The sequence below is a fragment of the Gymnoscopelus braueri genome (genome assembly GCF_963280865.1).
Source record: "Gymnoscopelus braueri genome assembly, chromosome: 15".
Taxonomy (NCBI): Eukaryota; Metazoa; Chordata; class Actinopteri; order Myctophiformes; family Myctophidae; genus Gymnoscopelus; species Gymnoscopelus braueri.
This window is the reverse complement of record NC_137620.1, coordinates 30063264-30126289: the sequence shown is the minus strand read 5'-3', so window position 1 is coordinate 30126289 and position 63026 is coordinate 30063264. Positions and strand designations below refer to the sequence as shown.

General features: G+C 41.8%; 2 protein-coding genes across 2 annotated transcripts; both read left to right on the top strand.

The window, feature by feature from the left end:
- The first annotated feature begins 2808 nt into the window (after positions 1-2808).
- hgfac (HGF activator) lies at positions 2809-19327 on the top strand. Its single transcript, XM_080451255.1, has 14 exons — positions 2809-3143; positions 3293-3356; positions 4032-4125; positions 6650-6723; positions 6872-7015; positions 7302-7433; positions 10350-10460; positions 12299-12473; positions 13360-13463; positions 15194-15449; positions 17110-17249; positions 17690-17830; positions 18376-18518; positions 19022-19327. The coding sequence occupies exons 1-14, from the start codon at positions 3066-3068 to the stop codon at positions 19193-19195; spliced, it is 1830 nt and encodes a 609-aa protein (XP_080307381.1). The 5' UTR covers positions 2809-3065; the 3' UTR covers positions 19196-19327.
- A 1142-nt stretch (positions 19328-20469) lies between these two features.
- LOC308101477 (protein Dok-7-like) lies at positions 20470-61901 on the top strand. The gene is made up of 12 exons (XM_080450894.1): positions 20470-20572; positions 20692-20737; positions 24309-24539; positions 28053-28253; positions 36440-36559; positions 41200-41298; positions 42007-42836; positions 44917-44965; positions 47828-47916; positions 50750-50819; positions 59655-59843; positions 61692-61901. Exons 1-12 carry the CDS (start codon positions 20519-20521, stop codon positions 61826-61828), a joined length of 2115 nt encoding a protein of 704 aa, XP_080307020.1. The 5' UTR covers positions 20470-20518; the 3' UTR covers positions 61829-61901.
- Positions 61902-63026: the final 1125 nt, after the last annotated feature.

The window sequence follows — 63026 nt, the reverse complement described above, 5'->3', positions numbered from 1 at the left end:
TGAGCAGTTTACCCTTCAAATGCACACCAGATTCGCCTGGGGGTCTTAAGGCAGTGGTTTTCAAAGAGCGGTCCTTAAGGGAAATTATCGTGGATTTCACGAGAATTCACTTGAAATTCTTACAAAAATGCAATTTAAAAAATACAAAAGTGACTATTTGCCTATTCTACCAATATTAAGTTTTAACATCTCCACTATTCTCCAGTATTTCTCATTTCTCATAGTACAATTATGGCATTTAGATTAATGGTTCTCAAACATTTTCATTTCATATAGCCTATAGGCTAGGCCACAGACCCATAGGCCTATTTGAAAAGATATTGTGCCAGGGACCCTTATGAAAGAAAATGTTTGTCTAATACATAATTCTACACAGGTCTGTCTTTACAATGTTGGACAAAACAAGTAATGTTCCTCATTTTGCTGGGGATCATATATGGAACCCCCTCAAGGACCACTGGGGAGTCCTGGTCCCCACTTTGAGAAGGTGATTTAGACAATTAAATTGAAATAAAACCTTAACGATACTTTCATAACAGAGTTACAAGGGTCCAATGCCTAGTGTAAGTCAATTTGGTGGTCTGCGTCTGCCCTTTGAACCCCCAGGGGATAAGGCCAGCTTTCAGCCCACTGACCCCAGTATTTCTATAGGCTAATACTACAAGAGCATCTGGATTGGAGAGTGCTTATATTGCAGCCGGTGAAAATGAGCGGTTATTATTATTATGGGACAAGGGCTTTTCCTGCCGCAGCATGCCACAGCTGGAATGTTGACAACACACGCGGAGCCGGTGACCGAGGAAAGAAAAGAAGGGATTCCGCCCCCTCGGAATTCTTTCTTTGAAATTTCCACTCCAATTTCCACTCCATTCCCCCAAAGCCGAGGAGTTAGACAGGGATGCAGCCTGAGTCCAACACTCTTCAACATATATATCAACGAATTAGCAAAAACGTTAGAACAGTCCACAGCTCCAGGCATCCCCTTGGCAAACACAGAAATCAAATGCTTACTTTTTGCAGATGACCTGCTGCTGCTGTCTCCAACCAAGGAAGGACTACAGCAGCAACTTGATCTCCTACACAAATTCTCCCAGACATGGGCCCTGACAGTGAACCTAACTAAAACTAAAATCATGATATTTCAAAAAAGATCCAGCCGCCAAAACCATCAATTTTTCCTAAATACAATCCCACTAGAACAAACAAAAAACTATACCTACCTTGGCCTAAACATCAGCAGCACAGGGAACTACAACCAAGCTGTAAAGGACCTGAGAGACAAGGCAAGAAGGGCATTCTATGCTATCAAAAGAAACATCAAAATAGACATCCCAATTAAAACCTGGCTTAAAATACTGGACTCTGTGATAGAACCAATCTCCCTCTATGGTTGTGAGATCTGGGGACCATTAGCAAACCATGACCCTGAAAAATGGGATAAACACCAAACCGAGACCCTACACACAGAATTCTGCAAATCCATTCTCCGTACCCAGCGAAAAACACCAAATAATGCATGCAGGGCAGAATTAGGACGATACCCACTAATTATCAAAATAAAAAAGAGAGCACTTAAGTTCTACAACCACCTAAAAGAAAGCGACCTAGATGCACTCCATAACAAGGCACTCACACACAGCGAAACCCTAGAGAGATGCCCCCTCAGCCAGCTGGCCCTGGAACTCCGGGCACAAACACAAACAGAGCCACGAGATAGAAAACCCATTGGACTAAACCAAATTATAAAACAGCAAAAGGAAAACTACCTGACACACTGGAAAGAAGCAACACAAAAGCAGAGTAAACTAGAATGCTATCTGGCCCTAAACAGAGAATACGCAGTGGCAGAATACCTGAGCACCGTGACTGACCCAAAACAAAGAAAAATCTTAACTAGGTACAGACTCAGTGAGCACAGTCTTGCGATCGAGAAAGGTCGTCACAGGCAGACCTGTATCCCGAGAGAAGACAGACTATGCACCCACTGCACACAAAATGAAGTGGAAACCGAGCTACACTTCCTAACCGTCTGTCCATTGTACCAAGACATCAGAGACACATACTTCCCACAGATTACAACCACACACGGAGATTTTGAAAACATGACCAATGACAAAAAACTCCCATATCTGCTGGGCGAAGTACAACAATGTGCAAACACAGCAGCAAGATTCGTGAGTTGCTGTGATAGGAAAAGGATATCAAACGGAACACAACCACCCTAAAGACTAATCATTGGGTATATTCCGGCACTATAACTACACCCAGTGATCTTGGTACATAGAAATTGATCTATTGAAGATTCTGACTTTCAAATGTACATATTTTTTGTTTTGATTGTATTGCTGTATTGTTGTATTATGCTTTCTGCTTTGGCAATGTAAACGTATGTTTTCTCATGCCAATAAAGCCCTTTGAATTGAATTGAATGGGGAATAGCCGGAAGACTCGCCCCAAAACACGCTCGCCCCCAGCGGTTCTTGTATCCTTGTATTAGTTTGACCGAGGTTAAGTTTAGGAATACATTTAGGGTTAGGGCTAGGCATAGTTTTACTGACGTTAAGTTTAGGAATAAGGTTGGGCTTTGGTACCGTTTTACTGAGGTTACGTTTAGGAATAAGGTTAGTTTTAGCCAGGGCCAGGCATAGTTTACTGAGGTTACGTTACGTTTGGGAATACCAGGTGGCGACCGTTCCGAGAGCGCCGGATTTGCCCCGGGGCGACTGTGTTTTGGGGCGAGTGTTTTTGATCCACTCTCAAGAGCATGCATGTTGAACGTAGGCGGCTGGGAGGGTAACCCGTTAAAGAAGAGACATCATCATCATCATCCAGGATAGAGGATGCATTAGATAGACAAATCAAGTCCAATGACGCAACAACAGGTTTACTCAATACACTTAGAAATCGCGATCAGGGACGGGATAATACTTGCAGGTTTATTCCCCAAGTTTTCTTCTATGACCAAAGGCGGGCTGAGTAGTCTGAAGCTTACAGATATAACGTGACACGGACACCGTGCGTAAAGGAAAGGATCGAGCGCTTATGAGTTTGCTCATAATAATATCATGGATCACTCAAGGCAGAATCACACCATGGCATACGTTCTGTTACTTTTAATTCCTTGCGTTTTTAGTGTACGGACGGTAAGTGAATCTTTTTAAACATTAGTATAATTGCTAGTCTTGGATTACTTACATGATTTATTATAGCCCTCACTTTGCATGCCCTAAAACTTTGCTGAACTTTGCGAAACACTGCGAAATAATTGTTTTTCCCCCCCCCTTGATTTCAGCGAATAATAGTCCCTGGATACGAAACGGTGACCACTAGAAATTCTGACACGGACAGCAAGAAAGGTAATTAATCAGCAAAGAATAAAATACTTGGGTAATTTATATGGCTTATCTTAACATTGAGCCTACACCAACTCTCTGTTAATAATACTTTTGGCGATGCAGCAATGCAGTGCATAAGTTTATGATTGTTTATGCTGGCCTGTATCCATACCCCCCTTTCATAACAGAGCAACTATTTGGCTGTCTAGAGAAGGCCATAAGTGGGAGATTTATTCTCTCCTATCTAAGGCCTCCATTGTGAATAGAGAATAATTATGTGCAAGTCTCCAGATTTGGTGACAAAATGAAAGGATTCTTTGTCTCTTGAGGCTTGTGGTGGAGACACCTGCTTTCTCATAAGATGTTTTGAGGGGTTGGACAGTTACACATTCTTGTCTTGAGTTTACATCAGCTTTAATGTCAGGTGTAGGCTAAAGAAGAGGGTGGATACATCTTTTTCTTCTTTTTTTTGGTGCTAGCTCCATCATTTGTTTTCAGGAAAGGGAAGACAAATAGAGATAGAAACAAGAGTGGGGTGAGAAATATATTTGAATTATTTAACCTTCAAGTTATGTTACCAATTAGAAGGTTTATGTCAAAATGTTCAGACTTTTTCAGTTTAAAAAGTGAGCTGTTTCAGGGGAGCGAGACGGTCATAGACTAGAAAGTATAAACTTGTCTTTACTCTCCCTATAGTGCTTACTCTCAGAGGCAGCGAATGTACGTTCCCATTTCGTCAGGGTGGAAGCATTCATCATCATTGCATCACCACTGGATCCTCAGCACCTTGGTGAGTCCCTGGGTGACTCTTGTTACCTGCCCATCACTCTCCTACACAGTCACTGTTTTGGTTACATAAACACACACAGCCACTGCCCATACAGTACACAGATGCAGCATTGCTACATACTTGTTTTAGTCAAAGAGACAACTTTTGTGGGCACAAATGGCCTATAGGTTTCTCTATCTCTCTCTCAGTCGCACGCACGCACACGCACACGCACACGCACACACACACACACACACACACACACACACACACACACACACACACACACACACACACACACACACACACAATGTGTCACATTGTGTAAGTACCTGAGCTTTACTCTCCCTCTCCACTTGCATCTATAGATTTTGGGGGGGGGGACACCTTGGGTTAGCACGTACCATGCAAAGGTATACCACTCGACTGTTGTCTGTATGATGAGACCACAAGATGGTCTAATTGGAATTTTTGTGGGAAAAACATCTCTATTTTCTGTTTTATATTGAGACACAAAGCAGGAATACAATTGAGGGATGCTGAATCAACATCCAACTGGGCGGGCAGTTACACCTAATTACAGCACTCGCTCCTGAGGGATTTGTTCTGGAGTGTAATCAGGAAACATAATGCAATCGTTAACAAGATAAATGGGCTAATTGACTTGCGCAAATTGCTCATTGCTAAATTACTTGCATGCCTAGTGTCCATTTGCCTGTTAACCACTTAAACCCTATATACTTTGTTGGGGTCTATACTAGCCCCCCCTCCTTTTTTCGCTCAATGCCAAATCTCTTTGCCGAAAATAGCTGATCTGCTGTTTTCGTCCAATTTTCACCCCAGAATAGGGACGCTAGGGTTCGTGTGGTTATAGAGTAGAATGTCATGCTACAGGGCATGCTCTCTTTTTTACATGCTGCATGATAAATCGTTTATCTTTTGCGCCTATAAATGGCTGTCATTCTAAGCAGTCAGGTAAGTTGGTGTAGGCTAAATATTAAGATAACTTTTGCAAACACAAATTGCACTGAACCCTGATTGTTGTCATTAGAAGTTGTTTGTGTGTGTGTGTGTGTGTGTGTGTGGGGGGGGGGGGGGGTGTAAACAAAACCACTAACAGTTTTGACAAGGAGTGCCACAGATTATGTCATCATTCTCTGGAGTTGTGACATAGATTATGACAGGAAGGGTGGGTCTTTTTTTACACAGTCACCCAGAAGCAAACCGCAATGCGCTGAAGTTGCACTATGTGTTTGTTGTGGGAGATGATTTGTGTGGTTGTGCTTGCATGAGTGTGTGTCTGATGATCATGACCTCACAGATTTATCAGACCCTCCGATAATTGCACCATCATGTTGGTCTGATAAGTGATGCGGAGGTTCTGTGGGGTAACTTGGTGCTTTCTGAATGACTGGATGGTGCGTGGGGGGAGATAAGAAATGAGTCATCCATATTAGTTGGTGTACATTGGTAGATGTTTGAAAAGTACGTTCTCGTAATGAAACTGGCTACAAATGATGCAGTGCTTATAAGAACAGAAGCTGTATCTATTTATTGTCGTTACACAGTAAAATATGTTGATTTAACTTTGTAACGGTCCATTAGGACAGCGGTTCCCAGCCTTTTCTGGATCAGGGCCCTCTAGAATTTTCAGAGCATCTAATGATCCATCAATCGATTGTGTTCTGGCTTAGGTCAATGGCACTGACGTAGTATACTTTAAGTTCCTATTTAGCTGTATCACAATGAAAACTCACTTTTTAGGACTTTCAAGAAAAAATATCATCACTTGTTTTTTTATATTAATGCTATATTATCATTAAAATCTGTGTTTTGCCAATTATTTGGGGACCCACTTGCAATATTCTCATGGCCCACAGGTTGAGAACCACTGCATTAGAGATCACCACTCGGATTTGACTGTGCACATGCATGTATAAGGGTTCTTTGTGATCTGTGCCTGCAGTATTATTTGTTTGTCGCGTGAATTGAACTCAGTAAATTGGTTCCATATTGCACTAAACTTTAAACCACTTAAACCCTACCTACCTACATACTTACTTGACTGGGGTCCAGCAGGGCTCTATACTAGGTCCACTAGTATTTCCCTCTACACTAAATCTGTTATTTGGTGTAGTATAAAATAGAATGTTTGCCCCCAGAATAGGAACGCTAGTTTTTTTTTGATTGATTGAATACTTTATTAGTCAGAAATACTAATAACAGCACAGAGGTACAGTAAGACATTAAGGCTAAAAGGATACGACAAAAAAGTCCTGGGGACTTGTTTCCATTGTGGGTTCATGTGGTTAAAAGCATTAGGGTGCAGTCACACCGAACCTTAATCCTGCCTATGCGGGCGGATTCTGCCAATGCTTTTCAATGGGAACGGAGCGTTTTTTACCCGAAGTCCTCGAATGGCAACAAACCGCTCAGTTCCCATTGAAGAGCATTGGCAGAATCCGCCCGCGTGGGCAGAATCAAAGTTCGGCGTGACTCAGTGACTGCACCATTACTGAATGTTTCTGTTTCCTGTGTTGTATAGGTGCTCTCTCACGCACAATTTTGACCGGGACTTGCAGTGGGGATACTGTGCATCTGAAGTTTCTCAACCAACTGGTAGGTTTTTTATTTCTTTTTTTCTGAAATGGTCACAAAATGTAATTTGAAAGAATAATATATTTTGTTTAAATTCTCATTGATCGATTTTTTTCTTCTTCTTTTTAAAACTTAATTTACATTTTAATTCTGAATTCATTTGTTTCAGTTTTTGTCCATACATCTAGACGGATCACAGATCCATGCCAGGTGAACCCATGCCAAAACGGTGGCATCTGCACGCTGGTTCCCCACAAACAGTCATTTGAGTGCTCCTGTCCTGAGAGCCTCACTGGGAGACTGTGTGAACAGAGTAGGTAGCTTAAATGGCCTTTTCTTCCCCACCTATTCTTCATGACATGACAGGTTTTATCTTTAAAAAAAAAGAAGTCCCGCAGTAGCTGAGACAAGTCAACAGTCGGCTATGAGTCAGTAACAAATGGGTTTGACTTGCCGTTCATTGGAGCTATCGTGTATGTTGGATAGTTTTCAGAACAGAAATCAGCCATAATAGTGAAATCGTCATGCAGTGTGATGCTCTATTGACCTGTTCCTTTTCCTCACATTTCAAAGAATTGCTCCTGTGCATGTCTTTTCAGATAAGTGCTACGAAACCATACACCTGCGCTATTATGACATCGGAGAGTCCTGGGGAAGGATTCATCTCCGTAATGTGGAACAGTGCACGTGTGTGGCAGGGGAAACCAAGTGTGAGAAAGTCCGCTACACAGGTGAGACTTGGCTTTTTCAGCCATTGTCGTGCCGCTCCCTCTACGCCTGTGTTTCCTCTTGTTGTCTTTTGTTAATAAAAGTGAGTGAAACTCGATGAGGCGTTCTATGGACATAACTTTAAAGCTGCAAGCTTCCAAAAACCTTTGAGATGAGCTTAACTTTCAAGACACTTGTGTTAACCCATTAAGGCATATTCTGCAAAGGCCTTCTAAATCAGTTGTTCTCACACTTTGAAGATTTTTAAAAAATGTAAAAAAATAGCAGAGCTAATAGCAGAGCAAGCTCGCAGCGTGGCACAAAGTGACGCGCTGTGAGCTTGTAGATCTGCTACTTTCTGAAAACTACTGTTCTAAACCACTGTTCTAAATCCTAAGAGTTTTCTGAAAAACTTATGTTGCTAGTATATATAGCTAAAATCTAAAATGACACATTATGCTTTCCCGGTTTAATGGGTTAAGTAAAAAATAAACGTCTGTTGAAGTAAAAAGTTCTGTTCTGCAGTAAATTTTTAAGTGCATCTCTACAGGCTACTTTAAATGACGGGGTTCGTTTATCAGATTGAATGGACTCCAAATACAATAAAACCGGCTTTCTTATAACATACACTAAAAAGCGCTTCCTGCAAGACTGAACACAGACTATCATGGACTGCTTTATTGTCTTTTTCATGACACCTCTGGGAACATGAGTATCGGGTCTCTTCCTAAACCCTATGAACCTCTTCCTTTTCTGCCCAACATACTGACTAAAGGCCCCAGGGATCAGGCTCGGGCTGAGCACCTCCGAAGCAGCGGGTATCAAAGAAAGTCCTGCCCACACTTTGATCAAGTCTCCTTAGCTACAAGAGAGTAACGTTGCCGTGAAAAAAGAAAAGACAGATGATATGACTCACCGTGACTCAGGAATGGTGTTTGGGACACACCTCAGTGGTCCTTCAAGTGCTTTCATCTCAATAGGGGGATGTTCACGGGTTATTTGGAAAATTCCCTGGCAAAAGAAAAAGAAAAGAAAAAGGGTAGTAGTCAGGTACGTTTCATGCTCCTTGGTCTGCCATGGTATTCACTTGCTTGACTTAAATGGAAGTTAAGCAGGCTAAGCAAATATCTTCTGTTACTGTGTATCTCAGCATGTGACAACAGAATGTTGAAAAGTGTACAAATGTATACTAAAGTAAGTACAATCAAAGAAAAGTTTCAGCACTACAGAGTCCAGAATAATAGAAGGAGTTTTAGGAACCTAGTGGTAACTTTTCAACATGATTCTTTTCATAACCGGAACATACAGGTCAACAGAAAACAAAATAGCATAGGAACATAGTTACATAGTAAAAAAAATCTGGTGTCAAAATCTGCAAATTTCCACTTTAAGGGCGCGCCCCCACCAAGAGTTGGCTGGCTGCTGTTTGCAGAATCTGCCAATGCATTGTCAATGCAAATGCGTTGATTCACGCAAGAGCAGATTTTTCCGCCTCTCGCGCAGACCTTGCGTTTATCTGCTCTCCGCGACTAAGCATAAAACTGCTGGAGGCAGGCGCTGATTTTCTCCCTCTGTCCAATCGGGTGAGTCGAAGGCGGACCGGACCGTCTCAAGACTCAGGAAGCAACATGGTGCTCAAGGCAGCAGGCGTAGGCTCCTGAAAGTGAGTGACAGGCGCGACACTCCCGTTTTTTAGAATCCGCTGGCTGCAAAAAACTGTGGCCGCGCACAACCTGCGTTTATCAGCGGCCAGCCAACTCTTGGTGGGGGCGCGCCCTAAGGGCGCGCTCCCAACGCACTTTTATTTTACCTCTGGGGCGGAATCTGCCAATGCTTTGTCAATGCAAATGCGTGGATTCCTGGTCTTGCGGATTTTTTCCAAGAATCCACGCATTTGCATTGACAAAGCATTGGCAGATTCTGCCCCAGAGGTAAAATAAAAGTGCGGTGGGAGCGCGCCCTAACCACAGTTAAAACCTTATATTTCGCTGACCGCGGCTCTCCAGCGGCCTATACTTGGTCCCCTCCATTTTTCACTCTACACACCAAATCTCTTCACTGAAAAAAGGCGAGCTACAAGCTCACAACACGTCACATTCACGTGTAGATCACTCACAAGCTTGAAGATCTGCTGCTTTCTGAGAATGTTTGCCAATTTTCACAGAAAGTTTGCCTATTATGACATGACCAGAATAGGAACGCTATAGGGTTCATGTGGTTAACACATTGGAATACGGCCATTGTAAAGTATGTAAAGTGATAACTTTATTGAGCTTGTCCCTTAATCCCAGAAGCATCTCAGAGGGTGTGGTGACTCTGGCTCATGCAGGCTGGTGTCAGTTTCTTTACTGTTACGGTCTATGGCTCTTAAATGCGCTAATGAGATCTTTGATCTACTCACTGTTGTCTGACAAGAAGATTGATAACAGTTGCTGTGTTCAGTCTGTGTTGGCAGTATTTAGTACACATTGCAATATGTATTGACTATCAGTGGTTACTTTATACTCTCATCGTTCATTTTTCCCTCTACAGTAAATGTCTTTACAGCGTATCGCGATGTGAGCTTTTAGATCTGCTATTATTGCCGAACGTTCGCCCCCAGAACAGGGATGCTAGGGTTCATGTCTTTAAACAGCTAACGATGGATGAAGCAGGTTGACTACAAACCAACGCTGTCGGGGAGAAACCTTGTTGTATGTTTCAACTAATTTATTTATGCTGTTTTGTAAATGAATGCCCTACTTTGTCGTACAAGTCACGTAAACCTCACAATGCGCCGCAAAGCAACGCGTTGTGAACCTGTAGATCGGCTTTTTTTTGCCCATTTCTGAAAAACGTTGAAAGTGAAAGTGTGTCTGTGCCTTCTATAAATATTGAACCAATGAAAAGTATTAACAAGAGCTTGTGACTGAAGTTTTTTGCTGATGCTGTGTCTGCAGTGTGCCGGGTGAACCCCTGTGAGAATGAAGGGACGTGTCGAATGATCACCGCCACTGGGGAGGAGGTGTGTAACTGCAGGCCCGGCTACACTGGACCGCACTGTAGCTTCGGTGAGTCCAAGGCAGGGGCGATGACACCACACAGAACCAGTCAGAACCAGAATCAGTTTTGTTCGTCACATCCCAGTTTTATTACAGGTGTAAAGCAGTGGGTGGAATTTATCAGATGCAGGTGTGTACATGTCAGACAACCCTGGAAAATATACATTTACGGGAGGTCAAGGGGGGGTATGTTGCTGCACGGCCAGGTACCCAAGTGGTGAAACACGTCATTCATTATCATTATTATTATAAAATTGTTAGATCTACATGCTCATTTATAGATAGACCAGACAGACAGACAGACAGACAGACAGACAGACAGACAGACAGACAGACAGACAGACAGACAGACAGACAGACAGACAGACAGACAGACAGACAGACAGACAGACAGACCAGCTACAACCATGATAAATAGGGCTTAAGTAAGTGGTTAAGCTGAACTTCATAACTGTAATATTGTTAAATATTGATGCTAGCTTGACGCGGCTTGCATTTTACTCACCTCAATGCAAGCACTTAAAGAGTCTTTCATTGTGGGATGGTGATACGATTTGTTTTAATAACTGTAGGTGTACGTTTATTAGCATTTTCTCTGCTGTTCTAGCCCCTGCGCCTTGAATTTAGATTTCCCCAGGCGTATGGGCAGGCGGGTAGATCTGTGATTGGCTACGCAAGACTAGCACTGCAGTGTAAGCTACTATCTATTGGTCATTATGACATGTCTGCTGCGTAAGCTGTTTTTCTAGCTAAGTGTCATTAATTAAACATCAAATCATCAGATGTGTATTAGTACCGAGGAGAGGACACACCTTCATGATTCATAATCTAAATTTACTTTGTCTACTCTACACCCTCGTAGTGTGTGCGTGTATGTGTGTTAAGGAGGTTCAATTAATTAAAGCCGTTGACAGCATGACTGAGCACCTTTTAACTACCCACGCACCCATTATAACCACAGTTGTTATTGTAAGTGGATGTGAGTACAGTAGATGTTTGGCAGACTTGCATGGACTAATTCCAATGTGTTGAAAAGTACAGGATGATCACAGTGCTACCAGGCAGGTTGTTTATGCTTCTGTGGATCAAAACATATATATATATTTTTTAAATATAAATAATATATAGATAGATACCTTTATTGATCCTGTGGGAGAATCACAATAATTCCTGTGTGTGTGTGTGTGTGTGTGTGTGAGACGGTGTACTTGTTTTACTATACTTGTACGGGACAAATGTCCCCACAAGTATGGTAGAATAGACAGTGTGAGGTAAATTTTCCTGGTCCTCACAAGGGGTTGTAGTTGTTTAATGGTTAAATTGCTTACAATTAGGAAAATATTCATATTTTCTACTGAGGTTAGGGTTAGGATTAAGCATTTAGTTGTCATATTTAGGGGGGTTAGGGTTGGAGTTATGCCTGATTTACACTTACATCCTCGCAGGTATCACGCACTGAAAATAGACAATCTACAAGCTCAAGACACTGTGCACTGTTCCACGTTGTGAGCTAGTTTTGTTGCATGAAACCTCTTAGGTATAGCTTGCATTTATAAAATTGCCATCCTAAAATTGTAATTGTAATGTCCCAACAAGTATAGAAATATAAATGTAGGTGCCAAAATCCTAAACTAAAAAAAAATCCAAAAAAGGTGAAAACTCAATCAAACAAAACCGGTAAGAAAAATGTTTCTAGTCTATTCTCAGAGCTGTCTTTTCCACTTGTACCGATAAAAGTCACTGTGACCCTGGCTCCTTATATACAGAACTATAATCACACCTCTGCCTAATCAAAGCAGCTGTTCTAAATCCCTTTCCCTGTGTGTGTGTGATATGCATGTGTCCAGAGTCTGAGGCGAGGTGCTATAACAAAAGAGGGAGAGGCTATCGGGGGTTGGTGGGCACCACAGTGTCGGGCGCACGCTGCCTGCCATGGAACTCAGACCTGCTGCATGATGAGCTCCATGTGGGCACGGTGGTTGCTGCCCCGCTCCGGGGTCTGGGAGAACACGCCTACTGCAGGTGTGTGAGTTCAGGGGCTTTACCACTTAACCCATTAAGACCTGAGGCCGATTCTACGAATGCCATCTAAATCAGTAGTTCTCACACTTTCAAGATTTTTTAAAAATGTTCCAAAATAGCAGATTTGTATATCTGCTATTTTTTAATAGCAAACGCAAAAATCTAAAAATTACACAGATGCTTTCCCTGTTTGAATGGGTTAAACCCTACATAATTTGTCGTACGTCGAATCGCGATAGCCGATCTACAAGCTCACAACGCAGCATGTTTTGAGCTTGTAGATCTTCTATTTTAGCCGAAAGTTCGTCCCCAGAATAGGGACACTGAAGTTTATGTGGTTCATGACATGCCAAAAATAATGTATACTTCTTCGCACATAGTAAAAAGTCAAAACGATGCGACGAAAAACTGTAAATAAGTAATTTCCAGCCAGTGCCACTGTCGTGCGACAAAATATAAATTCATTTTTATTGCTCCGTAGCTGCTAGAAAGCTTTGATTAATAAAGACAAATGGCAACGTGGAAAAGGTCAATTCATTTTAACAATTTGATTAGGTATATTTATTGTTGTTAATTTACCCCAGATAACAATCATTTCGACCTCACTGGAGACTTCAAACCTAACTCTTAACCTAATGAAATCACAGATTTTGTAATTGGATTGAGGTCATAGGCTATTAAACACAACACGCTGTGCAGTAAACTGTGGTGCAATACCTTAAACACAACGTCCACTGTGTGTGCGTGTGCGTGTGCGTGTGCGTGTGCGTGTGCGTGTGCATGTGCGTGTGTCTGTGTCTGTGTCTGTGTCTGTGTCTGTGTCTGTGTCTGTGTCTGTGTCTGTGTCTGTGTCTGTGTGTCTGTGTGTCTGTATGTGTGTGTGCAGAAACCCAGATGGGGACAGGACAGGGCCCTGGTGCTACACCCTACATCAGGGCGCCATCTCCTGGGAGAACTGTGACATCGAGCCCTGTGTGATGTTGAGTGTGTGTGAGTAAGGGACACATGAATAGAATATTATTTTAAACATGATTACGTTATATTAACTATCATGTAAATATGCTTCTATACAAGGAGCTGGTCACAAAGTTAATAATATCTCAGTAAATCTTTTTTCTCTAGTTAAAATAGACATAATGGGTAAAAGTAAACTGTTATTATTCTTATTCCAGTTTCATCACTGTTAAAAACTAAATATATGTATATATATATATATATATATATATATATATATATATATATATATATATATATATATATATATATATATATATACACACACACACTGTATATAGTGATGTCATGTAGGTTTTATCAAGCCTGTTTATTGGACATACCAAATGTTTATGACTATGATCAGTTGTTTATAGAATGTACTCCATTCCTCTGTGGTTATATCTGACACATTAATGATCACATTGATTGATGAATTGTACCTTTGCTGAACATGCTCACTGTACACATGGGAGTTTACTCAATTATCCAATGAGTTTGCTTCAAATTATAGAGCTCACAAGCCTATGTTTAGCGAAGATTTTCTTTTTTCTTTCTTTCTTTTGTACCTTATCAATGACAGCATATTCATTAGTCTGTCTTCTCTTTGGCCTGGCCTGTGCAGTCTTCACTGTTGGGCAACCACCAGGTGATTATCATCCTCATCCTCATCCTTTCTATTTTATAGTGTATTCAGATCCCCATTAGCTGCCAGCTTATTTATACCTCCATGGCTCGATGGCTGCCACTTGGCAACAGCTACTCTTTCTGGGCTCTGTTGAGTGAGCAGGAACAAGCCATGACACATGAAATTATGCTTTGAAACCCTCATGGAACAGCTTTAACTAACGCCTGTTTGCCAGTGATAGTGATATACACACACTGACGGTCGGCTCAGTTCACATTTTCCACAGTGGAAATAAATAAAATAAAATAAATCAGTTCGTCCCAAATACATACACTACTCGCATGCTTCAGACAGCTCTCATGCATTATGTACTGTATCCGTAGCAGTCATGTGGGAATAAACACCATACGGAACTACTCCATAAGTGTTGTGAATGATTCACTATCCACTGAAAGGGACTTAATTAGAAATCCAGAATGGAGGGGAGAATACAACAATCATTTATTGAATCACTTTGAGTTGCACCACTCTGAAAAGTTTAATTCAGTGACATAGTAGCTAGCTCTGTGGCAGAAGCTAGGCGAGGTAAGGGAACTTAGGAATGACTCATCCTGAATCAACATGTCACGTCAAGTGGTACCACATTTTTATGTGTTGTGAGTCAGGCCATTTGGTGCAGTTGCCCTAATGTCATGAAGAAACAGGCATGTATAGAACCCCAACAGCTCTGCCCATCTGTTATGCCATCAGCATTATGATTAGCAGCAGGAATGTGACGTGTATAACCGTGTGTCCTACTGTGTTCATCCTATAGAATAGCTGCTGTTTTCTGCCTTTTACAGGGAGAAATGGTCCAGCTGTAAAATCCAAAATGATAAGAAGAGGTATTTAGGATCATGGGGGACTGTAGTGGTGTAGTTGATCTGTCTGTAGGCCCAGACAGATAGCTCTAATGGTAGTTAGAGCTACCATTAGAACTAGTTCTAATGGTAGTTTGTGGCATATTCTATCTATCTATCTAGTCCCTCATTGAATTCAATGCCGCATAAATTCATTAATTTTAAATAACAATATAGCCTCCTCTTGTTTTCTCACACAGCATCTTCTCGTAGAATAACACCACTCAACGTTCTCCCTGGCATCAAAAAACCTAACAAGCCAGCCAAAAAGCCTGTGTGTGGGAAGAGGCACAAAAAGAGACTATCGATTGCCAGGGGTCGTATCTTAGGCGGCAACACAGCTCTACCTGGCACTCACCCTTGGATGGCCGCCATTTACATCGGAAAAGATTTCTGTGCCGGCACCCTGATTTCCTCATGCTGGGTTGTCTCCGCTGGACACTGCTTCTTCCGCAGGTACCGTACTATACTGTAAAGAGATGGATACAAAGATATATCAACGTGCATGCAAGACAATGAAGAATTAAACCATGAAGAAATATTGATGAGGACCCTGTTCAATAAACACTAGACCAAACAGAGGCCCAACAGACAGAGCGTTAGACACCAGGGGGTAGATGGTAGTTTCTCTTATTAGTGACAGAAAGTCGAATTGCATATAATTTATACAACAAATGGGTAGCTTTAACTCAAGGACCTGCATGCATTGGTCATTAACGATGTGATAGAAAAATGCAAAAACACAGTCACAGCTTATGTCTATAGTACATGTTATAAATATTGCAAATATATTAAATTGCTTATTGGAAGACTATCAGTATAGTATCTTGAGAATGTTACTGACCAGAAAATTGGTGCTTCTAGATACCCTTACCTAATGATGGGTCAGATAGAGAACATTACATTGAATCATGAAGGTATGAGCAAATCTGTGGATAGTCTAGAATAGATCAAAAAGAGCTGATTACGTAACCCCCCTCCCCTCATTTTGTCACCGTTGCTCTCTTCGGAGAGATACTGATTTTCTTTTGGTAATGGCATTTCATTATTTAACTTACATTATGTTTCCTTTTTTGGGCCAGATTTTTGAATTAAATAAACACATAGTGGTGAGGTGTAACATTATTACTCTCATCTCTCTAACCTGTTGTGGTTTTTGGCATTTGAAGAAGTGGGTGGAACTTGACCAGCACATGATTTACAGACTTGACATTGACCCTTCATAAACACAGTTTTATGAACATGCTATGTTTAGACAAACCATCCAGTCCAGAGAAACCCCAACACATAACCTTACCCACAAAACATCTGACATACGGGCCTATATGCACTCTACGCATGAGTACATCTTCTTCCTGAAAACTCTTCATCAAAAAGTAATTTAGTCATTTATACTTTTTATACTAGAGCTGCCTTTCCTCAGCTCTAGTTCATATAGAGAAACTAACCTAGTAAAATTATTTTTAAGCGCTAACATTGTGGCCAATACAATTGATTCAGAATGTTGTGTTCTGATGTAAAAGATTGTTGAATACAAAATGTTGGGGGTATTTCTTAGTCAGCAAGGATCCTTCTTTAGGTCCACCAAAGCATTTTTTCCCGGCTGAAAACCCGTCCGAACGGCCAGAGTATATTTCAACTCTTTGCAACCAGATAAAAACGGCAGACCTGAGCGTGTAGCGCAGAATAGACGCTCAGTGCCTCGTCACACTGCTGCAGTTTCCAGCATAGCGCAAAAACGCCCGAAGCGATTCAAAACATATGCTGCTCAGGAAAAACGCCTTGGTGGATGGGGCCTTGTTAGAATGTTTTCTTCCATTCCAGGTGAAAGTGAAGATGTGCGCACTGCATTGACTAATTCATATTTCTATGACAATGATTCCCCAACCTGTGGGCTGCGGCAAGGGTATTGCAAGGCCCCTCAAATAATTGGCAAAACGTTAGTTTTCAATTATAATAAAACATTCATATTAAAAACATTAATGTAAAGAATGCCTCAGAGGTGATAAATGTTCTGCCATGGGGACACAGTACATCCATACAGTACCCAGAGGTTGTTTTATGAGAATTCCAGACTCACTGTACCAGGAATAAAGAATGGTATGTCTTTCCACAGCCCGCTGAAGCATAAGATCCGTGTGGTCTTTGGCCAGCAGAACTTCAATGTCACAGGTCCTAATACCAGGACCTTCGGTGTCGAAACGTACATCTTCCCAAAGCGATTCTCTGTGTTTAACCCAACGCTACATGACATTGGTAAGAACAACACTCACACACACACACACACACACACACACACACACACACACACACACACACACACACACACACACACACACACACACACACACACACACACACACACACACACACACACACCAGTGATTCATGTACCAGTGCACCCCCCCCCCGCACAGACACACAACCTCACTCGATATGCTAGTCTGCGTGCACAGCTGTGTTCTAATGAACAGCTGTGTCCATGTGTTCCTCCACACACACACACACACACACACACACACACACACACACACACACACACACACACACACACACACACACACACACACACACACACACACACACAGGCATTATTAAACCTCCCACAGAGAATTTAGTGAATGCCAGGATTCCTCTCTAGACAGATTTTATAATTTCTTTGTTTCATAACTGTATGTTTTATGTCCAAACTACAGTTCTGGTCAAACTGAAGAAACAGGATGGCCGCTGTGTGAGGAAAACACCGTTTATTCGTCCCATTTGTCTCCCAGACAAAGAAATGAGGTTCCCTGATGGCCATTGCTGTTCTATCACTGGCTGGGGACATATGTACGAGAGTAAGTGATAATTAAAACGTCACACATATCCGTCAATGGGGCATTATTATGACAACAGAACACTTAACTCATGTAATCGCATTGGCTACACATTTGCTGCTCTATGTAAACATTGAGGCATTCAAGACATGCTGTCGTAAGCTGTGTGTCGGTCTAAATGACCTGAATACAGTGTCATTCTATTGTCTCATGCATATACTGTAATAAATGGTACTCATTTCGAGGGATGCATGTGCACTAGGGGTGGGACGATATGGGTATCTCACGATACGATATATGTGGCGATATTAGGCCCTCGATAACAATAATATCACGATATTCGATATATTGCGATATCATGATATATTGCATGACATTTTACCAACGATATATCACGATAGTCCTTGTATTCAATTCATAAACACATAAAATAGCACCAAACAGTTCAAAATCATCATTACACAAATACAGAGTCGGAAAAACAACGTATCACAGACGGAAAAAAACAAATCGCGATATCGATATATCGTCCCACCCCTAATGTGCACCATATTGTTGTTTCACAGAGGCAAAGGAATACTCTAGCCTGCAAGAGGCCGGGGTAAGACTGGTTCCCCATGACTCTTGCACGAAACCAGAGGTTTATGGAGGCCATGTCACCTCCGACATGATCTGTGCTGGGACCAATCACTGTGTAGATGCATGCCAGGTGAGGAAAGACTCTTTAACCGCATGACCCCTACCATCCCTATTCTGGGCATGTCATAATAGGTGAATATTCTGAGAAAATAGGTGATCAAGCCGACAACACATTGCAATGTGACATGTTGTGGGCTTGTATATTGGCTATTTTTGACAAAGAGTTTTGGTGCAGAGGGAAAATGGAGGGGACCAAGTATAGACCCAGAGACCCCGCCACTGAAGTATAATAGGGTTGGTGAGGTCTCAGTGTTTATGTCAACAAGGTCTGTTACTTACGGTTCATATACTGCAGTGTACAAAATCACGTCGCCTTTCCCTCACAATTAGCTGTGTTTATGTGTTGTGATATTAATGAGTCAGTTTCTGAGTGTTTTCTGCGGTTTGGTGTCTAACATCATGTCTCAGTACATGATTCAGCATCCATTTCTTGTTTTCATCTGTTCAATCATGTTTGCGTAATGCATGTGGTATTCATGGTGCTTGTGTTTGTGTATGTTTTTCCCCCCACAGGGGGACTCTGGGGGCCCACTGGCCTGTGCAAGGGATGATGTCAGCTTCCTCTATGGGATCATAAGCTGGGGGGAGGGCTGCGGCCGCTCTGGGAAACCTGGTGTCTACACTAAAGTTGTCAACTATATAGACTGGATCAATTCAGTTGTCAAACGCAAACGCAAGACTTTGTGAATGGACGTAAACTTTAATATATGGGATATTATTTGTATTTATCTGTGCTGTGTAATGTTGTGCCTTTTGAAGAAACATTTTTTTATTTACTGTGAAATATTTTATAACTGAATAAAACTTGACTGTATATAACTTGAGCGTCTTATGCAAGTGGGGTTGATTTCTCTTTACTGTTGCATGGACTTATACATAGCAGAATATCTGCATACTGACCTTTGGTTAATTCATCATTTACACATATTAGCCACCATTGACAGTCTAATAAATAATAATAATAAAAATAATAACAACAACAACAACAACAACAATAAATATTAATTGACTTTGACCAGCGGCGTTGCTTGTGGTATATCAATTGCTGGGGGAAGGAGCCAACATAGCTGTGTGTGTGTGTGTGTGTGTGTGTGTGTGTGTGTGTGTGTGTGTGTGTGTGTGTGTGTGTGTGTGTGTGTGTGTGTGTGTGTGTGTGTGTGTGTGTGTGTGTGTGTGTGTGTGTGTGTGTGTGTGTGTGTGTGTGTGTGTGTGTTTACTTCACTGGAGAATTTCCAGTTTTCAGTACAGTACGTTTGCTTCTACTCCACAGTCTCCACTATGTCTCAGAGACAAATACTATACTTTTACTCCACTACAATTATTTGAAAACTTTAGTTACTAGACACTTTGTAGATTTTGATTATTATTACAAAACATACATTATCCACTTCAGCCCTATATACATTTAGGCCATTTGAAAATAGCCGAGCTACAAGCTCACAATGCGTCGCAATGCGACACAGTGTGAGCTTGTAAATCAGCTATTTTCAAAAGATTTGTATACATTTTATACATTTGAAAACTTGTGAAATGGGACATTCTGCAGAAAGAGTACTTCCTACTTTTGGTACTTTAAGTACATTTTGATGCCAAAATAATTGTGTAGGCCTACTCAATTTTGAATTCCGGACTTGAACTTGTAACAGAGTATTTATACATTGCAGTATTGATCCTTTCGTGTGTGTGTGTGTGTGTGTGTGTGTGTGTGTGTGTGTGTGTGTGTGTGTGTGTGTGTAAAGAAAAAGTACCTCAAAATTCTACTTAAGTACAGTACTTGAGTAAATGTACTTACTTAGTTACTTTACACCACTGCACACACACACACACACACACACACACACACACACACACACACAACAAACAGACAGACACAAACACACACACACACACACACACACACACACACACACGCGCATAACAGCAGCTATTTTGAAAGTGACCCCTCATTCAGGCACGGGACAGCAGCGACCCTGCAGCTGTCAGGAACTCAGGAACGAACCATGACTGAAGATGACCGATTCGGTCGTCGTGGAGGGATACGTCAAATTCAGAGATGGGAAAAAGGTGTTAATAGCATTCAACATTATTTACGGGACACCACGCCGCCGAATTACATCATCACCGCACATTGATTGATTCATGTTGAAAAGCGTTTGACCGTTGCTTTGTGTGTGTTTTGACAGTGGAAGACTAGGTGGGTCGTGCTCCGCAAGCCTTCGCCTGTAGCAGGTACGTTCACTGCATGAGACGCGTTGCTGGAGTATTTTCACTAAGTAGGCCTACTCACAATGTTTCACTTAAGTAAAAGTATCAATACTGCAATGTAGAAATACTCTGTTACAAGTAAAAGTCCGGAATTCAAAGTTTACTTGAGTAAAAGTACAGAAGTATTGGTATAAAAATGTACTTACCAAAAGTAGGAAGTACTCATTCTGCAGAATGTCCCATTGCACAAGTTTTCAAATGTCTAAAATGTTCAAAAATAATTTGAAAATAGCTGATCTACAAGCTCACAATGGTGGCGACGCATTGTGAAAATGTCACTCAAATTTGTACTTAAGTAGCCAGGCCTACACTACAGTACTTGAGTAAATGTACTTAGTTAGGCTACTTTTCACCACTGCATGAAATGAATATTTTCCAATTGCATGTGTGTACAGTGTGTCTTGTTGGGCCTGCCATGATGGTTTCAGGTTCTTGTTCATAACTTTGACCCACTGTTGGATTAGTCCATGATTTGCTCATTATTATCTACTCACAGGTTTATGAATGAGCCTTTTGTTGTTTTAAAACTTTGACATAATGTATGGGACGTTTGGCATGCAAATGTCATTCAGTTAGAGAGGTTTTGGGGAGCATTCTACGTAACTACGTTTGTGTTTTTTACCTCAGCTAAATTGTTTATAATATTTTATTTCTAAACTTCCGAATGTGTCACATTATTAATTTGTAATAAACGACCTCCATTTTGTGAGAGCGTTTTGGCATCCAGTTAAAGTGAAGGACACTGAAGCTTTCCAACTCTAAAATTTCAGTTACTCATGTGTCCTGTCGCTCTTATGGGCTTTGCTTCAAGAGCCCAGGGCTTTGATGTTCCTCCATTGTGTAGGATTATGCAACTCTCACTATTAAGACCAATGGAGTGACAATATTGAGTTACACTAGGCTAAATGTTGGTTTCTTTGAGGGTGAAAGTAATGTTCAACAGGTTAGGCCTATATGTGCTTCAAACTTTGATTGTCACTGTTATCACAGCTGTCCATGTTCATACCTCAATTATGTGAGTGTGTGTGTGTGTGTGTGTGTGTGAGAGAGAGAGAGAGAGAGAGAGAGAGAGAGAGAGAGAGAGAGAGAGAGAGAGAGAGAGAGAGAGAGAGAGAGACAGAGAGAGAGAGAGAGAGAGAGAGAGAGTAGCCTATACTGTTTTGACAGTTGACTGATTATTTGAAGGTGCCAAAGACAAGAGGACATTGGTCCTATTTAATTTTATTTATTTTTGCCCGCAGATTTAAATAGAAAGAAACATATGCTCTCAAAATACCCATATCACCCTGCACAGCAGCCATATTGGAAATGATGAATTGGGCCTCTTCCTTATCCTTCACAGGTCTTACCAATTATACTAATTAAGGCTCTGTTCCATTCTGGTCAAACAGAGTCAGTGTGCTGATATTGTGCATGTTGGCTCACTGGAAACACTGCCATGCCAGTGGGTCTCAAAGTGTGGTCCAGGTACCCTCATGGTTCCTTGAGGGGGTTCCAAATGGTCCCTTACGGGCGTATAACTCTGGACCCATTTGTACTGTACTGTAAGAAATTATGATAGTTTGAGAGCCACTGTGCTACACTAAATGGAACAGAGCCTTAATTAGTATAATTGGTAAGACCTGTGAAGGAAGTATAAGGCCCAATTTCTTGTTCTTTCCAATGTGGTTGCTGTGCATATTGGTCCATTTTCTACGCTACCTTGAGTGAAGTTGTCTTACGATTTTGCTGTGTAGGCTATGTATCAATTTACTAAATGTTTGAATCTACAGCGACAGTGAAAACAGTATCTGTCTTCTCCATCCTGAAGGGCCGTTCACACTGAGCACTATAACTAAGACTATAACAATAACTATATCATTCACCATTGCATTTGTTAAAGGTGCTATGACATGGCCCGAAAATATCATATTTGATACTGTACGTCACATGGTCTCTCTGAAAACAGTCTGAAAACAGGGCGGGACATATCACAGATGGATTTGGCATTTGCAGTAGCTCTGCTCTGAGTTTGCCTCTTGCACTCACATCAAATAGACCAGCAAAACTGAGGAAGTGACCTCAACATAATTGTCTTTTATTTGTAAATCTGTGTATTTAAAAATATATTCCCCTTCAAATCTCTCAGTTACTCCAACATCGTTCATGTGAAGTAGTTTGTTAATGCTTATTTATTGAAGTGATAAAAATCGCTATAGTTTGAACGCTGCAATGGTCTCCGTCTCTCCGAGGGGGCTCTCAGCTCTCCTCGGAGCCACTCTGTGTCCCCGCTGGTCGGGGGAGAAATGGAGGTACACGCATGGCTGGGTCGTGACCGTCACAGCTTGTTTCTAAACAAACTATTCATTATTTTATTCATTTTCGGTCCAATTATAAATGAATGACGTTATGGAATATTTATTTATTTATTCTGACTGTGTTTTGGGGTTCATTCTTGTATTCTCCCAGCTCACCGGGGCATGCACTGCAGACTGAGTCTGAGACGAGACCCAGCGAGCCTTTGCTGCTGATGTCAAAGTCTGTTCTACACACAGTGCAACATGACATTTGTCAATGCAACTTTTTTTTAATGAACTCCAGTTCCTTGCTCCATTGCTCATTAAAATAAGTTTTTCTTTTCGGCATCTTTGGTTGATTATCTATCTGCGTTACACAAAACAGTAAGCCTAGTAAGCGAGTGAGCGCAGTTTCATTCACAATACCGCTCCCACGGCAGTCACATGTATACAGTACAAGCATGGGAGGTGTTTTCAGTGTGAGTGACTGTTGAGCGAGCCAATGACAAAACAAATCACTTGTAAAAAATAACTCTAGGCTGGCTGCCAGCTGATATTATAACAATGAAACGGGAGATTTACAGAGACATAAATGACACATACACTGTAATAACTCTCACAAAAGCCGGACAATTATGCTTCCAGCCAGAGGTTGAGCTGGAAGGAGGACAGCTGGGCCTAAAACCGGACGAATGGCCACCCTAGCAAGAGCCTCTGTGTCCCTGCTCTGAGCCCGGCCAGAATGTCATGTTTACCCCCCCCGGACACCCAGTGCGAAAAATCACTATAGCGATTTTTATCATTTCAATAAATAAGCATAAACTTCACATGAACAATGTTGGTGTAACTAAGAGATTTGATGGGGGAAATATATTTTATAAATACAGATTTACAAACAAAAGAAATTTTCAAACCATGTCCTGGTTCAGTGGTGCGAGCGAGGGGAGACGTGTAGGCAGGAAGAGACTTCTCTCTGTGGTGGGAGGAGTCGTAGAGAGGGGGGTTCAATACAGTCGATAAGAGTACATTATAAATGATAAATATAAAAAAATATATACCCCAGGCGCAGCGTGACGTCATCAAAATATTAGCTAATCTGATTAGCCTAAGGCTGATTAGTGATTACCCCTTTTTTTTGGTGTGGATTCTGCCATCCACTTGACTTAGAACAATTCTTAAAACTATATCTATATACTCTTGTAGCCTGTCTGGTTCTGCTGGTGTATTAATCTGTCTTCTCTCCTTTCTTACTCTTGCAGACTGTCTGGTTTTGCTGGTATTTAAAGACAAGTCAGACAAAGCCCAGGGGCACAGGGAGAGGGGCAGCTTCACCTTGGAGGATATCTGCGGGCTGGAGACAGGGCAGTGGTACGAGGGTGTGAGCCACACACTGGCCATCATCTGCCTGGCCCAGGCTACTCTGCTGGGCTTTGACAGCAAAGAGGCTCTGCACGCCTGGGACATACGTATACGATACAGCCTCGGAGAAGGTGAGGTTCTTTAAGTGCACTAATTAGCTAGTTAATTTATCTCTGAGAGTACTATAGTGTCCATTTTGTTATATTTGTACTCTCTCAGAGTTAAAATAACTCAGGATTATTTCACCAATGTGACACAACATGTCAGAGTTATTACTATGCAATCGTACACAGTTTTAATGTTTTTGAAGTCTCGGGTAGCCAGATGATCAGAGATCTCTGCCTGTACAGATCGTCTGGCATGTTTGAATCTGAGATATTATTATTATTAAATTCAGTGCTGGAGAAACCCAACGCGTAATTGCAATGTAATTTGTTTTTTACATTTCAGAATTGTTCCCACACAGTTTTAGCCACTACATTGGATTTTCAATGCCATGGAATGTTTCATTTTTGTCCCTGAATCTGTTCAGGTTTTTTCTAAATTCTTTTCATGGACCAAAAAATTCAGGGACACAGTTTCACAAACACCATCTTACCTTGACTCTAATCAAAGTTCTTGTTAAGAATCACATCTTGCGTACAGTATAAGTGGCCTTGGAATGGTATTACAATTTCTTTTTTTAGCAATATGCCAGTAAAGCAATAGGAAAAGAAAGTATTTTTGGTAATCAGAGTAATCGTAGAAAAAGTCCTGGGTCCTTTGGAGCGAGTTTTAATTAATTAATTAATCGATATTTCTAAATGTTTTCTGTACATAGTTTTGACGTTACTGGGATGTGGATTCAGCAGGTTGCTGAGTCTGTTGAAAAGTTTTTTATTGGACCTAAGGTACCATTGAAATTTTGAGATGCTCTCCAGCTTGTAGGCATTTCTAATTTAAAAAAGCAATACTTGCAAGCAACATAGCAGCACTGTGATTTCTCCCTTGAGATATTGTCTTTGCCGGGTGGAAACCTTATATGTCCAAAACTGTTACTTTTGAGGATTCAAATTCAAAAGTAGCAAAAGTAGCAGATCAAAAAGATCAAAAAACGTCGCTTCACGCCGCGTTTCGAGCTTGTAGATCTGCTATTTTTGATACTTTTGTGTGACACTGTAGTATGATCAAGTAGGGCATTCATTTACGGAAAAACACAAAAAGTTGAGATATGGAGAAAAGAGGTTTTTACCCGACAGCGACGATATGCTAATAGCATACTGACAGGGTTAGAACAACTTCTCAATATAAAAGTTAGGGAGATAGTAGTAGTAATAAAAAAAATTTGAGTTGCACAATATTAGCTGTTTTCAACATGCACATACCGCACTTAACCCCACAGAATCACACGCCAGAAATGCAACCTAGAGGTGTGTATAATTGAGACAAACAGCCAGGGTCATACAATAGCTTTGCATTGCTTCGCAGCTCAACTCATTAACCACTTGAACCCCAGCATCCATCCATATTCTGGGGAGAACGTTAGCCACAAATAGCAGATCTATAAGCTCACGAACGCAACGCAACGCATCGTGAGCTTGTAGATCAGCTACTTTTGCCGAAGAGACTTGTAGACGAAAAAAAAAAGAAGCAGACAGAAGTACAGAGCTAACTCAGGTCCAGTTCACTAGAAGGTTTAAGTGGTTAAGAGCAGAACTACTCATGTTCATCCGTGCAATAGTCAGTAGTATACTGACTATACTGGCGTTTTTCCCACTACATTAGTTGTCTCACATATAGCCCGCATTTACAAATACTCATGTTTGAGCCTCTGTGCTCTGCTGTTTCTTCTTGCTATCCTTTGTGCCGGACCTTAATGAACTATTACAAATGATGCTCAGCTGTTTCTACAGCCTAGTTGAGATTTATAGAGGTTAATAATCTCTGTGGTTTGGGTCCCTCATGATGTGTGGAGTCGTCCAATTGATATCACGTTGCAGCTGTGCCTCTGTTTGTGCATGTGTGTGTACAGTATGTGTGCACATTCATCTACAGTAAGTCTACTGTAAGTGTACTGTGTGAGACTCAGAGCAGCTACAGTATGTAGGTGTGTGTGTGTGTGTGTGTGTGTGTGTGTGTGTGTGTGTGTATGTGTGTGTGTGTGTGTGTGTGTGTGTGTGTGTGTGTGTGTGTGTGTGTGTGTGTGTGTGTGTGTGTGTGTGTGTGTGTGTGTGTGTGTGCGCGCGCGCTTGCATGTGCGCTCTTATGGATGCGTGTGTGTGTGTGTGTGTGTGTGTATGTGTATGTGAGTGTGCCTGTGTGTGTGTGTGTGTGTGTGTGTGTGGTCATAACACTGCATGGATTGTCACCTGCCAGCCGATGGACCACGTGCAAATACTTTTGTTATGAACTGTGACACCATATGAATCTCTCTCAAACTGAGTGGTGACAAGGCGAGGTTGGGAGACATTTTCTTTTATCACCTGCTACCTCAGTTTCACCAGGCAGGTGTCCTCTCTGAAGCGGCACTGAGAATGACAGAGCCATGTGATGTAGAAGCGTTCTCACGAAATCTGTGGACCAAACATTATTATTCGATACTATTGTAGACGTTGATGTTGTCATATTTCCTTGAAACCTCATTAGCAACACATTCGATGATGTTCAGTTCCTCCCCGTCAGACTTATAACACAGGACAAGAAACAGACAGAGAGAAAGAGAGGGAAAGAGAGAGGGACAGGGAAAGAGAGGATTCTGTGGAAATGTTTTTTCAGTGTCTCAATTTTATTAGCGTTCAAGAGAATTATATATATTGCCCAGCCTGAGTTGTTTTGCTGCTGACAACTTTTGGATGAAACTAGACTTTGTCTTAACTGCAAGGGGATGTGCAGCTGCTGACTTAGCTAACAAGCTTGTTAACTTGAAAATCAGTTCTAGTCGGCAAGCGACACGTACTGCAGAGTATGAATATAGATTAAGCTGAGCTCTTAACCCACATGCACACACACACATGCATGCACACACGCACGCACACGCACGCACTAACAAACAAACACACAGACACACATTCACTCCACTTTCTCCCTCTCTCACACACACACACACGCACGCACGCACGCACGCACGCACGCACGCACGCACGCACGCACGCACGCACGCACGCACGCACGCACGCACGCACACTTTCACTTTTCTCTCTCACACTTTCTCTCTATCTCTCCCTCTCTCTCTCACACACACATGCACACATGCATGCACACACACACACACACGAACGCACGCACGTGCACACACATCTTCCAGACTCCTAGAACAGCCTTTTTCTTGTGTTGCTCATTAGCAACAGTATTGACTCAATTACCCTGATATTTATGACAAGTTTTGATTGATTGCTCTGGGCTTTAGATCTGAGCCTTTTATTTTCCCAGCCCAACTCACTGATCTCATTCTCTGCTCTCAGCTGTTTTTCATGCCTCTTATTACTGAATTACTGAATCAATGCATGCTGGAGCAATCAGTTTTATGATGAAATAGTGTTCTCTGTCCCTTTATAGTTATATATTTATTGTCTTCATGGGGAGTTTGTTTTGTTTTGATAAAGGCAACGATGTAATTTCCTTTCATTGGAAAATCGTTTCTTCAACTCGTGTGTTTTGTCCCTCAGTTCACAGATTTATTGTTGGAGTGTTACCAGGGACCAAGTTGGAGAGCGGACCTGCAACTCTTCATTTGTGCAACAACCTCCTGGCTCTAGCCAGGGACATCCCCCCTGTTATCACTGGCCATTGGAACCTCCCAGACCTACGCAGATATGGACCTGTACCAAATGGCTTTGTGTTTGAAGGGGGAACACGATGTGGTTACTGTAAGTCAATTCATGTTTATTCCATTAATGTTATGCTACATTTGTTTGTTAAGTCTGCGCTAAATGGCCACATTTAGAGGCATTTATAAGATAAAATAAGAGAAACCTTTATTGATCCTTTTGGAGAAATACAGGATTCATAGCTGCAGTTCAACAGCAGTAATAGTGAAACACAGGAGAGGTAACTTCTTTTTAATTCTTTATTTCCTGTTGATTTTACTATTTGAATATCCAAATCTGTGGATCCAGTCTGGGTTTTCTTCCTAATAAAAATAACAAACTCAACAGGAAGTTAAAATTTCTATAAAAAATAAATAAATACCAGGTTTGGTTCTATATTGTCAGAATCAACTTTGTTTGCTTCGTTTACGGGCTAAAAGAGCTCCTCCTGAGCCTCTTCACCGTACAATGGATGTCAATGGGGAGCATGTTTAGAATGATCAATTTCTAGTCCATGGAGCAATTCTTTTTAATTTCTTGCCCACATTTAGAGTTACATCATGGCAAGGTAACTACACAACCCAAACCTCTTCCAAAGTGGTCTAGTCCTTTAACTCTGGGGTCTTGGGTAATTTCTTACCTATTTTTTGGTTCGCCTGGTATTCTTGTGTAAAAATGCTTTTAAAACATCAGCCCCGTAATGTACAATCAAGTTATATACATATATTTTTTCAGGACAACCCATGCTATCAGTAGATGGTTGTATTGATGTCACATGAATGTATAAAAGGTGATATTATGACAATAATGACAAAAGAAAAAACTAGGCGGAAATTGAATGTCACAGATCTTTATTTATACCACACAAGTATTGTAGGCTTTTTAGACTTTTAGAAAAGAAAATTCTACCAAGAACTGGCAACCAGAGGGAAAAAAAGAAACATCATCCATCACACTCACACAGTTATTTACATTTCTTTACCAAAAAGTCCAGGCGATTTTCAATCTCCACCCCCCAACAAAACATTTATGTGTGCCATTCCTGAAAGCAGTTCCTGTCTGGAAAGAAGGCCACACGACACTCCAAAAACTTCCAGGGGGTAGACAGCTTGTTTTACATGTCATTCTGCCGACGTATTGAGTGCTACTGTCACGGTTTCTCCCTCGTGAGCTTGTGACGTCACGGAGTGATGTCAGAGCATGACCTCATGACATGGGTATATGGCCACTGTGTGCCTCTCCTGATGATCTGGCATCCAGGAGAAGCTGGGGTTTTAGGCCTGCTGTCCTTTTTTGGTCAACAAAAGGAAATTTGATTGAATACACCATTGTAGTCCTTGCGGTTATTGGAAAATTAAATACATTGTTCCAAGGTAAATTGATAGTCATGATAAAAACATGGCATGCAGACATTATGTGTTGATTTGAACCAGTGGTCTTGAGAACATAAGAACTCCCAATTTATTGTCCTACACCAATCAGTTGATGGCTCGTTTTGATGCATTCGATTATCATTATCACATGGCAACCTGTATTAAAGCAACCGTGGAACATGAAACATCCACATTACTTGCCCATTGGTTCATGAATAATTTATGAAGTGTTTATAAATAAACAGTTCATAAGTACTAAAAAGATTCATTGAGAGATAGAGGTAATATTTTAGAATACATTGCAAAAACCATGACAATTATTTCATGCTCCAGTTGCCCAAGTTTAAGGATAATCACTTTTAGTTTCAATTTGTAAAATGCAGTCTTGTGGTTCATGCACTCAGAGGATTCAGTACAGTTAAAGTACAATGATTATGTAGCCCTATGATTCATTTTGTGCATTTCTACTTTTCTTTGAAAGCATTTTCTCATTTTGGAGGTTGAATTTGTCATGCCTTCACAGAACATTTTCTCTAGAGTTGTGTTCGTTCTCTGCGTAACTTCTTTCCAACTGCACTTCTCAAGGCAGAGAACATAATGTGTCAATATCAGGATTAGAGGAATGAACTGCAGTCACTGTTTGTCTCCCTTCTCTCTGCTCGTTGAGCTGGTCTCCCCCAGGCGGTCACAACCAGAGTTCTATGAAACATTAATCCATTAAGACCGGGAACGCGTCTGTGTCATTTTAAGATTTCTTTGGCTATTCAAAAATAGCAGATCTACAAGCTCATAGCGCGGCGCCGTGAATATTTGTGCAAATCTTTGAATATACAGTATATATATATATATATATGTTTTAAAGCGATTTTCTTTTACTCCGATCTGTGCTTCTGGGGGTCCCTGGAACAACATATTTTGAGATGGGGGTCTGTTGCCAAATACATATAATTTTGGGGGTCCTTGACATGAAAAAGCACCACTGTAGGGCTTTCACCACGTCGACTAGTATAACCACTAGTCGACCTTGTTGGTACTAGTCGAATATATATATTTTTTTCATTTGTTTTAATGCCATAGTAATGGCCCATCTTACTATTATTATTATCCTCCTGACTTCATTTTTTATCAAAAGGCGGTCAAAAGTATGCCCCATAAAAGCCTATTATTGGGCAATGGGGATCCTTGGAGACGCTGCTGTGGTGCTGTGCTGCTGTGCCAGAAGCGCTTCCCTTAAAACGCCATAAAAATAAGGGCAGGAGGATAATAATAATAGTAATATAGTAGTAGGATGGCATTACATTTTTTTTACAAAAAAAATGTTTTGTAATTTTTTCTTTTTATGTAAATTTCGACTAGTCGACTACTACTTGGTCAAATGAGTCGACTAGTAAAAATCATTAGTTGTGAATGACCTACACCACTGATATAGCAACATACTGTTGCTATATTTTTAGATGTGTATTTGGCCGCGCGGGCCCCCATCTCAATTTTTTTTGTTCCAGGGACCCCCAGAAGCAAAGATTTTAGTTACAAATGTTCGCTTTAAAAATATATATATTCAAAGCTTTGCACAGCTCTCTGTGTCGCGCTGTGAGCTTGTAGATCTGCTATTTTTGAACAGCCAAAGAAATCTTAAAATGACACGGATGCGTTCCCGGATTGAATGGGTTAAAGTGAGTCTTGAGATGCATTTGTTAGTGACATCAATGTGGGGCTTGTTTCCTCGGACTGGAGATATGGCTGTCTGAACACATCTCTTGTGGGGCGAAATGCTAAGCTGGCTGCTGGGAAATTGTTCGGTTCCCTTTTAGCCTTTGCTGTGGAGGACTTGAAGGAGAACAACGATCACACTCGTTAGACACAAACTCCAGTAGAGTACTGGTGCAGTACTACACACACGTCAGCCCCCCGGCTTATGTTACCCGTCAGAGCAGCGAGTGTGGGGCTGCAACAAGGTATAGCACGGTTTCAGTAGTGGAAAAAGTACTCAAATGTTTTTACTTAAGTAAAAGTATCAATACTGCAATATAGAAATACTCTGTTACAAGGAAAAGTCTGGAATTCAAAATGTACTTCGGTAAAAAAACAAAAGTATTGGCATCAAAATGTACTTAAAGTACCAAAATTAAAAGTAGTCATTATGCAGAATATCCCATTTCAAGTTTTCAAATGTATACAAATCTTTTGAAAATAGCCGATCTACAAGCTCACAATGCGTCGCGATGCGACGCATTGTGAGCTTGTAGATTGGCTATTTTCAAATGGCTGAAGTGGTTAATGTATGTTTTGTAATAATAATACGAATCTACAAAGTAACTAGTAACTAAAGTTTTCAAATAAACGTAGTGGAGTAAAAGTAAAAATGTTGGATCCGAGATGTAGTGGAGTAGAAGTAAAAGTATTGGAAATTGGAAACACTCAAGTAAAGTACAAATACCTCAAAATTGTACTTAAGTACAGTACTTAAGTAAAGGTACTTAGTTACTTCCCACCACTGCACAGTTTTCCATCTTGGAATAGATACGAAATCATTAAAGGGTAGACGAGCGCATGCATGTCAACACCTGGAGTGGACGGAGACAGGCACGACAACTTCGACAAGAGTGCCAGATTGCCGCGGACATCACAGGGATGTGGATACACGATGACCCCTCTGGAAACATGAGACTCAAGAATGTGACTTGTGATTTATTTAGCTTGAATTGGACGTCGGCTTTGAGATGCAGCTCAATATTAACCACTTTAACCCCCGAGATCCCTATTTTGGTCATGTCATTCAAGTTGTACAAAATTGTACTAAATGTTCCACATTTTATATAAAATAGGGCTTACGTTGTTAAGAGGGCCATTCCATTTAATGTAAAATAGCAACAAGTAATATAAATAAATGAATTAACAGGTCCTCTTTTCCAGAACAGGGAATAATGTGCGTGATATGTGCGCTGCCCATGACGACACCTCTCGATGTTTGTGAGTCTTGAAGGGCGCGCATTCCTGGGATACGTAATCCCAGCACAGTTTATCCACAGCACGTGGATGACTGAGGGGACAGTGTTACTGGACCTCTGGCTTCTGGTTAATGTATCAGCACTAGCAAGGTGGCTTAATAGCGTCGGTATTCTACAATGTAATGATACCTGCATTAGTTTGACCTCCATTATCTCCATATACTTTCACAAAAACCCATTCAGACGTTGGAAGGCTCCACGACACAGGGCCTCGCAAGAACAGCACTCTGCTTTTTCATAATTATCCAAGTGTGGTGGTGTCCTTAAACCACATAAATCCTCTATTCTTAGTGAAACAGATCTGAGTTGCTCTTGTTTCCTTCTACACACAATCTCTTTGCCAGAAATAGCAGATCTACAGTACTACAAGCTTGTAAAGAGCTTGTAGATTGGCTATTTCTGACGAATGTCCCCCCCCCCCAGAATAAGGGGCATTGGGGTTTAAGTGGTTGATTATGAGATGGTGTTGTTAACTTGTTAATCATGAGATTCTATATTTTGTAAAAGAAAAATTAAGAAGCCAAACTTACCGCCCTCCTGCAGAAATAAGATTTAATTTACCAACTGCATGAGTCACTAGATTTTTGGAAATGTCGTCACTGCTCCCATTGACGCAGTTTGAGAACCTGTTTTTTAATCAATTGCAATTACTTTTAACAAACGTTGCTGTCGCTTCTTTTGGCGTCAAGGGTCTCTACATCAATGCAGTCGTACCGTGGTTTCAATTAAGGCTGAATGATGTGTTATTTTGTAGAAATTAAAATCATTGCCTATCATTCAATATCTCAAAAAGTTGAACCAGTACTGCTGTAGCTATGAAAAATTAAGTTCTTATAATTTGTTTCCTTATTTTGGAGTCAAACTGACATTTCCAATTAATCACAGTGCAGATAGCGAGTCTGTCAAAGTTCACATGGCTTGTTTTGATTCCTCATAGCATCTGTATTATGTCATAAACCTCCATGCGCTTTCCCCACCTGTTCTTGTTTTTGTTGTAGCCCAAAGCTTCAGTAGCTTTGAGAAACAGCTGATGCTGGGTCACCCACTGTTGATATTGTGAAATGTTTTTGATATATTATGTGCCTTTCCAGAACAATCCCTGAAACTATGAAACACCATGTGTTAAAAAGAGTCATATTTGTCATATTATCATTATGACAAATGGCACACTTGTTAGTTGTTTTTATACGGAAAATGTTCATGCCGAAAATAGGGACACAAGGGCTAAATGTGGTTAAGGCAACAATTATGTTGCTGTGAATCAGTTATGTATCTTAACTGTATATCAGCGGCTGTGCTGCCTCTGGTGACTGAATTTCCCCCATGGGATCAATAAAGGTCTTTTTCAGGCTGTGACCCCCCAAAATAATCATATTTGAACTGGGGACCCCCCCCCCCACCCTGACAAGCACTTGGAACTGTAGGAGTTGAGGCATTAGTTTGGCTCGGTTCCACTGATAAATATTGTGAAAATAGCAGATCTACAATCCACAACGCCTCGCGTTGCGAGCTTGTAGATCGTCAGTTTTTATAGTATAGTTTGTTGGTTTACTTTTGATGCAGTACTGGTCTTTTTTTTTTTCTTTCTTTTTTTTAGGTCTTAAAAGTCCTTAAATTGCCACTTTACTGTCATGTGGGGACCCCCCTGGCGGTCAACCACTGGTGTAGACACTTTAGTGACCCAAACCTGTGATTCATGGCCAGGGGAGTGTGTGGAATGTGATTGAGGTCAGCCCTGGCATGGGTGGTCTTATAGGGACAGGGTGACAACTTTAAGGACTGTCTTCTTGGTGACAAACTGCTTTTTAGGGATAGACAACAGGTTGGGTGGTTAGGCACTTTGAGGGAGGTCAAAGGTCTCAAGAGAGCAATGGCCATTAACCTTTAAAGATTTATGTCGCCATTTGACGACACTTTGTTGGATTGACCGAGCCGGCTGGTCACGACCATAAGTGAGGCAGAGGCAGGAAATATGTCAAACCCCAATGGTGGGCCTTTATTCCAAAAAAATCACAGTGTCCATAACAATAGATCATAACAATAAAACCATGTCTTCCAGGCACATGTTACTCTGACCAGCCCTAGTTACAGAATGGCACAGAGAGCGGCCTTTTATACTCCCCACCCTCAGGTGCTCATAACCTAGTTCACATAAAACCCCCCAATACAAAACCCAACAATATACCTACTATCAAAACCCCTAAATTACATCTCTACACACATATTAATTACACCCCCCAAAGTTTGGGGCCCAAACACCACAATAAAACCAACAAACATCAATCTGCAACCTATTCCCCACCCTCTGCACAATCCTATCTGATGGAACCCTCCCGGAACCATAACCTAAGCTCTTGTTTCTCCGGGGACTCTTTATTCATGCACCCTTGAAGTAGGAGACAGGAGTGGACCAATATTGAGGCATCTACACAGCACCATGTATCGTTTCTGGCTTGGCAGTAGTTATTCTTTTATTTAATTTTTTAATGTAGAGTTGCCAATTATATTTTTTAGAGCCTTTAGAGACGTAGAGCCTTCGTCCTACTCCTCCCACGCAACACTCCCCGCTGGCAGGTGGGCACGGGCCAATTGTGTTCGTGTAGATGCTCAACAAAGCCGGATGCACCGCTGTGGAGTAGGCAGTAGTTCTTCTTACAGTAATAACCTTGGAACCAAGAGGTATAAGCGAAGCTCAGCCCTCCTGGTGGCCAACTCTGGACGTGCAGCTGGGGCCTGATACATGAACGAGCAAAAACTGTTTTGAACTGTTTCGAGCTTGTGCACTGGGTTGCGCACGGAGGTGACACTACTGCGCATGCGAGACATAACTCTATGACGTGGAGGAGCCCTGCGACGTCATCGTCCCCAACACGGAAGAAGGGGGTAAAAGGGAGTATGTGCTGGGCGAGCAACTCCATAGAAGTGAATGGGCGGGATTTCTGGTTACCACTCTATGGAGAGGACAGGTGTTGAGCAGAAACATAGCCATGACATTTACAGTACATTCTTAGAACTCAGGTTACCATTATCATAACTACCACTACCATATTCATGTGTTTATTTTATATCACTCCACCGATTCTGTCAGTTAAGTGACACAAAACTAATTCATAGAACAACCGTTCTAAACTCTGGTGTTTAATGTCTTTCACAGCCACTTCTCCCTCTCCCCCGATGTCTGGAACACACCTGCATGCCAAACAGACCTTCAATAAAGATTATCATCATGCTTGTCTCATGCTTATTAATCATGTGCAATATCATAAAATGTACTGTGTATCCCCTGACATATGCACATATACTTCCAAAATCCTGTAATGTAACGGAGATTAAGAGGGCCTCCGCTACACACTCTTTGCTCATAAATGTTCAATCTAAAATGTTCTAAAACAAGCCAAGATACTGTGTCATGATGTAAATGTTTAAATATATAATAAATATATAATTCAGTATGCATTTGAAAACATTTTAACTTTTAATGCTACCAAGCAGGCAACATAAAGCCTAAAATGCAACAGCATAGACAACAAAAGTGCTTCCTGTCAAGGGAGCAATACCAATAACTCTAGTAATAACTGTTTTCGTTGTCTTGCTTGCTGCATTGTTTGTATGGGAGCAGAGTATATCCACACCAGAATCTCAAGTTAGGATTTGTTCTGGTCAGGCCAATTTCAGAGACCACCGGAATGAAAAATATAATCCACAATCACAAGGGACTGAAGAGACTGATACTGTGTGTGTGTGTGTGTGTGTGTGTGTGTGTGTGTGTGTGTGTGTGTGTGTGTGTGTGTGTGTGTGTGTGTGTGTGTGTGTGTGTGTGTGTGTGTGTGTGTGTGTGTGTGTGTGTGTGTGTCCGTCCATACAGGGGCTGGTGTGTTTTTCCTCGCGTCGACGGAGGGTGAGCAGATCAGCTTTCTATTTGACTGCATCGTCAGGGGCATCTCTCCCTCCAGGGGCCCCTATGGACTCCAGCCAGTTCTGCCGGGTCAGTACCAGAGGTGTTTAATGCTGCTTAGCTGCAATGACTGCATGGAACACTAACTGACCTGAGAAATCTATACACATCAGGTTAGGGGATTTGTTGCCAGGCAGCCAGGGGTGAAACAATTAGCCGTAATCGAATGTTCAATTGACAGAAAATGAATCCAATTACACTGAAATCACAGACTAGTCAGTTTAGTGACGCAATTTGCAACTTCACCAAAATCAGTTTGTCTTGGTTCCATAATATGAAATAAAGGGTTTGTCTATAACTACAAGATAAACATATTTAGTCATTTCAAGATGCCTGTTTTGGGTATAGATATGATGATGAGCATTTACATAATTTGTATTACCGACCGTATGTTACGACCATTTTAATTGCATAGATAGATTAGTCGACAAATCTTTAAACATTATGGACAGGTCAATCAATTTTGAAAATGATCATTACTTGCAGCCTGGAAAGGAGGAAAATGTATTCTCATAGGAACACATTTGGCAGATTTTATTAGCGTTCAAATTTGGCTGTGACTTTGACCAAACATGTTGTACTGCTGCACACGTTGCCAGTATCACTCTGGTCTCATGCTTCCAGGGAATTACTCATCACCATCTCTTCACCATGTGCTAGAGAAAGGGCTATAAGATTCTGCTCACTCTTCAGAGTTGAAATTACATTGACAATTTTACTGTGTATACGCAGTAACATTTTATTGTTTTTATTCCAGTGCAGTTTAATCATGTAGTCTTTTTATCATGTAGCCTACTGATTGCTTTATTGTCTTTCATGTTTGTTTTACTTGACGAGGGCAACCGTAATTTTCTCGCCGTCTGTCTGATCGTGAAAACACGCAAGACTTGAAATGATGTGATACCATGCACGAGACGGGACACTATTAATTTTGCATTATTAAGACCATGTGGGTCAAGGATAATGATTTGTGTATCTTTTAATCAGTGAACAAAGGTCAACCAACTTATGTCCAGCGCAGGGGGGAGATTGAGTAATTTTCTCGGTTGGTCACAGTGATTAGTTAAATTGGGCCTATTCAAGTAGGCCTATTCCAATCATGACAAATCTAGTTCAATTGGAATTATCCCCTCATGGAACCTGCAAACTATACTGGCCAACCTTGCAGGAAAGACGTTTCCAAATACACACACAGTGCGGTTCCATTTGTACAGTCTTTGGAGTTTACTCTGTACTCTGTAATTTTAGTCAAAACTCTATTAGAACAAAACAATCCTAAAACACTGACTGCCATATATATCTACATCATACATTACAGATCTGCTTTTATCTCCAGCCACTCTCACTTTGTGTGTGAGAGCGTTTGACTTACTCATCAGAGAAACCTAAATAAACTATCATTTGGAGAACAGATCAATAACCTCTAATCTAATGCACTCAATGTCTTGCTCAATCCTGCACATCTTGACTAGATACTCTCTCACATTGCATAGATCTAATGTGACATAAATATAAATTAGTCTTTTTCCAGATGTGAGAAGCCACATAATGCTACAGGCAATACCCAACAAAACAACATGTTTTCCCCACTAGCTCATTTAGCCTGGAGACTTTTATATTCCAGACTTGCATTTCTCATACTTATCATCCAATGTGAAACTACTGCAGTGGTGAGATTGGGGTTGGCAGCTGTGGGCTTGTGGGTATTCTTGTTTTTCTCACATCGCTATGCCCTATCAGAAGTTGAGCTCATACTCCTATTATTGTTGGTGCGTAGGAGAATAAATAGCAGTTGGGATGTCAGGAGAGAGAGAGAGAGAGTGAGTGAGAGACAGAGGGAGAGAGAGAGCGAGAGAGAGCGAGAGGTCAAAGTCACGGTTCACACAAGCAGAGCACCCAAACCCTTCTAATCACTCTGAGCATGTTTGTAACCTCATCCACAGGATTCCACCCCCCCCCCCCCCACCCCACTCATGCACACTTTTTCATGTTCCTCTCCCTCCAGTCTCCTCTCAATCCAGTCTCCTCTCCCTCCAGTCTCCCCTCTCTCTCTCTCTCTCTCTCTCTCTCTCTCTCTCTCTCTCTCTCTCTCTCTCTCTCTCTCTCTCTCTCTCTCATATCCCTCGGCCCTTGTCAGCCCTTGTCCCCCACTCATAATTATTCTTCTCTTTTCCCACTCGAAACTCGAAACTGAAACTGTCCATCTCCCTCTTTTCATCTCTGCTTTGTTGACTCACTGGCTCATCTGATCTCCAGCCCCTCTTGTCAATTTGTTTGCGTCACTTGCTTGTTCACATACCTCATCCCTTCCTCCCTCTCTCTCCCCTCTGTCTCCCCCCCTGTGCCTCTGCTCTAACGCACCCACATTATTATCAACAACCCTCTCTCTGTTGCGTAGAGGCAGTGGTGGACAAAGTACTGAACCCTCAGTACTTATTCAAAGTATAGATACACCTGGTCAAATATTATTCAACTAAAGGTGCTCAATCAGATTTGTTCTGGAGTTAAAGTACTGGAGTGCTTGCTTTTAAAAAAATACTGCAGTATTCAAAAGTACAAATTACAAAGTACATTTTCTTTTTCATATCAATGTATCAACATTTTCCGCCCAAAATGTGGAAGATTTTCAGAAATCTACAAGCTCGTTGTAGATAGGCTATTTTCACTATATTTGAAATACGGCTGAAGTGGTTAATTTATAATGCTTAATTTCATTCCTAGAAATGTAGTGGAGTAAAATTGACAATATTTGTCTTTGAAATGTAATGGGCTGAAAGTCACAAGTATCCAAAATTACAAATAAGTAAAATACAGATACACAAAAACATTATTTAAGTACAGTACTCAAGTAAATGTACGTTGTTACTGCCCACCACTGCACACAGGGCAACGCACGACAGGAAGAGACTGTTACCAGAAATTGGACGGCTCGCTCATTCCAGCTAATTGTCTTTTCTTTAAAAGAAAGGGTAGACACAGGTCTCTTACATCAGTCAGTGCCGTGATTGCATGAGGTCAGCAGCACAACCTTAACCAATTAAGCACTATTTTATACTTCATCAAACGATGATGAAGTCTTGCATGCAGTGGCGCACGAAGCTCGTTATTTTTGAGAAAAATTAGAAGAAAAAAACTTCACCTAATGAAGGGATGCCAGGTATCCCAAATAGGGATGCCAGGTATTGAAAGTGGTTAACCGTTTGCAGATGGCCGAGGTAAAGTTACTTGTGCCATATTATTCCTGGAAGACACGGGAAGATCAAACCAATCGATGCCAGCGCTAGCAGCTGACCTTGGTGGTCCAGGGGACGTGGTCTTTACCCGCGCCTGCAGCTACGAGCATACCGGTGGGGGCATGTGGTAGTAGTCGGGCTATTAATACGCACTGGTGTTGCACAAACACTGCAAGGTGTTCCCCTGTGTGACCCCCTTCTCTGCCCTTCCAACCGGTCCCCTGGGGACCGGACCCCACACAGGGGGCGCCACACGCCACCTCTACTCTGGAGGAATTCCGTCTATGACTGCGTTGCCAGCCGAAAATATGGTTTCCAAGAGAAAAACACTGTTATGACGAAGTGTAAATTAACCTTCAGCTACAGCATGACTAATTTTATCTGTTGTGTTGATGTGCGTTGTGTACGCCACAAAGACATAGCACCCCAAATGGGTGGTGGTATTTGCGGGTCACGGTATGTGTGCAGCAGCATGTTTTCACAGCTGTCTCTGTGTCACCGCCGCTACAAATTCAGGCTCAACTGCGTCACTCGTTAGATCCCATATGTTCCCAGTGACGTCAGCGCATGGTTGACCGCCTCGCTGACTTACCTCTGTGATTAACAGGCTTTGAAGCCCCTGTGCAAAATGACGATGAGAAGATTTTCAGTCGGGATTAGTGTCTGATGCAGTGGTTCCCAAATGGTTAGGGTTAGGGTTAGACACTATATTTTAACCATTGTCAACCTGGCGTCCCTATTTTGGTTTTGTCATTATAGGCAAATGTAAATACAAATGTTTTGTTATTTTTGGGGGTCTTTTGTTTCCTTTTTATAGTCACAGTGTAGAGAGAAAGGAGACAGGAAACGGGGAGAGATAGTCAGGGAGTGACATGAAGCAAAGGTCCACCGGGCCTGAGAATCAAACCGTGGACTCGCTGTCAGGCATCACAACCTTAACCCCTCAACTATCACACCCCCATATCATCATTCAATCTAAAATGTTGACATACTGATAGGAGTGATAACATGTGTTTCAGAGGCTATTTTGCACAGATATAAATCAGGTCTTCCTTGAGATTTTGACTTGCCCTTAAGGCCCTTAATGTGCCTTGGGCACAAAAAGTTTGAAAACGTTTGTAATTACAACTTTTACATCTGCAAGACGTCTTAGTCCCTGGTAATGTTAATGATCCTAAATCTAAGGAATTCCTGTCACTGTGGATAAGGGTGTCAGCCCCAGGGTTCCTTGTCGGGCTGATCGAGCAATTCCCTTGGGCGCTCCTCACAAGCCTCATACACAGGACGTTGAGTGAACCGAAACGAGCGCTTCTCAAAATAACTGAGTTGCAAATACAACCTTTATGCGCACGGACAGTCTCAATGTTTGTATACAAATAATTGGTCTATAGAGGCCTATATATCAATAATCATTACAATATGTGCTTTCTCTGACAGATCCCTGTGCCAACCAGGCATATTCAGAGGAGAAGGCGAACCATGAGGCCCAAGAGCTGGAGAAACGACTGAGCATGCTGTCTCACCGAAGCAGCACAGGTGGGCCTTGCCAGGATGTAATGCCCTCCATCTACCCCCACTATATTACATGCTCTCTTACCCCCACAGACCCCCACTGTAAACATAATTCAAAGCAGGACAGGAGACCATTGTTAGGACCTGAGTGCTCTTAGCTGCCTTTCCGCTGTCTGCTGCGATAAGGCAGTGGAAGACACAATGATTTGTTTTCCCCACATCTCATCCAGAAGTGAATTCCACTGCCTATAATACTGATTTAACTGTAATGTGTAATGTGATTCTTTCTTTATTTTTTTACTAATCCCAAGCATTTACTATCATCATTTTTTAGCATGTACTGCAGCAAGCACTCTTCCCTCAAAATAACTCCATAAATAACACGTTGACTTTTAATAACACTGTTGTTGCTTTTAAATTGAGTTTGCAATGTAATACGATCCATAAGCTTGATTTAGGGTGTTTATTATGTGGTGAATAGTAGTGGGAGACATGGCTGAGAAGTAACAAAGAAATTAAAATATCGGTTATTCACATGAACCCTCGAATCCCTATTCTGGGGTGAACATATGGCAAAATGACAGCATCTTCGGCAAAGAGATTTGGTGTTGAGGGGGAAAAAAGGAGCGGTACCTAGTATACAGCCCTGTGGGTCCCCAGTCAACTAAGTATAAATGGTTTAAGTGATTAAATTGAATTGTTAAACAGTATTGTTCATGTTCTCTTTGGCAGCCCTATCTGTGTACAACCCGTGCGTGGCAGGAGACGACCGCAGCATCTCAGGCTCTTCTGACGCCTCTGACACAAGCCACTCAGACTGCAGCATTGGCAGCCGGCTGGCCATTTGGACCGAACCGGCCACCGGCCCCTCTAGCCCCTCTGACAACATTGCTCAGACGGGGCCCAAAGTGGCTTTGCAGAGCAGCACAGAGAAACTCTCCATCAGCCAGGGAGGTGGATGCCGTGCTGCTTCGAAGGCCGTGCCGCGTCAACTTCAGGAGATCGGTCGCCAGAGCTCGTCCGACAGTGGGATAGCCACGGGAAGCCACTCATCTTACACTGGGAGCTTCTCGTCCTACACAGGCAGTCTGGATATTGCCCCCGGGGAGGAATTTGGCTCTCTATTGACCTTGCCCCCTCACTTGGCTGCAGAGCTGAGCCCCTGTACCTGCCCGCCAGTTCCAGGACACGAATACCAAGTGCCCACATCACTCAGGTACCTCTACGACACACCCAGGAACGTGTTACAGGAGGGAAGTGGAGGTACCACCAAAGAGACTGAACCCCACACCGCAACTAAAGACTGTGCTGGCCAGCCAGTGGACTCCTCGGAGCCATCAGTGGGCAGTGAATGTTGCTCTGTGGCTACCAGTGGCCCCTCGGACACTGCTGATACACAGCCGACTACTGGACCTCCACAAGAGCCATCGGGGGAAAATAAGAAAAGCAAAGTGGCGCCCTCTTGCGACAGCCAGCATCCGGACTCCTGCCGGATTTGCAGCTCTCTCACACCTGCCTCAAAAACTATCTTCACGATCTGCTCAGCCTGTGGAGGATTTAAGGTACAGTGTACACTATAATTATCCCGTCTATGTCTTAATGCATGCATGTTGTTTTCAAAAAGATGACTTACATACAAATATTGTTTGAAAAAATATTGGTCTCACTCTCTGCTACAAAGTAGCAGTACTTTGAGCTTCACAAAAGTGTTATCCTTTAACTCACGGTTATTGTAAAAGGTTATTTCTATATCACCTTTACCCACACAATGTGCATTACATTCACCCATTCACACACATTCACACTGATAGTGGAGGCAACCATGCAAAGCACCAACATGCTCACCGGGAGCAGTTACTCAAGGACACTTTGACACGAAGTGAAGCGGAGGCGGGGATCGAACCGGGATGGTTATGGCAGCTTGTGTGCACAGCTGGATGCCCTGAGAAAGTTTTACTATGCGAACTCAGCAAACAACATTTTGCTCCTGGGGTCGAAACGTTGTTTGGTGAGTTTGCACAGTTAAACTTTTTTCGGAGCATCAAGCTGTTGTGCCGACTTTTCTTTTCTTTTGATTACGTTCATTTTGTCCGGCGACAGATATGGATGTGCATAACACTGGCCTCATCACTGTATAATCTGTTCTGTAGCTAGCTAGCTATCAATAATGACCTGTTTTTTTTCCCATCAGGACAAACAAATAACAATCCCACGGCCCATCTGTCTAGCAGGTGGGATGTTTAGCAGCATAATTTCCTGGTGCTGCAGGAGTATTCCTCTGTCCTTTAGTTGGTCGGTTGGCCTTGTTTCTGTGAACGGGTGCTGCTTTACCCTTGACTGATATTGATTGGACTTCATTTAGATGTAGTAATTGTTTAGAACTTGTTTTTCTCCCCGCTGTCTAGACTTCTTGAGGCTAATTTCCATCGCCCTTGCACTTGCAGTTCAAGAGAAACGTTATTTTTTAGAACATCAAATCATTTACTTTAACAGGTTTCAAGTTTATGATATTTTAAATTTTATGCATGCTCACTGTTCTTGAATGGACAATTCATAATTTTTCACAGTTTTTCATTAAACGGCTGGACATAAAACAGTTGATGGTTGATTGATTGCTTGCTTGATTGCTTGCTTGCTTGCTTGATTGATTGATTGATTGATTGATTTTATTAAATTATAAATAAACATGAATTTGAAGCAGGCTCCTCATACAAAAAAATTATAGCTCGTTGTCAGTGAGATGTGAATAGGTAGGTTACTTCATGGGATATTCTACACATAGAGCTCCACCTACTGGTAGTGCATTTGGTTACTAATTCAAATCAAGTTTAACCTTTGCTGCACTATACCTCTCTCTCTTCAGAGACTATATGGTGGTGAATATCATTATTCACTTTTCATACGGTGGCCATTTTGCTCTTACGTACATCATACTCAAGGATAAGCACCACCCGGAGTATGATGTAAGAGCAAAATGGCCACAGTGCAAATAAGGTTAGTAGCTGACTCTTGAAATCAGAGTTTGTCAAAAACTTTAGCATCTTACTGATATCCACACTATGAGGAAGCTTGAAGTACAAGAATTCCACTCCCTATAATACTGCTTTAACTGTAATGTATACATGTGACAATAAACACCAAACCATGAAAATCATGATAAAAGTTTTTCACAGCTCGCATTCAAAGAGAGACTTGAGCCAAATGTATTTCAATTACTGGGGGAAATGTGCACTCCCCTGCCATTGAAAAAACTAAATTGTGAACGGTAATACATCCATATAAAGGTACGGTGAATATTGCAAACAAGCTGTTGGTGTAGTGATAACGATAAATGCGGTCCAGTTGTGTATGTACAGAGTATTTTACTAGAACAGGACTGAACCAATCAGAATCAAGCAGCATAATCTTAATGAATAAATCTATTAACAGTAGATCTCTGATTGTTTGGCTACGTGAGACTATGGCTGTTATGCCCCTGTTTGGAGCTTTATAAACATTTTCTGAAAAGGAAAAAAATCAATACCCAAGATGCTTATGTACAGCTTATGTTCTGCACAAATTAAACTCAATTAACTCTGTTTGTGTGAAGGTCCATTGAGTTCAGGGTCTGTTTTATAATTCTTTTCCCCCATCACCTTACAGGGAACACCATACACCCCAGCCAGCAGTGCAATGATTCCTGCCATACCAGGTAAGTGTCTTCATCAAAAAATTTATGTGCTTTATGTTTGTGCACCCTGTAAACATTGGTTATGGCAAACACAAACAAAGTGCATATATGTATACAGTAAAATCCTGAGGGTTAATTAAACTAAAAAAACTTTCACTCAGGATTTTACATTGTATTGAGTTCAAGAAATGCGCTACAAAACGAATTTATTATTTTGATTATTATTATTACTTTACATTATGATTCACATTAGACACAGCTCTCTAGATATGATAGTTTATGATATCCAAGAATATATTACCATTTGGCCCAAGAGGCACAGCGAACAGCATGAACAAGACTTGTGGCTCCAGACAGAGCATCATGTTCTCAATCCGGCAGATCAGAGTGTTGACAAGTCCCCGTGCAGCGCCGGCACCTCCGCACAACAACCCACCAAGATGTTCACCGCTAAGAACACTGCAGCCTCTCGCTCGCAGGACGGCGCCACCCACAGCTCCCAGAAGCACGCGCAGAAGGAGAAAACGGAGGAAACGCCTCAGCCAAAAAAAGGAAGAGATAAGTTAGCCAGCCTCATAGCTGAGCTGCTGAGTTACCCGAAGGCAGACGCGGCGACAAAGGCCAACCAAAGGAACTCCTACGAGTCGATGAAATCGGCGCTGGGACGTGACCTTGAATCCAAATCAGCCGACAGGTGCACAGCAGCATCGCTCCCGTCTGATTCTCAGCAAGATAATAGAACAGCCCTTTATGAAAAATGTTTTAAGTGCAGAGGGCAGAACTGTCGCCGTCCCTTACACGTCACCCCCGCAAACGCCTATACCAAGCATAACGGTTCCACTTTGCACGGTTGTGAGAGGAACGGCACCATCTTTGGTCAACCCGTCCCGTCTGGGGCCTGGATTAGGAAAACTCTGGAGCACGAGGTGGAACAGGTTCATGGTTCTGGAGGAGCACGGAGGAGCGTGGCCGGAGCTCCTCAATGTGAGGAGGAGGTGAAAGGTCATTCAGTGACCTTTGAAGGTAAGAGGTCCCTCCCTCCCTCCATCTTCTTCTCGTTCTTGTTTTCTCATCTTATTCTTCTACTTCTTCTTCTTCTTCAACTGAGCACAAAACAAAGCCCTCCACATGGGGTTTTGTGTTTTCCTCTTCAAAGTATTCGTCCTCTGAGTTGGATTCTTTGTTTCTGTCCTTTTCTTCTGTCTTACATCAATAAAAAAAAATCATTTTTCTTCCTTTGTTTTTTCTTCCTTTTGTTCCCTCTAATTACCACGCATTCTGCAGTCTGTGCTGCTCCTGCATGTTAATGTCATGATGTATAGAGCACCGAAGTCCTGACGTCACTCGTTCATCCCCAGGTTTGCGGAAGTAATTTCTCTATGGAGAATAACATTGGGTCATCTTAGAATCGTCTCATATAAGAATTGTGGTCCAAAAATAAACACCGCATGTCGGCGTTATTGTCAGGGAGGAGGTTCTGTATAGTTTATGATAGTCAGTCACTTATATTTGATACAGTCTGTTTCTGGCGAAAATGTAACTAATTTGGCGGAAGTAACATTAGCGTTTTCTCACCGTCAGTTGATGCTTCATATCCATAAGAGTCAACCCGCCGTGGTCATTTGTTTATTTTTGGAACACAGTTCTTATTTGACGCGATATTAAATACCTCTATGGGATTCAGAACGGGGGTGGGAAACTGCGAACCAGGTAGACAAACAAAGGATGTGTAAATGACGTCAGACTTCGGCGGTCTATTGACTGTACCATTAATTCCTGTGAGCAGCACAAGGCTATTGTTGAAAGTTACTGCAAGATTAATAAACTGTAATTAGAGGTGCTATACAGCAGCAATACATTATTCAACTCCACTCACTTAGACACTGTTGTTTTTGCATTTGCCCTGTGAAGGTCACTGATGGCCACTATACTGTACATACGGGTTGTTATATCTGTAAATTAAGGCTGGACAATATATCGATATTATATCACGATAAGGGACTAGATACTGTCTAGAACGTATCGTAATATCAAAATATGATGTAAGTAATTGATTAGAAATATTTTGATACTTTATTTTGTCCATATCGCACAGCCCTACTGAAACCAAGATCTAATGTGGTGGAAAAAGTACTGAAATGTTTTACTTAAGTAAAAGTATCAATACCACAATCTAGAAAGTCTGGCATTTAAAATGTACTTGGGTAAAAGTACAAAAGTATTGGCATCAATATATACTTAAAGTACCAAAAGTAAAAGTACTCATTATGCAGAATGTCCCATTTCAGCAGCAAGTTCAATATGTATACAAATCTTTTGAAAATAGCAGATCTACAAGCGCACAACAGCCCAATGCGCACAACAGCCCAATGCTGTAGTGGAGTAGAAGTAAAAGTATAGAACATTGGAAATACTCCAGTAAATTAAAAAATACCTCAACATTGTACTTAAGTACAGTACTTGAGTACTGTACTTAGTTACCTTACTTTCCACCACTGTAATGTAACCCTTGGTGCCATTATCCATGACTAATACAGCACTTTCCTCAAACACGCAAGGGAGCAGCAGACAGCAAAGTAATGCTATATCCAGTTCTGTAATATCTCTGTGGTACTGAGTGAGATGACAAATCTGTCCCTGCTATTTCCTCAATTGTTCCCGTCTTTGCCTCTGCAGGGACTTGTATGTTTATACCAAGAGGCCAATTTGGCCGCATCACTGTCTACTCCAAAAACAAACAAACAAACGCACAATTTAGCATTTGTACCCATTATTAAACTGTCCTTTTCTGCCATCATCTACCTCACCCTTTTCTTTTACAGGCTTTTTGGTGCTCTGAGTTTTATCTCACATATCTCCCTTCTTATCTGCCTTCACCAACAGATAAGAGGCTGAACATTAAAGAGGAAAGACACAAAGTTGATCCTTCTTATGAGATCATGGAGAGTCGGGCGCTGGAGAAGAATTCGGAGGTATGCCGTCCCCGTCCCCTGTAATCCGCTTTACACTATCAGGACCACGCACACAGTGGCAGCGTTACGTCAGTGTGCTGTCAGTTCCAGGGAAACTAGTCTGGGAAAACTTGATAGCGTGACAATACGTTTTATTTTTTAATCGCTACACAGTAAAAAATCAAGGATTTTACTGTGTAGCTGGCGCTTAAGAAGAATTAATATTAATTACAGCTCCAAGGTTTTATTTTTTAAAGCAGCAAATGTCAGCTTAAAGTGTTCTACAATGTGCAGGGATTGCTGATCATGCACTAAGTCTATTATAGGTCTGAAAAGAACGTCTTGCTTCAGTAACTTAGCACACATCATTATGTTGATTGGACTATGCACTGATCGCAATGGACATGTCCCTTTGGCGCCGTTTTTACACTCCCGAGTTCAATGCAGAGGACTTTACTGTGTGCAGTTATAAATATCAAACACTGATGACATAATGTGTCTGCCATGTTCACATACTGTGTGATTAAATTAACCGCTGAAGCCTAGCGTCCTTATCCTGGCGGCGTACATTTGCTGAAAATAGCCGATCTACAAGCTCACACCACGTGGTGTTGTGCTGCGTTGTGATCTTATGATCTGCCATTTGCAGAGCTAGTATAGAGCCCTGGGGGACCCGGGTCAGCTAAGTATGTAGAGTTGAAGTGTTTAAATAACAGCATTCTCTGTGTGTTACTTACACTTCAATAAGGTGTGCAAAATACCGATCCAAACCGGTGTAACGAACCGAACGGCCCCGTACCGAACCTGACGGCCCGTACCGATTTTATTTATTTATTGCAGAACTAAAATACAGAGTTTCACACCAACATATTAAGATGGTGCACCATACCCATTCACAACAACACCTCTCCACGTTCAGTGGAGTGTTGGGGAAGAGGAGCGCTTGTTTTTCTACCTCAATGTCCTTAATACTGTATTGTGAAATAGCTTCTACAGTGCATTTCTTTTACCCCACAGATTGTCAAATAGCCTATGTATATAGGGTTAAAGTGGATAAACAGATTTTGATGCTATATTAAATAATTTTGCTGGGGACCCCCTGGAACCACCTCAAGGACCCCTGGGGGTCTGCGGACCCCACTTTGAGAACCACTGCCCTAGAAGTTGGGTATTGTTTAAAGTTAAAACAAAAAATATGTAGTTTTAATAAATTACAAATAAAGAAAAAACAAGGACATTTCTTTTTTTTTTGTGACACGAATCGAGACACCAAAATATCGAAACGAACCGTGAATTTTGTGTACCGTTGCTCCCCTACTAATAATATAACAATAGTTACATGTGGGTGTATGATGAGAGTCTCCGGAGAGCTCCAGAGCACCCATCCACAGCTGCACGGCTGCATGAGCTTACATCAGCGATTCTCAACCTTTTTTCGTTTCAAGGACCCCCAGTTTAATATTAGGCCACAGTACCCCATTTGATACTATTTATTTTTATACCTGGGACCTCAATCTAGACTGTAAATTATTATATTATAAAATTATCAGTGTTTATTTAACCCTGAGAGTGTACAATTACGGATCCATTTTGTTCCATTTGTACACTCTCAGAGTTACAGACCTAGCCTCGCGTGGCCAGACAATATCACACGACACACTGCGTGGATATTAGTCTGGTCCCTATCAACGATAGATTTTTACAAAAAGATCCAAGCGGACTCTATTGGTTAGACCTAAACCAATCAGAGCAGTGCTTCCTTGTTCACGAACTAATCAGAGCAGTGCTTCCTTGTACGTCATTGCTCCAAATAAGGTGATAAGCCCGCCCACATTTGGATACTGGGCCCTGGTTGGCTCTACACCACTGCGGAGGGAGAGAAATGGAATCTCTATGGATGGGGGCCAGACCTAATCTGCCGAGGGCTAAAGTGCGATGCGATTTTGCAAAGGCAGATTCGGCTGGAACCAGGCTATTACAGACCCACAAGGGTCCATTTGGACCCCGGGTGGCCCCCGGACCAGACGTTGAGAAAACAGTACTTCACAAAGTCTCGCACAAAGGCAAAGTGCAGTGAAGCAGCGTCGTAGTGGCAGATGGTTTGGAAATTGGAATATAACTTTTTTTAATTAAACAGTTAATCCTCTGATGGTGCAGATTATAGGCTTCAAAAAAGTTCAGTAGGAAATGGTGCGCTCAATTCTATTGGTATGTGTTCCACCAAAACAATAATCACAACATAACATAAACAAAATAAAGTGATTTGATATGATGTTTTATAGGCTACAATATGTTTTTGAACTAATCATCTGGAATGCAATGGCTGTCAGTAATCCACATTACATTACTGTATATAATGTTGATCACAGACTGCCAGATTGCCTTTAGCTGACTCCCATTCATCTTGGCCATGGTTCCGCTCCAATCCAACGACCCAGTCCACAGAAACACAACTAAACCACCAACCTTCCCTTCCTTTATGCTGCTGCTCCCAGCTCTTACTGAGGCAGGGAGCAATGAGGCAGCACGATTCCAGCAATCCTCACAGCACAGCAGCTGTTCAAATGCCTGCCTAGAATCAGGGATCAGTGGGCACAGATTGAAAGGCAGCGGTAAGCCTCCGTAGTGATGAAACTCAGCAGACAGGATATTTGGCTGAAGCTGACTGAAGGCGCTGAGTTTTTGTAAACTCCAAATACTTGGCTCTCCCTTAAAAAAAGATATGTTTTAACATGCCCATTGAACTGCTGATGAAACGATGTCTTTCAAACCTACTGGTGAAATATTTAAAACGTTTGAGTTTGCCAGCACAGCATGTTATATAATCAACAATCCTTTGCTGTCTATCTTCCAGACAGAAGACAAAATCAAGTATGAGCCAATGGGTACCTGTGGACAGCAGAGACATTTTCACGAGAGTGAAGGTGAGTACTTTCACTGTGGTAGTGTCAGCCTGACACTGAATTTTCATTTAATTTCACTCCAGAATGGGCGTGACTAGAGATTCAGGGGCTGGAGCCAGGCTACGGTAGTGGCCCCTTTCAACACAATGACATCCTGACATTTCAGAAAGGCAAAATGGCCTCTGAGCATTTAGTAAATGTATCTAAAACATCTTGGCATCGCATGGATGTTGTCACACCACCCTATGAAGCTCTCCTCCAGGGCTCTGTACTCCTCCTCGTTGACAATGGAGGAGTTGTCAGAGAACTTCTGTAGGTGGCACGTACTCGAGTTGAAGCGGAAGTTGGAGGTGTAGAGGGTGAACAGGAAAGGTGACAGCAAGTTCCTTCAGGAGCATCGGTGTTGCTCACCAGCCCACCATTCTAGTACGTCAGACTGCAGGACACTGCAGTCTGACGTACTGAGGTGTACAGGTGATGTAGTCCGTTATCCAGTCCACCAGGCCATGGTCAACTTCTCTGCTAGCCGGCGTGGTTGGATGGATGGTGTTGAAGGTGCTGGAGAAGTTAAAGAACATGCGTGACCTCTCCGTGTGTGTAGGCTCTGTGGAGCATTATTATGGGATGTCGGAATTATGAGCGGCCTTAATAAGCAAACTGCAAGGGGTCCTGTGAGTCACTCAACAGGGGCTTCAGGAGCTGCAGAACCAGTCTCTTGAAGATTTTCATGGCATACTACTTAATGCAGGAAGTTCAGAAACACATTAAATCTTCTCTCTTTAACACATTGACTGCCAATCGCGTAGATCTACGCGAACCTATTTAAAGCCGCCACGTGCCAATCGCGTAGACCTACGGGAAGTGGTGTTTTCTTTTTTTTTTTTAAAGTTCACATTGCACTTTTTTTCACTTTCGATACGACACATTTCATTGTAGCACCACCGGAAACGGAATTATCCGGGATCCGGTTTTGCCGATCCCATCGGCCTCCATTCTAAAGCGGACACTTAAACGCCGTTTTCTCGTTTGTAGTTTTTCTCATCGCTGATCGCTGTTTAACATAAACCGTTGTAACTACAAGATGGCAGCTGGGTTTTTGAAGGGGATTTCACTGGGCGACGCAGTCGGATCGCCGCTGTGTTTACAAACAGTTTTATGCTAGATCTAAAGGGATTTAACGAGGTCTGTGGCGACGTGAATAAAACAAAAAAACAACAATAAAACGCTGGCACTGGTGAGTACATTATGAGATTAAACTCTGGCGTGGAATGTGTTAAAAGGCAAGTCATCTGTCCAAGTGGGCACCCTAGTTTGCTCCTGATACAACTAAAAACGTTACAGTGCATAATATCCAGTGCCCGCTCTATGGAACATGTTTTATGTGGATGTGTCATCATTTCATATCAACATGCATATTACATGCACCTTGTTGCACATGATTGTCTTTCCAAACTGAGCATATGAAATTCCAGGATGATGAATCAGATTGATAGAGAATCGCGAGGTGTGCCATTGTAATGGTGTATGACGCAGAAAGGTGTTGTAGTGAAGCTGCTACACCTAGAGATGATTACAACGAATATCCTGTATGATATGTAATGCCATCTGATGTAGCTGATAATTAAAGGGTATACACAAACTTTTCATGAAAACAAATAATAATGATAATACATCCACTGAGCTTGGATAAAAGTGTTGCTTTGCCCCAAATTATTTTTTTATCATTTTCATAATTTTCTGTAAACTATAAGCTGACGGCCACCATTGTCCATGTGTTTTCATTGGGAATGGCATTTGTTACTCTAAATATATTCTCGGAAGGTATACATCGCATTACTAAATTTATGTTCAAAGATGTGAGGGAGAAATAGCGAACCTTTGCAACACCGATGTTGTAAAAGTGTGACATCTGGTGGCTGAATGTTGTATATTGTCCCTTTGAAGCACACACACACACTTTCCTATTATATGGTAGTCCATCATAGCCGATGATGACTTCTACTTCTCCTTTTGATGAGTTTTGAGGTGACTGCCAGAGCCACATGGTCTAGTGCAGTGACACACACACACACACACACACACACACACACACACACACACACACACACACACACACACACACACACACACACACACACACACACACACACACACACACACACACACACACACACACACACACACACAGAAGAGTGCATTCTGCCCAAAATGGGTTTAGTTATTTCCCAGCTGGGATCATCGCCCTGACATTGTCTTAACGACATTGTCATAATGGCACCCATTAGCGACCACTGCCACTGTTGGTTGACGTCTGATCAATTAGGCACCAAGCCTCTCCCAGACGCTGCCAGGGGCTGCACCCACTAACACTGAGTGCCAGTATCTAATGGCTTCCAAGTGATTTTACTGGGGGACCCAAGGGGCATGGCATGTTTTCCGACATACTGTAGGCTAGCAATGGTCAAAACTGCAAAATGACATCAGGCACAGATGCAGGGGGCGTTAAAAAAAATCGCTCATGTATCAGAGTTTGAGATCTTAGAATCTATCGTGTCCTATTCTAAAGAACGTTCTCTGTTGTACGGTCCAGGCACGAGCCCTTTCATGTGAGGATGTGCTTTTTTATTTATATCATGCTGTTTTATAGAAGTATGCCTACAATAACAATGCTGTCCCAGAGATAGCCTTGTTACTGTGTTTCTGTTCCTAGCTGTGACAGCCCAGGGCTATAGGCAGAAGATAAACCGACCTTGAAACATAACCGCTGTAATGAAGAACTCCTTGCTGTCTTATTAATATACTGCCAAATAACAATGTCAAGGCAGCGATTTTGAAAACCTGGCGTTAGTGATTCAGACTGATGCTGTTGAATAATAAAAAGGACTACAATTTATGTTTTAGTTGAAGTTGAAGTGCCACAGGCCCATTTCCTCCTACAGTAGGTAATGACCATTGGGTATTGCTGTTATATGCAGATTTCGTTCTTCCAAAACTGTACATTTAAGTGTAGAAAGGAGTATTAGGGCACGGTCACACCACACTTTTATTCTACCTATGAGGGCGGATTCTGACAATACATTTCAATGGGAATAGAGCTTTTTTTAAAGAAATCTGCAAATGGCAGCAAACCGCTCCATTCCCATTGAAATTCATTGGCAGAATCCGCCTCATAGGTAGAATAAAAGTGCGGTGTGACCGTGCCCTTAGGGCGCGCTCCCACCGCACTTTTATTTTACCTCTGGGGCAGAATCTGCCAATGCTTTGTCAATGCAAATGCGTGGATTCTTGGAAAAAATAGACCAGGAATCCACGCATTTGCATTGACAAAGCATTGGCAGATTCTGCCCCAGAGGTAAAATAAAAGTGCGGTGGGAGCGCGCCCTTACTGTGGACACATTCAGCAGCTCATGAAAAATAATGGCTTTGACTTTGACACCGTCCATTGTACCTCAAGGTTATTATAGTTAAGCATTTTCCATTTTCCTATAGTTTTTATTTTTATTTCCATTCGAGTTTTTGTTTTCAATTTCAATTTTCTTTTTTTGAAAAGGATTAGTTTTTTGTATGGTATTAGTTTTTTTTCTTTTTATATGGATTTGTCAGGGAAAATGTTTAACAAAGTCAGAAAATATAGCAATTAGCAAATACAGCAGATCTACAAGCTCAGAACACGTTTTTTTGACAAAGACTAAAACTAAGGACTCTGAGACTCTTTTCTCTATGATTTTAGTTTGCTTCGTAAACCCAAAATACAGTTGCAGTTAGTTATAGTTTTTTTTGTACAGCCTCATTTTCATTTTTATTTCAGTTAATGTAATACTAGGTAACCTTTTCAACAAAACTAAAGTTAAATTGTATATCTTTTGTGAGTGGCAAAAGTTTCACAACACCCACTCCATGAATTTCACCCCCGGAAGCCTTTTATTTATATATTTTCTATTGAGCGATGTCGGGGGGGACTTTCCCGGGAAAATGACGTCATCTGGCCGGAAAACGGAGGCGGAAATGCACTGGTTTCCTGTTTGGCCAGGAACTACCGGAACAGTTTCCTGTTTGGCCAGGAACTACCGCGCTAATAACAAAAAGGAACCTCACGCTGATTTTAAGAGAATGTAGGATTGGAAGATCGAAAAAGAACAGAAAAAGAAAGCACAGCTCATGGTAACTAATGCTCCACTGGCTAAGAGAAACGATCCGCAGATAGTATAAAACAATTAAAAGAACGCTTTTAGAAACGCTTCCGGCTTCCGGTGAAAACAAATGAAATTCTGGGTAATCGAGGACTACGGAAATTGTATGCAGTGACGGTAGTGACCAGCAGAGGTTGCTAAAAATCGTTATTTGTGAATCTGCATTGTACAACTTTAACTAAAATGTTTTAGTTTTTTTCCAATTCTAGTTTTAGTTATTTTGTAGTTTTAGTTAACCACCCCCTGAACGCCACAGTGTAACTGGAACACTGGCAGAGCTGAGAGCTGGGCCAGGACTGATAGATATTGGTTCTACCATGCTGGATTAGCATGCACGTAGAAATCAGAAGCTGTAAAACAAGAGACTTCATTTTATACTGTGTGGGTGAGACAAACAAATCCCCAAGCGATTCATGAAACCATGTCAACACAAAAGAACAAATGCAGAACAACAGTAGAAAACAGACGCATATGTGAACTGAGTACACAAACCAATGAAACACATGGGTACAGCAGGATTGTGCGCAGTGCACATAGTGTGTTTGAGTGTGCACAAACACACTACTCTGGAACCAACTTGCATCGGGGAACGATGCAAGTTGGGAATGCATGCCCCACCTGGTTATGCAATACTCCTTGTACTTGTCAGTACCCGTTGTAAAAGTTCTCAAAGTACCCAGTGCGGTACCCACTACTACACGACCAATGGACTAAATATGGAGATGCAGAGATACCTGGTGTTGTCAGAAACTGCTGACGTCATATTGTTGGTTTGATTGATTGATTGATTGATGTACTTTTATTTAGTAAGACATGAGAATCACAGTACATGGAAGTACAAAATTCACAATACAAGGTCTACTAAACTGGAAGACTCAGTTAAGCACGCAGCTTGTTTAAGATGAGAACCCCATGCACACAAATCATGATGAGACAGACAGATATACACACTACTATACAGAATGTCATACAATCAGCTTTCAGGTTACTGGTATGAAGAGAGAAAAAATATATATACAAAAGAGGAAAATGAAAGAGGGGGGGGGGGGTAGGGGGGGGTAGGTTAAGACTTAGACAGGGGCCATTTTCGAATTGCAGCCTCCTGAAGGTGTATCTTTAGGACAGTTTTGAAAGTGAGTAGGGTTTTACACTCCTTTACTCCTTTTGGTAGGGCATTCCACATTTTTGATGAATAGCATGAGAACGAGTTCATTCCCTTAGTTGAGCCAAATCTGGGTTGAACATGATTTGTGGAGCTGCCTCTGGTGTTATGTTCATGGACTTCATTAACATTTTGGAAGTATTTTGACAAATACAGGGGGATCCCAATGTTGTGGTGTATCTTGAAGACCAGGCCCATAGCAAGTTGCTGTACTCTGTCCTCAACCCTAAGCCATCCAATCCTAGCAAAATGAGCAGGGGTTAGATGTTTTTTGTGATTGAGGCCAAGTTTGTTTTGGGATGTTTGGAGCCTTGTTTTTAAGGCCTTGGAGGTGTTGTGATACCATGAAGTGCATGCATAATCATAATGACCTTGAATGAGGGCCCCTGCAAGAATTTTCAGAGTATTCTTACTGACTAGACGATCAATCCTCCACAAATAGCGTGTTGTTTGGTTGACATTTTTGATCACTTTTTCTGCGTTTTTGTTATCAGAGAGGTTTGCCTCCAAGATGGAGCCCAGGTAGGTAATTTCATCCTTTCTTTTGATGACATCATCACCCACTTTGATCGTGAAACTCTCTGCCTTACTAAGGTTAGGACTGGACCCAAAGAGGATGGATTCAGTTTTACCCAGGTGTAGTGAAAGTTTGTTGTCAGAGAGCCAGATGCAGATCTTGTTGAGTTCAGAGCTGAGAGTTTTCTCAACCTGCAGCCTGTCCCTGTCCGAGACTAGCAGGGCCGAGTCATCTGCGAACAGGAACAGTTTGCAGTCGCAGGCTGATGACAAATCATTCACATATATCAGGAACAGTAAAGGTCCTAGTATACTTCCTTGAGGAACACCACAAGTCACAGGGAGGGGGGGGGGACTGGGTGCCGTTTACTTCCACCACTTGCTCCCTCCCTTCCAGGTAGGATCTCATCCAGTTCACTGACGTATCATCAAAACCTATTGCTTTGAGCTTATTGATCATAATTGGGTGATTAACGGTGTCAAAGGCCTTCTGGAGGTCCAACATGACCATGCCGCAATATTTGCCCTTGTCGACATCTTGTTTGATAGAGTCGTTCAAATAGAGAAGGCATGTGTCAGTGGAGTGGTTTGTTCTGAAACCAGATTGGAATTTGTAGATTAGATTTTTCTCGGCAAGATACTTATCGACCTGTTCATAGACTATTTTTTCCATGACTTTCGAGATGGAGCTAAGAATAGAAATAGGGCGGTAGTTGCCAGGGTCTAATTTGTTTCCTTTTTTGTACAGAGGGGTCACCCTTGCTTTTTTGAAATCGTTAGGGACCCGTCCCTGTATGATGGAGAGGTTTATTATGTGGGTAATGATTGGAGCAATGGAGGCGGCTGAGTCTTTTAGAAATTTGGCGGGGATATTGTCGAGGCCTGTGGCTCTGTGTTGATGAAGAGCACTCAATTTTTTAAACACCTTCTGTTTTCACAGGGGAGAGTTTAAAATCATCTTTGCATACACCCTGTTTTTCGTAAAATGAGTTAACATACTCTTCACCATAGCACCCAGAGTGAGGGGGTAGTTTTTCAACCAAATCTGAGGTTATGGTCGTGAAGAATATGTTGAGGATTTTACTCACTTCATGTTTGGATGTGGTGAGAGTGTCATTCACCTTGAGGCTTATGTTTGTAAACCTGGTTTTCAATTTCTTGCTGCAGCCTAGTAGGTTGTTGAATAGCTTCCAAAGCTCTCGTGGTTTGCTTTGATTTTCCTCAATTTTGTCATCGAGGAAGCTTTTTTCTGCTAATAGGAGCATGCCATTAACCTTGTTTCTTAGCTTGTTTTTTTCTTTTTCAAGTTTAGCTACGTGGGATTCGAGACCCTTGTTAAAACATTTGGCGAGTTTGATCCTACCTTTATGAAACTCAGAACACTTTTTGTTTCTGACTTTCATGGCAGTAAGGATGTCCGAATTCATCCATGGAACCGAGTGGGTTTTGACCCTGATGGTTTTCATGGGAGCCACACTGTCCAAAATTTGAATTAATTTGGTTTTGAAACCAAGCCAAGATTCGTCTACCTGTGTGCTGTTAGGACGTCAGACCAGTCCAGTTCCTCTAGCCTGTGATCTAAGTCCTCACTCTTATAGTTTTTGAGGTGTACTTGAGCATACGCGAATGGCGTTCCATTGTACACGCATATTGGCATAGTGGCACAAACGTAATCTGGGCCAATCCGTGAAGCCAATGTGGGTCGCGTTGACCAATCAGGGAAGCTGATGCTACCTACACCGCCAAACACACAGAGGTTCGGTGCGTCCTCCACAGACGGACAGATACAGATATCCATGTTTTTGGGGTTCTGGTAAACTGTTGGTCCGATTGAATTCCTACTCAGCGCCAGACATCCCCGGGTCATCTGGGACACATACGGAAAGTTTGAGGTCGTTCGGTCAGACGGCGCCCAAGTTATGCCTGAGTTAAGCATACATACCTGTATATACTGTACACTGTGTGATTGCTTCTTGATGCTTTAGTTTCATGACAGGTAAAGCTGTTTTGTGGACTTCCTGTTGCCATGATCATACACCTTCTATGAGTTAGGACTCGGCACACAGACAGGGCGCTATGAGCAGTACCCTGTGTGCTATTTGTACGTTTGATAGGAAAAGCTCACCTGCTAAGATGGATTGAGATTGCTTTCCATTTGCAGTTTTATTTCGTGCCTTTTATTCTTCACAGTTTCATGACAGCACCATTTACTCAGTTTATTTGTGCGTTTCAGCCATAATGGAACGCTCCATTGAACTTGTATCTTGTCAGCGAGACAATGGATTTCGACTCAGTCATGTCAGATATCACAGCCCCATTTTTGTGAAAAATGTATGAAAGTTGCACAAATTACATTCAGCTCTTCTTTGCGCTGAATGTATTTTGCATTATATTTAAGCTGTTGTGTGAGTGCTGCACAAAATTATAATATGAATAAAAATAGATGTTGTAAGCCAAATGTTTTCTAACTTCAAATTTTCTTGCTAGTTTTCCAAATAGTAACTTTTATTTCAATCACGTTTAGACATTTTATTAGTAAACTTACTCAAGGACACTTCAACTTTAAGCCTGTATAGTGGGGATTGAACCGAGGACCTTCCAATTCCTAGACGGCTGCTCTACCTCCTGAGCCACATGCCTCCCCTTATGATGCTATAGGTCATCATTGCGATAATCCCTAGTTGTAAAATAGGATTTTACACATGAATAAGAAGATTTTGTGTAACAAATCTGATTATCCCAATTTGGTTTGCACCACTGGATCCTTGCAATGGATTTGCCACATTGATGGGACAGATTTTTTTGTGATGGTGGCGTTAGACTACTATTTGTTTTGTCAAGCATTTGCTGATTTGAAAATACAAGGATTAAGCTTCTCTTGCTGAACTGTTCCATCTACACCATGATTAAAGAAACCTCTGTCACATAACGTATGTACAGGAGAGTCATGTCACTCTGATTTACATTTTGTTACTCCTGCTTTGGCAGGGCCAGTGTTTGTGTTCCCACCAGAGATGCCATTTCCCGACAGGCCTCGTGGTGGTGGTGACGGTGTGACCTATGTGAACATCCCCATCAGTCCCACGTCCAAGAAGGAGCTCAACTACATGGAGTTGGAGCTGCAGGAGACCAGCCCTGGGATCAGGGGGCCTGGTGGTACACATCTTCCTCCACAGAGTAAGAACACTTCTGGCCTTGCAAGTATGTGCATGTCTGATCTCCTGTCACCAGTGATGACACTCAAACCCTATTATTCTTCATTGACAGGGGTCCCCCAGGGGTCTGTACTTTCTCCCCTCCTTTTTTCACCTTATCGCTTTGCCAAAAGTAGCCGATCTCCCAACATATTGTATTGTGAATTGTTGTGAACTTGTAGATATGCCATTTTCGCCAAATGTTTGCCTATTTTAGCCAAATGTTTGCCTATTATTTATGACATGCCCAGAATAGGGATGCTAGGGTTCATCTGGTTAAAGGTACATTTAGCAGATTTTTATATGATCTACTCACATCATCCCTTGAAAGAGGCCCTTGGTCCGTTACAACCCATAATTCTATTTTCCTTAATCAAGAGTTAAGGGAATTGTCCCTAAATGACGTCTGATTTGCTCTTGTCTCTCGAAGCAGCTGGGTCCTTGTCATCAGATACGCAACAGCAGGACGTAATTGACAGAGAAGTCAGCTAATAGCGTCATTATACTCAGGAATAAGAGGACAGCTTGAGCCTCGACTTGGGAGAAGTTAATATCTAATGTCTGTGATACAGTTTATCTCACTGCATGTAGCGTCATTTATCTGTCAAGCAGGAAGAAGGGTGCCACATCAAGGGGGTCAGAGGGCATTTGCGTCACAGCTGTGAATTCACTCACTCTAATGGGATCAGCCATTGGGGTCTGTTCATACAGTAGTTCGACTACAAGAACTAAGCGAACAGTGCCATACTGTGCAACATATTTCACAGCTTCTGGATGTTTCCATATACGGCTCTGTTTCAGATAAGGTTCTCAGAAAAAAAAAATTGCCCTGCTCAGGAGGTAGTACTAACCCTACGTTCTGGGAACCCAGAACTAAGAACGTATACTTAACGTAAACTCTTTTCTAAAATTGTGAAAATAGCAGATCTACAAGCTCACTGTGCTTTGCAATGTGACACGTTCTGAGCTTGTAGATCGGCTTCTCTCTCTTTTTTTTAGGACATGCCTCCCATTTCAGGGGTGGTTCTGGTTATAATGGAAACATAAACAAAAAAACATTGCAGAACCTTTCGGGTTCTGGAAAGTTCCAGGTTATGGAAGGTTGTGGGTTACTCCCTTTTTACACATTTCTGTGTTGCCACTGCTATTGTACCCTATTGGCTCAACTACCTCCCGCTCAACACCACGGCCCCACTGACAGATACTGACAGCCGTAATGCTTGCGGTCACATGATGCCACTCAATGTTGAGGGACTTCAACTTTTCTCAGCCCTCCACTGACGCATCAATCAATCACTTGTTTTTGTTTCACCATTTCCTCTCCCTTTCTTTCTCCACACAATGGGAAAAACTCATTCTTGCTGTCAGTCCTGCTATTTTTAACCCAAGCCTTTATATTTTTCTCGCTCATTGCTCCCACACATGGACACACTTGATGATGTCGCTGAGCATGTTGAGCTACAATTCAATAGGGACTCTGCAACAGTGACTGCTAGGGTGAACGCAGCACACTTTGAGAGTCACGAGGGCAGCGACAAATATCACCCTCCCGCCTGGTCGACTGGCCCAGCCGGATGCACCACGTGGATTCTAAACCTCTTGATTGCTCAGTGGTGGATAGTTAGGCTACTTTACCCCTGCTGCACCACGCGAATTCCCCTGAACTCAAGCAAGGTCATAGCTTGCAGACACAGTAACACAGCAAGTGATATTCATGTCAGAGAGACGGGTGGCTGTGATTGTGCTGCGATAACATTTTGCAGGCAGTGCAGGAAGAGAACCAACGAACGAACAATGTTAATGGAGCCATATTGTATTTTTTTAACAACAGGGAGAAGTTCCTCCAAGTATGCCCAGATTGACATCACTGCCACCGAGACAGCCCATAAAGTAGGGACTCAGCATGCGCTCGGCCGGGAGGAAGGCCTCCACACGTTGGATCTGAGAAGACGAGGCATGCCACAGTGACCTCATCACCATCATCACTATCCAACTGTTCACCTCAGTGGCAGGGCTCCCGAATAACCTTTTTTTCACCACCACCCACAACTATCCCTTAAACACAATTTTAACTTAAATTTAGTTTTGTCATCTATGTCATTGCCTTAAAAAATACTATTCAAACAAATAAATGTATTATTTGAAATAGTGATTTATATTAAGGATAGGCAAACAACCAAAACGGTAACAATACTAAAACACCTTATATTGTGTGTATTGTATGTTAGGGCTGGCCCCAAATATTTGGATACTCATTCAACAGGTTGCTATACAAACATAATTTCAGTATTCAGATGCTTCATTTTTTAATATTTCAATCATTGCACACCAAGTGCATGCTCTCCTTTTGATCTGATGCTGGCTGCTTGTGGGTGTTTTGGATAGTGTTGTGTGGGAGTTCCTGTCTGTGGTTATTGTCCACTGGCCATAGCAATTTTTATGAATGTTTTATCTTTATAAACAAAACGGTTTCATGAGAGCAATGAGATTTTCTGTATTTCTCTTTTTTTTTTTACATGCATTGATCATCAACAATAGCCTAAGTAGGTTTCACATTCTCTTAATGACTATAATTATTTACAATATTATTTGTATTGACAGTCAGCGCAGTTGACATTTTCCAAGTGTAAAAGATTAAACGAAACATCCTCTGTGTACCGGGGAGGATCTCTGTTTGCCCCAAATACATATTTTATAGTCCCCGGGATGACAGGGCGGTGTTAAAGTAGTTTCGAGGCTTGCTCAGTGGGTTTTATCCAGTCAAATCCCAGCCCACTGCATCAAATTTTAATCTTCAGCATAAATTGGGCTCTCTTGGGGGCCTCTTCCCCCTCTGTATCCTTAAAACGCCATTTTGATTATTATTCTTTTTTTTTTAAGTAAATGGAGCTGAAGGTAATAGCGTTAATTTACAGGTGTTTCATTCAGATGTTTCTGTATGCCAGGCAGCATGAAGTTAACTGTACAGGAGCAGTCCATGCTGCCACACATGGACTTACACACAACCACAACCATGACCTATTTATTGCTGCTGTGAAACAGGTTTATTACAGGAGCCACTTCACACACAAACAATCCGCCTTAAGTATGCCATCTGCGTGCGTGAGTGTGTGTTTTCTAAAGATGTGGCTCTGCAGTCACCAAGCAACATGAAAACAACAGATAG

Excerpts from the sequence above, each read along its gene's own strand:
- hgfac (XM_080451255.1), top strand. The coding sequence starts at position 3,066 with ATGGATCACTCAAGGCAGAATCACACCATGGCATACGTTCTGTTACTT. Across the intron at positions 3,357-4,031 it reads TGACACGGACAGCAAGAAAG|TGCTTACTCTCAGAGGCAGC; the intron begins GTAATTAATCAG and ends CTCTCCCTATAG. Across the intron at positions 18,519-19,021 it reads ACTGTGTAGATGCATGCCAG|GGGGACTCTGGGGGCCCACT; the intron begins GTGAGGAAAGAC and ends TTCCCCCCACAG.
- LOC308101477 (XM_080450894.1), top strand. The coding sequence starts at position 20,519 with ATGACCGATTCGGTCGTCGTGGAGGGATACGTCAAATTCAGAGATGGG. Across the intron at positions 28,254-36,439 it reads GGGAACACGATGTGGTTACT|GGGCTGGTGTGTTTTTCCTC; the intron begins GTAAGTCAATTC and ends CCGTCCATACAG. Across the intron at positions 59,844-61,691 it reads TACACATCTTCCTCCACAGA|GGAGAAGTTCCTCCAAGTAT; the intron begins GTAAGAACACTT and ends TTTTAACAACAG.